Source organism: Thermobia domestica, chromosome 3, assembly GCF_964235325.1.
Source record: "Thermobia domestica chromosome 3, izTheDome1.hap1.1, whole genome shotgun sequence".
In the NCBI taxonomy this organism is placed as follows: domain Eukaryota; kingdom Metazoa; phylum Arthropoda; class Insecta; order Zygentoma; family Lepismatidae; genus Thermobia; species Thermobia domestica.
In genome coordinates this window covers 134,927,018-134,987,965 of record NC_137456.1, presented here as the reverse complement: position 1 = coordinate 134,987,965, position 60,948 = coordinate 134,927,018, and the positions used below count along the sequence as shown (strand labels likewise).

At 35.7% G+C, this 60,948-nt stretch overlaps 1 protein-coding gene across 1 annotated transcript; it reads right to left on the bottom strand.

The window, feature by feature from the left end:
- Positions 1-494: 494 nt before the first annotated feature.
- On the bottom strand, positions 495-30,152 carry LOC145680757 (membrane-associated progesterone receptor component 1-like). Its single transcript, XM_081751737.1, has 3 exons — positions 29,684-30,152; positions 23,045-23,194; positions 495-3,006 (listed from the first exon to the last, which is right to left on the bottom strand). The coding sequence occupies exons 1-3, from the start codon at positions 30,135-30,137 to the stop codon at positions 2,897-2,899; spliced, it is 714 nt and encodes a 237-aa protein (XP_081607863.1). The 5' UTR covers positions 30,138-30,152; the 3' UTR covers positions 495-2,896.
- Positions 30,153-60,948: the final 30,796 nt, after the last annotated feature.

Here is a 60,948-nt window from a genome sequence, read left to right as displayed (position 1 = left end):
CCAAAAATGGAAAAGTTCGGTTTAATGTCAAGATATGGCCTATGTGCCTAACACTGCTCAGTGAACAACGGGCTCTCTAGTATTCACTGTGGAAGTAGTTCAAATAATCGACAGAAGGATGCGCGTGGGAATATGTGCCATCAGTTCAGAAGTAAAATCTGAGCCTTTTACTCAACATTTTCATTAGCACTTAGCACGGATTTTATAGTCAGTCTACATATATTATGTGAAAAAGTATATTGTTACGCAACTTTACATCCGAAAAGAAGAAACGAAATAGTACCGTGATTCAAAATACAGAAGTGACTCGGCTACGTTGATCTGATTTGGAATAACCTCCTGGTCTATTCAAGTTCATTGTTATCTGCAGAATCTAAGTACATAAAACAAAATTATCATTATCAACGAAAGAGATTCTAAATAAAATAAAAAGGAAGCAAAAGGATAAAACAGACATTTTAAAGGGTCGAATACATTGAATAAAACTAATTACATGAAATAATAAATTTTAAGAAAATAAAATGACACGATTCGAACAAAATAAAATTTACGCCATACACATGGGAAACAAAAGATCATAAGTACTTAAAAGACCTATTGCGACTAACATAATTTGACGACATTCACATACTCCATTACCAAAGATATGTTACACTTGATTATGAACTTTGTACTTCCTTAATAAAGTGTTCACGTACATATACATGCACACGACATCCACACAATGCACACCCATTCACAAAAATATATATATACGTATGTATACATACATTACCTATTCTGCAGTCTATAAATTGACGGGTACCAGTAACCAAGAATCACCCTATGTACCCATTACTAAAACTGGGTAAGTAAGAATTAAAGAGTATTTAATAATATCCACTTATAATACAAATACATATTTTTATAACAAAAAATACATGCAATGTCCCACTAGTTCAACAAAATATTGCATGATTTTTTTAATTCAGTCTTTCTTTTTAAAGAAAAAAAATCACTGATGACCATACCCTTTTTAATTACTACTTTTGGAAAAATACAAAAATAGTCTTATCCACAAGAAGAATTCTCAACAGGAGCCAATCCATTGGTTGTAAAAGCTACCTTCCATAAAGTATTTATAGCAGCTTCTATACGATTCATTACTTCTTCCTTCTAAAATTCTCTGATATAATACACCGGACCCTTTTGGGATAATTATTACAGAGGCACATAGTTAAGTAAAAACAGAAATGTTTACTTATACCTGAACAATTAATATACATTGTGACAACATTCGTTACTGTTTTAAAACTACTAATTACTTCGTAGTTTTTGCGTGTTGGTGATTTTGTGAAATGATCACTGATGAGTCTCTCCCTCCTATTCTCCCCTTCGTACTTTAAATTTCATTAGGATTGGTCATCTTTCATGGTACCACTTCATTCTCTCTATAAACTTCTTTTCCACATATTTAGATATAATTTCTGTACCATATAAAATTAATAAGTGCATTCATGTATATTTTCTTGTAGTGAACTTTCCCTACGTTGTTCATTCTTCCTCTTGTTCGAAAATACTCACAAAAATATATATACGCACACTCCACTAGAGGATAGCTCTATAATGCCTTGTCTTAAAAGGTGATAAATAAGAAATTATACACCTACTTTTGACAGAGAAAAGTAACATTAAAAAAAGAAATTCTAAGGGTGCTGATGTTTTGTTACACTTAGTTTAAAATTTCATAATTACTAGTAAAGTTTTACATTACACATGTAGTTTAAATAACGCACTGATTCTTCAAGTATTCAAGATGTTAAATTCTTTTGAAAGCATCCAAAAATAGGAAGAAAAGTACAGTCTCCAATCAGCATCTCATTTCCACCTGTAATTATAAAAATATCGTGGACTGTGATCGACCACTAATTAAGATTATTTAAATCAAATACTGAAAATTTTATGAAGTGAAACACTACAGAATCATGCGTGTTCAAACTACAAATACCAAGCCATATCACAGTAATGTTATCATCTCTTTTTAAACACAATCAGCTATCTTAAAGAAAAAATAAGTTCGAATTATGACAAAATGTGTATATATTTTTGTGAGTGACATGCTATACAACTCCCATAACGAGTCGTCTAACACAAACTGAGAAAAAATATACAAAGAATATAACTGAATAAACCGATGTACAAAAAATGATTTAAAACAGCGACTATTTATCCTTATTCTTATTCCTTCGATCACGTGTAATCTTGTTTAAATATAGCCACCTCTCTCTCACACTGAATGTCGTTCAAACAAATACCTATCCATTTCATCATCTTCGACAAGTAAACGGCTCTTCTAAAGTATCTTCTGTGCTGGAATCAAAATTCGAAATATAGAAAAGTACACAATGGTAATAATAATGCCAAATAATTATAAACACTGGCCTATTTTTATGAAAAAAAAAAAAAAATCAGATGTACAGATGACACTAACATTTAACATAGGCCTATAATGTATTTCATATTATATGCATAAATAAATAGTATGCATCATCATCAAACACTGAAGCACAGATCCACAGCAAAAGTCAGCTGCAGTAGAGGACAAACTGTATTCATAATTTTTTTTATTTCTTCAATTTCAACTCCATTATAGAATCTCACATGAATTGATTAAAAAAAGAAAAAAAACAGCGAGAGAGAGACAGAGAGAGAATTACAACAGAGGTACCATATATACACACACACACACACACGCATTAATCGTGGAGAATGTTCTGAATTCATGTGTTCATTTTTTAGTCAGAAAATATATATGATGTATATGTCACCTCTCCACTTAATACACAGGAAAATAAAGCGTTATAGAACAAAGCACTCAGGGGCTTGTTTCACATTTTGATGTTTTAAGTTCAAATTCCTAATCGTCTTTCGAATGCTGTTCGTGTTGGCTGGAGTCCTCTTCTTCATCTGAATAATTGTAAGGTTCTTCTCCTGGCTTAAGTAACCGTCCAACAAAGTCATATTTTTCTATAATAGAAACAGAGCAAAACTGATTAACTACATAGGCAGATAATTGCTGATAGATTCTACAGAATACTAATTCAAACATGACAAGTCTTACCTTGTATCACGAATTTTTCTGCTCTAGTTACACTGTTTCAGTACTCTCTTATCTAGGACATCAAGGTGCTAAACTGGACACGAGTGTTAAGGTTCCTCATTTACTATAGAACGCTTATGAGAGAAAAGTAGATAATCTCACTCTTAAAACTACAACAAAATTTACTTCCTGAAAAACGTATGTTGCACAGTTTATTGAACTATTACTAATTTTAATTCTTTATCCTTCCTGTGAGTAAAAATGAAATGTAACTAACTCCATGGCCTATGGAACTCGGAAGTTCAATGCTCCATTCACAAAAGCTCTCCATTGGCTTCTGCCCTTGGCTAACTGGATCCAGTTTCTACTCTGTATTCCTATTTCTGTGAGATCCATTTTATCTTCCCATGTGCGGCTAGGTCTTCCTAATGATCTTTTTCCGATTGCGTTTCCAGTTGAACTTTTCACAGCGTGCACACTTTCTTCCATTCTGCACGACTGTCCACCTGAGCCTCCCGGACTTAATGACCCTACAAATGTTAAAGTAGACTATAAAGTATTGGGGTGCTTGAATTAATTCTCGCCGTTGAAGAGAAGGCAGTAGTTATGCTAATGCAGCATAGCGGACATGGCTTTCAAGTGGAGTAAAAAGAACATACCTATTTAGTGCCTTGAACATGTCGGGTTTTGCAAAAAAGGAAATGTTACTCTTGATGAAGTGCTTTCATGAAGAAATCTGCTGCGCAGTCATCGTTTACTAGTGGATGAATATGGAGAACATTCTTTGTCGGTAACAAGGTGCAGAGATTAGTTTAGACAACTCAAAGACAACGATTTTGAGGTAAGTGATAAAATGCGTCCTGATAAGCAACAGTTTAAGATATTACTGGCAGACGATTCATCTACGAGGCTTATATAATGTTCTGAAACACTCAATGTAGATGCATTAACTGTTAGCGTTTAAAAGCAATGGGGATGATTCAGAAATTGGAAAACTGGATTTGGTAGGATCAAGTTGATGTGATGTACCACGAGCTGCTGCAATAGTTGATTTCGCCTAAACCTGCACTGATAACCTCCAATAAGATGGAGTCAATCTTGTTAACAGAATAAGATTTGGTAGGATATTGACAATAGAATATAAATCTGTAATTATTACAATCAATTTTGTAACCTTTCCTGTGAACTGAAACAATGATTGATTCTTTCCACTCTTGTGATAATTACTCCCTGTTTCCGAGAAGGAAAATAAGTGTGTATCTCGTTCCACAATTTTTCCTCCAGCTAAAATAATCAACTAGGAATTTCGTCCACACCCGGATATTTGTGACTCTTTAATTTCTTTATAGTAATTTCTATTTCCGTTCGGTTAAGCAGTGGAATATACGGTTCTCTGTATGCATTTCGCTTTCTCCACAACCATTGTTGTTTGGCTGCGAACAAATTGCCAAAGAAATCTTTCCATCTACTCAAAATATTATCCGTAAACAGAATTGTTCCGTCATTTTTTTTAAATTTTATTTATTTAAATTTTTATTTATAAGCGCAAGGTTGACAGCTTTTCTTAAATTCGTTGATACCCTTTACCCTTATACCTGTTCCGAATATGTTTGTTTTTACTATTACCTTCAAGTTCAACATTTTTTTTTCTTTCTTTCTTTCAAAACTAACGTTTCTTTGTTCTAAAAATTTTGGAAATTTCCCGATTGACGTCAACGAAACTTTGTTCTGTTCTACCGTTCGGATTTTGTAGCCAACGCAGTCTTCTCTGCTAGTTTCGTGCATTCCTGGTCGAACCATGATTTGTTCCTATGTATTTCCGTGTGCCCAATTTTTTTTCTTTTCTGAAATTTTAATGCTATTCCTAATTTTAACCCAAGTACAATCAACATTACTTCATTTTGAACGTTCTAATTGGAATGTAATTTCAGGTAAATGCTAATCACTTTCCACAAATGGAATTATTTATTTTATACATATTTCTGGGCATTATCAGCATCTATGGCATTAAGACCACTAAGTATGATGGATCAACGCACTATCTGCGGAAGCAGGAAGGAAAATAGCGCCCTGGGACCTGTATATTAGATAACATCGCAGTATTTTCCTGGTGTAAATAAGAAAAAACCCAGGAAAATCGCACTCAGGATGTCTGGTCTAAAAGAAGAAAACAGTTAAACCTTTTCGATAGAGTGTCAACAGAAATGAAATCAGCTTCTTGAAGAAAGAAAAAAAAAGTATGATAAACAGTTTAAATATAAATCACTGAATGTAAATCTTTGTCTAGTTTATGCATGGAAATTGGAATTAATTTCTAAATATTTGTAATTAAATTTTTGTTGATTGTAGAATTAATATACAGTGGACGGGAATCTTAACATTTATGCCCAGTTTAAGAACTTTCAGATGTCATCGATTAAGTCCCTGAGAGCACTGAAATCTCTGAGTGTAGCACAAACATTCGTGATACACGATAAAACTGTTCATAAATCAGCAGTAATTAACTTTATAGTTTCTGTTTTAAAAATACGGAATCTATATAGGTATTTTAACATCTACGTTTAATTTCCCCCTCCTCCGTTCAAAAAGTCAGAACATGCTTGCAAATCTAATTCCGGGTTCGACTGTGTATATCGAATGCAAGCGTTCTGTCAACTACACTTGGTTCCTTCTACTTACATTCAATCAAGTATAATTTCATGGTTATAGATTGAAATTGTTTGCCCCTCATCAAACCAAATGGAAATAGTTCGTTAAGGTTGTCAAAATCAGTAACACTGTACAGTGATATTTATTTTAATGACATTTTAAGAAAAAACTAATTAAATAATAATTGAAAACTGGCCGTTCAGGCCCTCGGATGTCCCGCTTATCGGTTGGTTTATTTTCCCAGTTCAACTAACAGCAGCAAGATCACTTCTTCACTTAATGCTTTATTCCTTAAATCCTCACTGATCAGCAATCCCCTAGCAATTTGATAAAGTACTCCAACAGTTACGAAGCCTTCTGACATACTAAGTACTTTCATGAACTAAGTTGTACACAGCTGACTGATTACTTTTACAAATTTTACAAATTATGGCTGTTGATGGTTCAGGTTGTTGATGGATTGAATGGTTGAACAAGCTGATGGCTGGTCAGTACAAATCTCAGAACTAAAGTTTCAAAATACTAAAAGCTTGGTCGTATTCCTAGCTCAACTTGTTCAGTAATCAAGAAATCAAATACCATCTCACCCCACCCACCTACACGGAGCTCGGATAGTTGATATGATTCATGAAAGAAGAATCAGGCATCGAGCAGATAGTCTGTCCAGAGTTCTCTTCTGACCTTACTCCTACAGAGCAATCTGAGGCGCATTGAGAAGCACTGAAGCTAAGCCACAATTTCTCATACCCATTCAATAGCTGGAAATGGCCTTTCTAGAATAGTAACAATTCCCTAGAATCTCACGGCGACAGTAATTAAGATTTCAAGCGTACTAACATATATGTTTACTTGGCGTAGATATTTACTTGTTGAGATCTGATACACTCGAAATGCAGCATAAATCTATTATCCCTATTATAAAAGAGAAACGTCTCAGTGTGAGTAATATTAATAATTTCTAATAGCTGCCAGTCGCAGTTTCCCTACGTTTGCTGCCTACCTTCATCTAAAAATTGTTGCTAATGATGCTGAATATGCACGCGCTTTGCTGTTTAATACAACGTATTAAAGGTAAATAAGGTTGAAATCGCGTTTATAAAATCCACAAGTGTTTATTCCGTATAAACACCGGAAAACAAAAATTAAAACACGGGACGCGAAAAGGTAAAAATAACAAAATAGAAAATATAACATGAAAAATTTCAACATTATGGTTGATCTGTTTCATGAGTTTGGTGTAATATCGTTATTTCTAAATACTTCAAGATGTCGCGAAAGCTTACGTGGTTGGTATATGTATGTGTTACATGTAAGTTTATAGCTTAAGTAAAAAACATGCAACAATGTTGTACGTCCTATACCGGTATGAGATCACCATTCGTAAGTTTTATTATTATTACTATTATTATTATTTATTTCGCAATGGAAAAGTTTCACAACTTATGGTAAATTATCATCCAATGTGTACGTAATTACCAAAGTATCAAATGTCTCATCACATGACAATAGTGAAGAATCTGTAGTTGATAAATTGCTATAGTAATTTGCTTAAAAAACGAAGTACATAGCGTCAAAAAGTGATATGACAGGTTATATTTCAAGTGTCAACTGCTGACGAAATTACGTTCATAAATTACAAATACAATGGCTTATGAAAGTATACCCCATTTTTGATTGAAACTGCATGCATCGTCTGCGACACACACATATATATATATATATACACACACACACACAAAATCATGATTTATATACTATTTCACACTGAATGTGTTATTTTCTTTGTCGATTACTGGGCACATCTTACCATAATAAATTATTTTGATTTTATCAAATGTGAACATTACTATCTTGGTGACGCATACGCACGTCTTCTCTATGTATAAACTGCACGAGTACTATTAACAAGAATATTCTAACAGCATAACTAGCGATCAAAATTGAGGAGTTTGATGCAATAAGGACGTAAGTCTGAAACGTGCAGTTAGAGAAAAACTATGTTGAAAATTTAAGTAGTGTTTTATCCTTACATAAAACAATATGATATGCAGCATTTTATTCCGATATTGAATTGAAATGTTCCCAGGAGGTTAAACAAGCATGGCAAAAGCACAAATGCGTTTGATGCAAAAAGAGCGTAAACTCGCTTACGCCCTTATTACATCAAACTCCTCAATTAAGGCTGATTATTTAATTTTGCCCATTACGTTTGATATAAGTAATGGATCTTTATCGAAGGACACTTTAGGAAAGTTGCGTTCACTAATTAACAGAAGAAAGTTACTTAATCGAGATTTTTCTCAGCTGTTTAAATGATAATTCAACTATTTAGACTACTCATATGACTGATTTTCGGATTTTTTTTTTTAGTCAAAATTAATTTTTTATGCAAAATATTGCGCTATTTGCAGTAGAAACTTGGAAATCTAATGGAATGAAGAATATAAATATGTCGAACGAAAACCAATGAAAGTGTACATGAATATCAGCGGAAGATAGTTAAAAATAAGGGAAGAAAAACTGATTAGGACATATTTGAAAAACTGTCTTGTCAGGGGTGTATGACGTAGTATGTTAGAATGTAATATATCGAGAATACATAATGGATGAAATTCAAGGACAATTTTTAATTTAAAACGAAAAATTAGTGAATGATGTAGTGCAAGAAGCTTCTAAATTTGCTGCATGTAATCTGCCAGTGTTGAAAATAGAGGATACTGTTCTCGACTTCAAAAAAATTGAACAGCTGTAATTGGTTGCATTTTCTACTATAGCTTTCCCAAATTTAAAGGAATTTATTTGTTAATGATTTTGTCCTCTTGATGTCTAAAAAGATTTATTTCTATAAGTTTTTTCTCCACCTTCATATAATGCGGGTTGAATACAGAATTTAAATAATAATAATAATAATAATAATAATAATAACTTGAAACTATGAATTCTCTGTCTCTTTACGTATAGAAGTAAACGATGTTAAATGTACGCATGTTTCTATTTGTCGATAAAACGTCTTTGTAAATGCTAAAGCTTCTTTCCACATCAACAGACCAATGAAGTTCACTCCACTGGGAGCATTGTAGATGTTGCAAATTCGACAAAATTCGGTTTCTTCTGAAGGTTAGCCTTAAATACTTCTTTGGCAAAACCATTTCTTGCCTTATGTAAGTTAATAGAAGACAAGGTTTTTATTTTTATTTCTTTTCCGAAATGATGTCCCAAGTCTCTAACAGCAGCTGTCACATATTTGTAACCATGTGTTTAGAATCACGAATCTTCTTTAGCAGAAATGCGCTTTGGAAATAGTATATGCACTGTCTGGATCCAGAGCAAGCACAAACTGCTTGGTCTTATCAAAATTATCACTTAATCCAAGATGACAAAAAATTGGAATAAAATTTTAAAAAGTAGCAGTAAGGCGAAAGGGAAAGGAAGCGAACTGGGATAGATTAAAAGAATAAAAAGCTCCTAATAACGCGGCTAAAAGGTACTGGAAACTTACCTATTCCCAGCTGTGAGCAACATTTGACATTAGTACTTTCGGAGATCTAGTTTTCGCTCTACAAAGAGACAAGAGTGCACTTAAAAATCCTAATCCTAGTTAAAAACATGTTCAGCATCTTGGATTGACGTCAACCACACTGCTTCCGAAAAAATGCAACGTAAACTCATGAAAATATTACTTGCATATATTTATTTCTAATTGAAAAGTATGATTATTTTAATCTCCAAACCAGAGAACCACCGAATCTTGAGTTTTGAAAACTATTCTATTATGTGTACTGAATGTTTATGAGGATCAAAAGGTTACTGTGAAATAAAATATATAAAAAAACTGTTATACGTTACCTTAATTTGATAAAATAGAAGTAATTTATTTTATTTATTTATTTATTTTTATGATGTAGTAACATTATCTATGCAACCCTTATCTAAGTTAAAACTTTTATTTTTTTGATCTGACGAAAAACGATTCGAAGGCATTCCCTTCAATGAAAGATGACGGTTTAAGCAACACTTTGCCTTCTTCAATCTTATAGAATCAATGTGCTTCTACAGACTTGAAACAGATGCATCTCGTTCTTAACATGTATTCCTTGATATTGGCCTCAATGTTCTGTTTTGTCATGCCAAGGTACGTTCCTCAAAATTCACATTTCGCTTGATGAACGGCTGACTGCGAATGTTTATCTTTGAAAGTAATTTCTGTTGCCTGTAATTTTTTTTATTATTATTATTTTATTTATTTTATTTTATTTTTATTTTTTTATTTTTATTTTTTTATTTATTTTTACGGAGACGATGAGTCTTATTTCCCGTGTTTTTGGGATAGTACAAGCCTGATTCTTTCATTAGACTAACATTTCTAACTCAAAGCCAATATCAATTATAAACTACTTTTGAACTGGATCTGAAAAATGGATGGACCAAAACACGTTAGAAAAGAATGACATGTGGGTGAGAGAAAGGCTACAGAGTATAAGTGACTCAACTCATTCAGATATAAACTCTAAAACAGATTCAACCGAAGTAGATCTATACTTCATTTTTCAAGTAGTATTAAAAATCGCGCCTATTACTTTCATTAAATAAATAATTGTGAAAGAAACACAAATATTATATAGAATAATTATCTTACCTCGTTAATTTACAAGATCTAAGGTTCAAGCTGGCTTACAGTCTACATTATGCCCTCCATACGCTTGTGTACTTTTTCCTCTAACAGGGTTGCCATATCGAATATTTAATATGTGCATCCATATACATATCCTATGTTCCAACTCATTTCCAAAATCACCAGTCTAATGTTAATTTACGAGGTTTTCTTCCAATAAATAAATTAAAAAAAAAAAAAATGGCTCTATAGTTTTCCTTCAAATACTATCTCATTTAAGTAAGACTGATTCCTTCTACGTCACGTTATTCATTGTTTTTTAAATGTTGCGATAATCCTGTGAAGAGACTCGTTACTACTTGCTCTGATGTGTTCATTTATTGTATTATTATGTGTGTGTGTGTGTTAAAGATATAAAATTCATCACAGTTGCAAACGGACTGGTAGATTCGACTGCCTTGTAACTCGACTGTAAATTAACTTTCATCAAGCGCTTTCTAGATTTTTATTTGATTTTGTTGCCATATTTATTCTGATTTAGCGAAGTTTTATTTAGATGTTTATGAGACCATATGGCTTAATGCTTTGAGGTGGAAGGAAGTACTTTTAATGACTCAATCATTTTTCTAAAATGTACAGGGGTATATTTCTTTTCCTTCATATATCCATTGTAATTCAGATTTCCTCTTGTTTTTACTTTTTACAGTAAAGGAACAGAGGCCTGCAGAAGACTTCTTTCCATATATTAAGGATCATTTGGAAGAGGTGTAATTACTTATAATCGATATTTTGTATATGCTACTAGTCTCCTGTATACTTCCGTGCGAAATTTTTCTGTATAATCACAATAACAACTTGGAAGACATAAAACGTATTTCCTCACGAAGACCAAAAATGGCTAGTTTACCAAAACCATATAGTCTAAACATATACAGAAACAAAAATTTAAATGTTAAATCAATGTGGCAATAAAACTAAATATATATGTTAAAGAAAAAAAAAGTTATCTTTCAGACCAGTTACAAACCACTGCGCTTATCACTCCGTATGCATGTGCAACGAATATAATCTTAGTAATGCAAAAAAGAAATACCTATAAGAGTAAAAGAACAGAAACACACGAGTAACAAATGTGCAATGTGAGTAAAAGAAATGAACGTAATACTAATATCTGATGGGATAGGTATCTTTTTCCTTTCCTTTACTTTTTAAAGCAAAATATTCCAAATTAAATTTTAACTCGACAGATTTGGAAAAGAGTTGGAACACAGTTATAGATGAATATGGATAATCCGATAAACACATTAACCTCCTGTGATACAGCAATTCTTTTAAGTTCACAAGTATACTGAGGACGTACTGTAGACTGACACAGCTATGCCTATACAAGATTTTCAAATTAGCGCTGTACGATAATTATTTCATATGTTTTCATCAACATTTCAAACTTTCCTTTCGGTCCGTTCACCAGATAAGAGGCTAAGTGATTCTCAAATTGAGACTTTCATTACTGAATGGTGAGTCCGGCATTTTATAATTCGATACTATAGTAAGGGTTACTCACAGTAGCACATTAAATCAAGAGAAATAATGCAGCTGTGAATCGATACACTATGTATACTGGGGAGGTTAGCACATGTTTGACAAACCGACCGTCATGCTGTTCACCGATGGCCGACCTCAGTCTTCATTGTTATCTGGTGATCCAACAACCATTTACGGGCTGCATTGTCAAGACATTAATAGACTAGCTGAAAATACCCATTCTTCACACGGGAGCTGTATTTGGAAGTCAACGCCTGTGAGAGTATCATCATTCATCTCAGCGACCGCAAAAACTATAGATTTGACACTAATATCGGTAATTTTGGATTACTTTTACATGTCTCGGTATATCCCCCTTCCCGCAGGTGACCCCGGCCCGCATGCAATGGTAGCTGAATTTGAAAGTCATCGCTAATGAAAGTGTCACCACTAATCTGAGCGACCGCGAAAACAATGGATTTGACACTAACAGGGCTCATAATGGTCTGGTCTCTTGTAAATAGTAGAAAAATGACCCAAAGCACACGAAAAAGTGACCAAATTCTCACCATGCCTCTTTTTTTCCTTCAATTTCTCCATCACCTCTTTCTTTGTTGTTTTGTTTCATCTCTTCTTCTTTACTTCTTTTTGAGCTTCCTCCTTTCTTAGGTTTTCTAAGTATGCTTTGTAGTTACGCTACGCAGACTTAGCAGATGTAAGAAGCTTCAGAGTAAGTGGAACCAGTTCTGGCTTATTTCCGAATTTCTTCATCCCAAACATTATATTTAACTTAGCATTGAGAGTTCTCAAAGCCACAAAATATTCAAATTCATCACCTACTTTTAAGAAGAACATACAAGAAGCATAATACAAGACGAACATGAACCCCCCCCCCCACACACACACACACAACGTTGAGGGGAGTGTTAACTATTACGAGAAAAAAACTAAAAGACCATTATGATAGAAGAAAAAATAGAAACAGAAGGGTTCTCAACTCCACCTTGAGAGCTTAAGCAATCACCAACCATCCAATGTGCTTTAGAAAGAATAAAAGCTGAAGTGAGAATAAAGCTAACTGTTTCACATGTGGCAGCAAGTAGTGAAGCTTTCAGAATAGTAGTGAGTAACAAGTTTCTGCCTTTTCCATTTATTTTTATATTTTTCTTAGAACTGCCAACGCAAAACATAAATCTCACGAAAAAGTCACTTTGCCTCCCAAAAAAGTACCTTTTAGTGACAAATTTGGAAAGAAAAAAAGAAGTAACTTTCAATGGCCAACTTGAAAAAAAAAAAGTAATTTTTAGTTAAAAAAATAACTCGCTATGAAACCTGCACTAATATCGGTCATTTGGTAACTCGCGGCCCACAGGCAAAATGGAGTGAATTTGGAAGTTAATGCGATCGGAGTTTCACCATTGATCTCAGCGACCGCGAAAAATATGAATTTGGCACAAATATCGGCCAGTTTTTACTATTTTACATGTCTCGGTAACCCCCACCCCTCTCCATCCCTGAGAACCCCTGGTTCGAAGTTTTAAAAAACCCTTCACCTTGGTCTGGGGCCTAGACCAAAGTAGGTCCTTGGCCGCACATAGGCAGACAGACACAGAGGCAAACTTTGCTTTATTTATATTAGATAAATAGCCTACATTGCATGAAGGCATTTGTACAAATCTTGTAAAAAATTCCTTGTGTGGAAGATGATTTCGTATAATATTGACATACAAAAACTTATGATTGTCAGTTTCAGTGTTCAGTGAAGGTAAAGACACTCAAAAACATCCAGTATTATCCAACTTGGAGCGTTTCGACTAAAATTTAATACCATAACTTTTAATCTCAACTTCGCTTCGAGCAATTATGTTTATTAGTGAAGTAAAATGAAACAGATGAAACAAATAAGACTTCGAAGCAATGTTTCTTTAAGAGTCTTCCTACCCACAGAAAATTTGTTTGCAAAAACATGCATCCTCTCATTGCTTCCTGTTAATTAACAAAGTGGAAGGTTGTCATAATTTTTCGATATGTTATAGACATAGGATGGTACTATGTAGCTATGCTACCCCTTTCTCAAAAACATAATATATTTTTATTACACATGTGATTAAAGTTACGGTAACTTTGTGAATCAATAAAAGTTTAAAAAACACGATATTTGAAATTTTAACGGCATAGCTCCCTAAATCACTATCTTTTTAATTTAGGAGTTATTTCAAACGCATCGTAATACATATATTAAACGTAAAAAAGCGTCATTTACGAACTATTATACATTGATTAAATTCGATATTTTAATACGTTTTCTCTTCTTTTTAAGTGGTCGTAGTGTTCGTCTTAACTGGTAGATGTCACCACATGGATTTTCCCTTCCTCTCCTTTCTTTTCGGCAAAGGGAAACAAACAAGAGGTCCACTGTAGTAGCTGGGGTTAGGGAAGGGTGGGTGGGGACTTCTGTTGAAAGAAAACTGACAAGGAATGTGTGGGAGGAGAAAGTCCAGCCTCGTTTTCAGAAACACAAAACTCTAAAATATAGCCTAAAATGTACTACGTAGTTTGCACTGCAGACAAACCACCAGACCAGTCTGGCCAGGCGCTTATGAGAGGCAAGAGATTAAGCTTTAACTTTTTTTTTTTTTTTATTTCATCAAAGGATATTAAATCATTCGTACGGAATGTCTTATTTGATAAAACCAAGCATCCATTTTTTTTTTTTTTTTTTTAAAGCAAATTTCCTTTGTAATAGGAACGTAGTTAGTATGTTATAGTGGCAATATTCAGTGTGCCAAAGTATTAATTATTTTCATGCATTTGTGTCGGAGAGAGTAAGGCAACCGATTTTGCCCTACACCTTATAATGGCTTTAGTACAACTTTAATGACAGCTTTCTAGACCTGATTCCGCTTCGTTTTATTTCGTGTAGCTTCATAATGTGAATGTTTCTGAACAAGTTTTAAGCTGGAGGACCACTCCTTGTCTGTCCGCGACTGCTTATTCAGTATATTCGCAGCTAACCTCTATATCTAGAGGCTTTCTCCTCGATCCGCAACCTGAGAATGCGCCCTGCCGTGGTGACAGGATCCCAAAGTAAAGTACGGGTAGGAAAATTTTTGTCCACGAGCTTTCACGTCGATAATGGCCTGAAACAAGGAGATGCGTTGTCGACATTATTATTCAACTTTGTCCTGGAATACGCTATAAAGAAAATCAAAGATAGCAACAAGGGTCTAGAGTTGAACGGAGTTCACCAGGTTATGGCGTATGCTGATGTAAATTTAATAGGGGATGATAGGAGAACAATAGAAAGAAATGCAGAGGTCTTATTAAACGTTTGCAGTGACTTGGGTTAGAAGTAAATGCAGAGAAAACTAAATACATGGAAGTGCGTCGGGATCGTAATACGGCAGATCATGGATGCGTTAAAATATTTTGATAAAGGGGATAGTTTTAAATATCTGGGATCAATAGTGAGACTAAAATCATATTCACGAAGAAATTAAATGTCGATTAAGAGCAGGGAATTCGTGTTGTTATTCAGTTCAAAATATCTTGCCGCGAGTGCTGTCGAGAAATTTGAAGCTGAAAATATATAAAACGATAATCATGCCTGTTCTGTATGGTTGCGAAACATGGTTGCTTACTCTGAGGGAAAAACATAGACTGAACGTATTTGAGAAAAGATCCTGAGGCCAATATTCGGACCCAAGAGGAACAGGAATGGGGAATGGCGGAAACTTCATTACAAGGGACTACATTATTTATACGGTATTACGGTTTACCAAACATTGTTAGGGTCATGAAGTGCAGGAGGCTTAGGTGGGCAGGTCATGTAGCTACGATGGAAGAAAGTAGTAACGCTTTCAAAGTCTTGACTGGAAAACCAAATGGAAAACGACCATTAGGCAGACCTAGGCGCAGATGGGAGGACAATATTAAGATGGATCTCGCAGAAATAGGAATACAAAGTAGAAACTGGTTCCAGTTGACTAAGAATACAAGTCAATGGAGAGCTTTTGTGAACGCGGCATTGAACCTCCGGGTTCCATAGGCCATAGAGTTAGTTATCTTCGTAATTGTTCTCAATATGCTGGTTCAACACCGAAATTCTTAAGTATCCTTGTTGAAATCGAATCTGGAATCATGCACACGTTACGTAGGATAATATTCGGATGAAGGAAACGGTTTTAAGTAGCTCATAGGAGGGACACGTACCAGTCTATTCTCCTCATAGATATGATCATCCGGACAGTAACTTTATCTTTGAAAGTTATTGCTTCCCTTATAATTTTATGTTGTTTTGGGGGAGCACGGTGGCTCAGTGGTAAAGCGCTTACTTCTGGTGGATGGGTTTCTTTGAACCCCGCCCAAGTAAATTTGTGGTGAGCAACGTCATGCCCGTGTTTTTTGTGCGCTACCGTTTCCTCCTACTTTTCATTCCACGAATTCTTCCATCATCATTCACTTGCTTTAACCAACGTCTCCCTAACCTAACGGACATAATCGTGGAACGTGGGATTACATTTCATTTTTTCTTATGTTGTCAGATTTTGACAAAGAGAATGGGAAAGTATCCTGCAATATATAGGCTATATAATTTTATTTTAAGTAAACTTCTAAAACTTTTATGTTTCTACTAAATCAACATTATGTGTATCCGCTCAACCCCGTAAACCTTATCCAATTATAGTGAACTGTAATAACCCCATTTTTGGCGTTGCATTCCCCAGTAATGTTTATATATATTTATATATATATATATATATATATATATATATATATATATATATATATAGGTAAAGTTCACTCCAGGTTACAAGGTTGCATACATACAAAATCATTTTCAAGTAAAAAGTATTTAAAAATTATCAATTTTCACAAAACATTGTATGTAGGCCTAAGTATTTTAGGGTGTCAATATAATTCCCATCTGTTGTGGCTAAAATCTGCCATTACAAATACGAGTGCATAAAAGTGGGTAATCTCCCCCAAATTTTGAAGCTTCCTCATTTAAATTATATGATAAAAATTTCTGTGACGACAACTTTCGCTAAATTCTTCTAATTATGACAAGTGACAAAGGATTCTGTTCTGATGCAGTATGGTGCGAATTTCCTTTGATGCTTACCAATCATCCCACTCCTTGGGGTAAAGTCTGTCAAAAAATATAAGGGTAAACTCCTAAATTAAAATGAAAACAACTCTAGACTGGATACAACGAGATAAAAACAGCCTAGGAAACGTCGGCCTACAAGAAGGTGTGACGAAATCGAGAACCACTGGGGAGTAACCTGGTAAAGAAGTGTTCAAGATAGATAGTTGAAAAGATTTGGAAAGACCTTCATCCAGCAGTGGATTGAAAGGTGATTATGATGATGGTCATGATTTTATTATATCTGGACCTCAGAGGTAAACTAAAACAAGTCCTAATTTCATAACTTTACAGAAGAAGCGAAAAACCGGTTCCTATGCTCTTCGACTGACATTGTTACACCATTAAAAAGAACAATCTATTTAAAAAGTATTCTTAACTGAATTTCCACCAAAAAGTGACTTAGCATAGTCTACCTATATATATATAAAACTTCCACTAGATAAGGTAGGGAGAAATGAATCCAAAATTTAACGAAAGTTGTACAGCGAAATTATTTTTGATTATTCAATCCTTCATGTTACAGCAAAACTACGAAAATTAATACAAAAGAAAAGTAGGAAGTTACGAATCTCTTGTTTTGGCGAGAAAGAAAGAAAATAGATACAGATAGCTCGAATTACCAACTACCTATATACTTATAAAATATGTATGTCCATGTTTCGCAAGTAATTTTTATTCAATATAAAATTTCAACGTAATGAACGCACGATTAGTTTTCTCGAGTAAAGATCACACGCACCGCTGAGAGCTCAGGAATAAGCTTAATCTATGTTACTGCACTAGATAGATGTTTATGTAATGCATTGCGATCTTATGAACTTGTATAAGAAACAGAATGTACTTAAAGTGAGCGCCACCTATGTGGAACATCGGACTTAAAATCTAATTTGTTTGCTGATCCAACCCGAAACCACACATGGCAAAGATGAGTGTCGTAGCTCCCACCACAAGGTTCAGGAAGTTCGTGTTACAAAGTGTCAAACACGGGAGATGTGAAACGGTAATAAAGCATTTGATCAATTTGAAACAAAATATATTGTAGTAATAATTTACCCTATTTTTTAAGATAGTGAACACTATATTCTGTTTTCAAAATGACAGTCAAAGCAGAATGTATTGGATAATAAACGAGAAATTGTAAAATTTCAATTTCGTTACGAGTAAACACATTCGTGCTGCTATGTGCTGCATTATCCGTTAGGGGTATTGAACAATTTTGATTCGAAGGAATGAAATAAACTACTGTATAGTACTGGAGTTAATTTAATAGAGTTTATTTGTATAGGCAGTACTGAGGCTATATGAGACAAAGTCTATTGCTGAAAGTGAAATATGGGTTACTATTAGGGTTTTATCTCAGGTATGATATACCCACTGATGACAACCTGGAACACACGCATGGAAAGCATTAGCGCTAGCAAATTAGCTATGAAGAGGTAGACCTACACCATACCATAATTCTAAGTGAAAAATGAAGGCAAAAATAAGGAGCGGAAACGACAGACTTACGATAATAATACTTTCACAATTTTAATCCACACTACTTATTTTGAGACTTTCAAGACGAGACCGAGACCGCTATTTATCAACCGAGGTGAGAGCGAGACTTGGACCTCGAGACCGAGACAAGCATCTGTTAATCGAGACGAGACCGAGATCGCTATTTATCGACCGAGACTATACAAGGTCTCTTCTCATCTCAACACCATCCTGTTTCGATGTTCGAGTCCCGGGCTGAACATAATTTTAAACTGGGGATCTCGTGCTCAATAAGTTTACCAGTTCTATTGTATAAAAAATAACATTTCTAGCAAATTAAGCACGTTATGTAGGGGTCAAGTAGTTTGAAAAGTTATATTAATTGAAGTTTCGTATTTATTTGTTACATCTGTCTATTGAATTCTGAAGGGTAACCGGGAAAGCAGCCAGGATATTCATGCTGACGGTTGCAATGCTCAGGACCGGAGTTACGTACACGGGCGCCAGTTTTTTAAATGCTTACTTCATAATGTTCTTTATTGGACAAAATAAAATAATGAAAGTATTTTGTCTGGTTGTGACTTAGTGATCCAAGAAGCACTTTTCCACTGAGTTGCTTCTCTTTCTGCAAAACGTATCTCCAAACCAGTAAAAAGAATATCGAAGAAATGACTGCATCCTATTTCCATTCCCTCTTGCTGATAGTGTGAACGAATGGCAATAAATAGTTCTGGTTTTCTTGTTTTTATTTCCTTGCAAAGTAGATGGTTGAGAAAAAAGTAAAAAACAGAACCATCCTGTGACGAAGAAATAAATTAGTTGATCATGTAGGAATCCAAGAAGTTTACGAACAACCTTACCCATAGCCTCACCCCTATTGTAAAGTGAGGGAGAGGAAGAGGTTAGAAACGGATGAAAAGAAAGGTTCTTTTTTTGGTGAAAAAGTCAACATTCAGAGCCATCTATTGACGGAAAAATCGGAGAATTGAAAAATTTTCTCCGGTAGACTGACTCTTAACTTCTATCAGTCAGGTACATAAGACAGGTTTGTGTTCATTAAATTTTATAGGTATAAAAGAAATTTTATGAAATACTAAAATCAAGAGAGATGATATTCAGAAGATAATCAATAGGATGTGGTTCCACAAAATAAACTATTTGAAAATTGTGCTGACGAAGGCAACCACATTTCACCGAAATCTTCACAATTGCAAATTCTAGGCGTTTTTACGTTGTTTAAATAATGCATATTGTATAAGTATCCTATCGAATCAGGTAACAAATGTAAAAGATAGGTTATGATATTCTGATCTCTTTAAGGACTTTTTTCGTTGAATAGTCACAAAAAATGAATGTTTTAAACGAACAGTCACAAAAAGAATACCTCATTAATGTTTTGCAGAGTACAGGGAGCAGAAATAGCGCACGGGAGGAGGGGAGAATGCATTATCAATATGTAAGTTTGAAGAAAAATAGAGGAAACTGCAAGGTAGAAAGAAAAACTAATAAAGCAGCAAAAAATGGGAGAAAAAATTACTTCCTTTTAAGTTTCTGGCAATAATAATGAAAGCCAAATCGCCAAACGCTATCTGTCTACGGAAATGCACAGACTTTACGAACACAGTTACTAGTTTAATAGCCAAGTCCACGAGAACATGGTGCCGAAAATTATACTTATTCACGAGGGGAACATTTGTGCTTGTTCAGACATTAGACTCCAAAGTCGAATAAGGAAGCAATGCAAGCATTTTCGGTAAAGCTATTAATGTATTACAGCAGAATCAAACTGGCAACACAACTCCAGAAGCAGCTGGAACTTCTTAAGGACATGCAAACATCCTATTCCAAAGTGCTTATCTGCCGTTGTAAAAAACTGAAGAATTCAATCCATCACCCAAACCCACTAACGCAGAATACAATCACATTTGTCTGAAAGTGTAAATGATTGGGTATAAGAATACAAAGAAAGTTTTCCATGAGAGTTTAGGTAGTGGCCGGTTACAACTACAATGGCCAAATCTAATTCGCCGAAATATATCAAGTATTTATGCCGGACTGATTTCAATTCTCATACAGTAAAGATGCCAACAAAGTTGTTATCTATCAAGACAATACTACAAGTTAAGCCAACCCTTCTATTGTTGTCTACATGGAGTGTATAGCAAGGGTTTGAAAAATCTGCTCGCCAGTGGCGAGTACATTTTTACATTTGACGAATAAAGTCTGATCAATAAATAGCAGATGTCGATTTTTTATTTGTAAGACACACGCCAATAAACAAAATAAATAATGTATTGATATGTTTACTGCGTTGCAAAATTATTTTTGTTTATTCGTATAAACATTGTGACTACAAAATGATCTGGCTATTAGATTTTTTTGGCTAGCTAGAACTTGCAAGTAAGATTTTTTTAAGCCCTGTGTATAGCCTTTAGACTAGTCTTGAGTTTATATCATATTGATGAGACATACAGGTAAAAGCACCCTATGCATCGCAAGTTGATTTCTGTAGCCTCGGATTGCTTAAACGGGCTCTCGGGAAATGGAATATTCCGCACTCCATTAAAGGTTTATGCAATACCTGCTAGAAGTGCGAAAGAGCAGATCTTGCAGGCAGAACATAATCGATTATGGATAAAATATCCTGATTTTCGCTGCCATAACCATGAACCGACTTTCGGTAGATTCAATTACGCAATCCAGGTGGTTAAGACATTTAAAAGAGCATTTATTACTTCAAAAACTCATCTATTTTGAATACTGATTGATGAAATAGTTTTCCGCTTTAAATTTGTTAGTTGCGTTTGATGTGACTTGCCAGAAAGAAATAATATTTGTACCCTCTCAGATATTACTTGACTCGAGTAATCGTTTTTGTTCGATTCAAGCTTAACGTCCCGCTTTAGTACCATCCCAATGAGACAAATCCACAATATTTAACAAGAGATCTGAATCACATGCAGTCCAGCCGGGGATAGAATCACATAGTACATAGTATAGAGGTTTACACTGAAAGGACTTCTGATATCTAAAGCAGTCAGGTTTTTAAATTTTTTGAGTGGAACAGGAGTTGGAAAAAATTTGAATTTGAGAAAAAGATTTCAAATTCTGAGAAATAATAGAAAGGAATGCATATATACCAATTTTTGATAGAAACTGCCCCTTCAATCCACTTTATTATTATTATTATTATTATTATTATTATTATTATTATTATTATTATTATTTAAAAATTATGCATTCTCCCGCCCCGAGTTAGGTCAAGTGCCAAGAAAAAAAAATAATAAAGGAGTCCATACACATTAGAAAAAATAAGTTTTCTACTACTCGAAATATACGTTTTCCTACTGTAGACAACTCTGTGCTTAAAAAGAGCCTTTTATAAACCTTCTCCTTGATATAGTGGAGAGTTTTTACCTTAGTGTGTAGGGTCCTGGGTTCGATCCTTGGCCAAGTTAGTTTGTTGACAACATCGTGTCCGTGGGTCTTCTCGGGTTCTCCCGTTTCCTCACACATTATCATTCCAAAATTTGTTCTATTTCTGACCAGAATAGTGTTTCGTTGTTCTCCGGAAACCGAATCCGTTAGCACAGAAATAGTTTTGTGCGTTTTCCAAAAGTTTTCACCGAAACCGGTTTCGGTGAAAACCGAAATGTCGGTTTTTCGGGTTTCGGTTTTTCTAGAAACCGGTTTTGCCCATCCCAAATTCAAACCGAAATTTGATCTACGATCTAAATTACAGCTGTAGAACTTTAACAAAGGAAAACTGTCCTATTGTAAACAGGTATGCTTGATAACAGAATTTCTCTTCTTGTATAAAATTAAAACTTCCTCAGAAATAAGTGCCTATACAACTGATATTGAAGCATTTTTTTCCCTTCTCTTTCTCTTTTACATGGACACAGAAGGTACGCTGCGTGAGATTTATGAATAGTTACATAGAAAAATAGTTTCGATACTTTTTGAAAAAACTTCCTCAGAAATAAGTGCCTATACAACTGATATTGAAGCATTTTTTCCCTTCTCTTTCTCTTTTACATGGACACAGAAGGTACGCTGCGTGAGATTTATGAATAGTTACATAGAAAAATAGTTTCGATACTTTTTGAAAATCACAATGTTTTCTCAGCTCGTTTCGAGTAGGAACGTTGACTAAAGCAAAAGTTTCCACAACAGCATATCTCTAACAGTTCCTTATTATTTCTACGAACACTGCTTCTCCGCTTCTTTGAGCAACAAGAACTTCCTTGGCTACAAGCAAATCAAAAGTCTATTTATATAGATTTCTTAAAACACATGCCTCGATGTTTTACTTTGAACTGAGTTCCAGGTCAACTATTTGATAACTAAACAGCTCTTCGATATGCAATTTTTATTCACAAAAATTCCACTAAACTATAATTGCAAAAGTATACCGAAGGTATTAAATATTCAAGACTCAAAGTGATATATACAAGATAGTCTATCCACGCCATTAAACTAAGTAAATAAGTAGTACTGGACGCCAGTGTCCCACTTGAAATAATTAAGATGAAGTACTTTAAGTTACCTGTAAACTGCATCTCCCACTCTCTCACCGACTCCATTTCCATCGTATTTAGGTCACTCAAATCGTCGTATTCTTCTTTGGCAGTGTCAACAGAGAAAGTAGCTAGGCCTCGGGAAGCATCGTGGCCAGCAAATGCGGAATATGGACCACCTGCAAATAACAATATTATCAGTGAAAACTATTTGACACTAGCTTACCTAGATTTAGTTTACAAACAATGAAATATGTGGGAAACAACTGAAAATTTGGCGAACTAGCATGAAATCATATCCCCGGCCTCCCGCTCAGCAGAATGACAGACTACGAAGCTTTAACTGTATTTTATGTAGCACAGTTAAGATTAAAAACAACCCTGCAAATCAGTTTTACTTTTTCTCCTGTAATTTATAAAATTTGCATTAACAAATTATTGCAGAGCTTCTTCAACCTAGCCGATTTTCAACTTCAATATTTTCTTAAAGTTGTCCGTTGAATTTTACAGCACTTTTCTTTTTCACACTCATTCTCTCTCTCAAGATATACGAAAGTTGAAGAATTTTAAATTTTACAATGCAGATCTTGAGTACTTACAAGCTACTATGATGTAAAACAACCTATGTTTTCTTAAGTTCGTTACTGTTAATATATTGGAGTCTGTTATGACGTTATATACCATGATCTGTTCAGCAATGTGTTATTCGTAAGTAACAGGAAAATCGTTCTGGTATAACTAAAGACAAAGATGTTCGATATCAGAATTTCTCATAATTCGACACTCGCTTTCACGGTAAATGAGGATATAACTGTTTTTCGGTATTCAGTAGAAGCATGCCAAAGTAGATTTTTCTTTTTCAGTAAAAACCTACAACCATTTCGAAAACATACGTCTCTACCAATAGCTGATTTTTTTCTTTCTTCCTCATTCTTTCTTTGCCAAACACACACACAAAGCATTTTTATATACATTATGAGATGTTTACTGATAAGTTAAATACCAAATGAGTACCTTATTTCGAAGCAATTTTTGATAGGCGTAGTGAGTTCGTATCTTTAAAATAAAACTACAATACAATTCTATTAAAAGTCAAAGTTTGTTTACCTGAGTGGTACATGTCGTGATGTTTGGTAAAATTGTGATATTTCATTGCCTTTACTGACAAGCATATTATTACTACGGGATTAGTTCCTGAATTGCCACTTATTTCACATTTATTGTTCTTTTGGAGTGCAGGGAAAAGATATCAGACTTTCGTAACATTGTCTTCTAAAATTGGGTAACCTGACTACAAAACACTATCAATGAACATAAGGCGGGGAGTATCTTTTTCATTTTTTTTTTTTTTTTTTTTTAATTTCACGACAAACCTCTCAAGTAAACAGACTGACTTAAAAAATAATGCATTAAAATACTTAACGTAGTCTATTACCATCCCTTGATTTCTCAACATGCATATCTAACCCTAATATTAAATCCTAATTCATTATTTCCAGTTTTCCTATCTTTTTTTAACCATGGAGAGGGAAGGAAAAAACTGGCAATATCCCTACTTTATTGACTTGTGACCTAATGTCGATAGTTTAGGTGTATGAGCTAGAACTTTCCCTGAACAGAATACTAAAACAATAAAGATCTCATATCCACAATGGCAGTAAAGCGATTATTTCTGTTGACCATTTTCTTTTCTAAACTTTTCCTTCGTTTACACGCAACAGGCATGTAGTGAAACATATTCCAGTTCCCATATACAGAGCATGGAATTAAAGGAACCTTCAGATGCTCTGAGCTAAAACTACATAGCATGGTTAGGGAGAGAACAAAACAGGATCAACTTTCATAACGTAAAGCCCATTGCTAGCAATTTTCTGACGACTTAGGATCTCAGAATATAGCGTCGTCGCAAAAATTATTATTGTTATTACTGAAAAGTATCTCATAACAAAATAATTTAAAAGTATACTTTGTGATTTATATCTGTACCTCGCCGATGTGAAAGACTTCATGAACCCTATACAAGAATACTTGTTTCTTTAATCTGTATGCCACATAATATGGCAATAACACTAAAATTATTTGTTAAAATTAGAGTTGACGTGAAATTTAGAAGACCACGAACGTGTCGCGAAGCAATAACACAAATGTTAAACAATGATCTCTAAAACATACCTTTTTTATATTTACCCTCTGCCCACTCGCTACTAATAAAGTCCATTACTTCTCCCTGCTTTGGAGTTCAAATGTAAGAATAAGTATTTCTACCAAAAAACTATATGTAGTATACAACATATGGTGATATTCTGAATTGTATTTCATTAATTACAAACATTAAATCGTATCTGCCTGAGTCACCAAACTGTTCAGATACAGCCATATCCAAGTTTATGGATCAAAGCAGACAATTTATTCACTGAAGAAATATGCTAAATCAAGGATCTCTTTTGAATGTGGATTTGATCTTAAAAAGCAATCAAAGTGAAACTAACTAAACACAAAAAGTGACTTCTCTCTCACATAAATGTCCCAGCCTTAGGAGTAACTATCCCACACAAACTTCACTTTTACAAGCACAATTATACATCGTAGTTCTGAGTCATGAAGGTGACTCAGTCATCTAACACAAAAAGCAATAGAATAATACAATTAGATCGTTGGATAGTCAAACAAAGAGGATTTTAAAAAATAAAAAATAAAGACGAAGTAACTAGTGTCACGTAAAATTTGAACGTCCACTCACTGTATCATCCACATGAATGTAAACCATGATTTCCTTTACATCACATCTGGAAATGCATAATAAACATACAAAGATTTAAATATATGATTATCATGTAATGTCACGCCTCACGTCATATATTCAAACTGAACATAAAAGAACAGTTTTCTTGAGGGAACTATACTTTCCTTTAGAGATCTACTAACCTATAGATTGATAAAACAATTATTAACTAGAATCCAAATTTGCAGCTCGTCAAATCAAAGTTTAACATACCGTCTACTTCAGACTAAAGAGAATCGCAAAACGTTAAAATATTAATTAGCTTTTTTTTTTTTTTTTTTTTTTTTACTGAACATTTCAAAGAGTTAACGTATGTCTCGAGTTGCCACCTGCCCCAAATTAGGCGGAACATCTCATTAAGAAAAATTTCAGGGTCCTCAATCATGCGTAAGAAGGACGTATTATATGCCAGACGCGAAATTATGCAAAAACACAAAATGTGACAGAGATTAAGTGATTCTTGTAAAATTCGACGCACGCTGAATACCTATCGAGATATCGGTATGGTTCTATTGCTAAAACTTTTCATATCAGTAATTTACTGTAATTTAGCAATAGTTAAATAGTCCATATGCTTTCGCAGGAAGAATTCTATCAAAGAATTTATTTATACAGAAAAAAAAATTAGGAAAAACTTAATTAACGGTACGTTAAGCAAAAGCTCTAACAGTATGAAAAACAAGATTTCTTTAAATACTGAATTTTCGGCCGCCCATTACAATCCTCTTCCTGTTCAAGAGTACGAATTAACCTTTTCCACACCCCAGCCAGCTAACAAGGTAGAAGATTGTAGTAAGCAAACGAAAATTTGGCATTAAAAATTTTTCAGATCATTTAATTTTTTAAGCAGCCTACTCCTGAAAATGTTTGCGAAGAGAGCAGCAACAAGAGTTTTGTAATACATACCAAATAAATCACACCAAGCACGAAACTAACTAGATTCGGCCATATTGGAATAAAAAGATAGGAAATTTGGAACAAGAAATCCTTCGCTCAGTAACATGTATTCGACGCAGTATCTTAGGTAAGAGCGCTGCTAGAACACTATACCGTAGCGTCGGCATGAATAAAAGATGCAAAATGACGTAAACCTGATTTAAAAAAAAAATGCTTCCTCCATTGACTGGATGAAAACTGGGTCATATGTTTGACCATTAACTGTTTGAAAAGTGGGTCAAACTGGCTTTTGGTAATAAATCTGACCTTTTTTTCTTCTTTTAACAAGAAAAATACAGTAAATCTACGGATTAGTAGTTCCGTTTAGTTTTCGCTCTGGAACAACTGGTTACGCACCTCTAGTCGATTAAAAATGAACTTATACCTTATTTTTAAAAGGAATGGTTTGGGAACTGATATTCCCAATGTATACGTTCAACAAAATATATGTACATTATCAATGATTTTGAAAGTAATTACCCCCTCGAATTTGTAGCCGGTAACCGCAAGTATCAAGTGAACACATGCCATCCCTCATCCTTGGTCACGGCTCATTATATCTTACGAACTACCCAAACTCAAAACAGTTTTGTTGGTATACACAAAAATCAACCGAAAAAATGTGATTAGGCTGGAATTTTTATAGCGGTGATTCAAGTAACTTGAAAACTGCGAGAATGCATATCTGCTTAAAACTGCCTGCAGCGTAATCTTGATTTCTATTACTGACTACGCTTACGCACCGACAGTCCACTGAAGTGTTATGGCTTTCAATCTATACATGGGGAATTCAAATTGTAACCCATCAGAATGCAGGAGCCGGAGCGGTTGCTATTTGCAGCCATATTGGAGTTTAAGCTTATTAAGCATCGATTAGCTTAGTACGTGGCACCCTGGAATTACAAAGTTACTTTACATAAGTAACATAAAAAACTATTTTTTTTTCTTCTTCAGGCAAGTAATACAGACGTACAATATGACAAGATTGTTTTTTTATCTTTTCGCCAAACTGATCTCCCGATGCTTTATATAGAATTGTTCTGCTAACGAATTACAATGTAGGTAGGAATCCTTCTAAGAAATTTGTTTCTTAACCCAAAATAAAGCGCAGTGATCAAAACGAGCGGATCAGTAGAGTAGCACAGAGCTAGCGTGCCGAAGTTGCACGGGTGGGCGCTAATTGAAATCACTGAACTATATATATATATATATATATATATATATATGCGCTTATAAGTAATCAAGAGTTGCCTGAACTCCTTCAGCCATCACCCCCTCTTTCTTTAGTGATCGAATTTATCTGAAAATTTTCATTATTCTGGGTCATTCTCAATCTGCACCAAATTTCCGCCAAAATTAGTAGATATAACCACTAACTTTGTGCGCACCTGAACTAAATCTGTTTAGAGGTAGTGGAATAATTTGCTAGTATTAATTTATCACTTACCATTCTAATTTGAAGTAACTAATTTCAACTGTAAAATTACCAAATCAATTTATACAGATGGGGAGCTATTTATTCCTTTCCCTTACCGAAATGTGTTACGTGGGGAAGGTGAAAAACTGAATTCTTATTCCCTAACCGTAGTTGCGAGAAATTGAAATATGCTTCATCACTACATAAATACCCGTTTTCTTTCTCTCTGTCTCGCTCTCCAAACATAAAAACTATAATTTAGAAAAAATAAAGGCTTGTGTATAGCCCGCTCCTCCCAGTTCTTTGTCACCGGAACTGGAAGAGTCACTACTACTACTACTACTGCTACTGCTACTACTACTACTACTACTGCTACTACTACTACTACTACTACTACTACTACTACCACTACCACTACTGTTACTACTGCTACTACTATTACTACTACTTATATCGAGAACAGAACCCAACCAACCCCTGCGGGGCTTCTAACCCGTTCCTACTACTACTACTACTAGTATTGCTACTAACTACCACCACTACTAATAGTAGTAGTATTACTACTAACTACCACCACCACTACTACTACTACTACTATTTCTACTACTACTAATACTACTACTTATACTAAAACCTCCTTACCACAAGATTTACATCTTAAATCTTTATAACATGCGATTCCGATTCATTATGAACTAATATGAATCGTTAGAATCACTGTGATTCGTTAAAAATCACTGGGGGGAGCGGGCTATACTCAATCCAAAATAAAGATAAATTACAGAGATTTAAATCTCATACCGGCAATTAATTGTGGAAAGCCAGAATCCTACCTAAGGAGACCTGATATTATATATTATTCAGATTTTCTTAATATTAATGCAATTATATGACATTTAATCATACTGCCGACTCGTTACTATACACCATATTGTTACACGTGTTCCTATCATTTTTTCCCCTTTTGAAGGTTCTAAAATAGATTTAACATGTTGGTATTAAATTATATGAGTTTTTCTACCCTCCGAATTAACACAAATTCTGACCAGATGCATTAATGCCTGCTGTGGGATCATACGTAGCTATCATATGAGCACACAAAACATTTTACCAACACATGCATATGCACTGAAATATATTAGCATATGGACTGAGAAAGACATCATAAGAATGCAAATTTCCATATAAATTATCTTTCGCGCTAGCACATAAACATGTAATTTTCCAAATGTGGTCTTTCTGTACTTCATTCCTCACAGGTATATATAAAATTTTAAATACGTTTAAACACAAGACTATTTATGATAGTCTATACGTTAATTTAATTGATCTAAAATGCTATCATATTACATAACTAAAATTCTATGACGATCTTAATTGTGGTACCCTAAGGCAATTCAAAAACAGAACTTCCGTTGAGATCTTACCGCGTTACTTGCAGAAAGTCAAGCTAAAGTGACGCTTAGAGGTCAGTACCATTATCATACGTAAGTTAAGACTATAAAATAAAAATAAACCCTCTTTACATCTTACCAGGGCCGTAAAAACGCTTTCCTCTTGTAACATCGAACACTTTTCCATTTACTGCAACAAGAATTCGTTCTTCAGGACCATTACCATCGTATTTTTTAAGCTCCTCCAATGTAAAATCTCTCTTCTTCATTTTTGGCAATTCAGGTTCGCTTGGCTTTACAATTTCTTCTTTCTGTCGGCTCTTCAAAATTTTGTACACAAGTAACGTAATTACTCCGACGAGTGCTATATTAATAGGACTCTGCACTATTTCTAAAAACATGCTTGTTAAGGAGAGCCCGCTCTCCGAACTCGCCGTTGTACTTCCCTCATCAGCCATCTTAAGTGTTTTACCCGTCCGCAGCCATGCGAGATACAACTTCACAGACCGCAAGAACGCGAAGTAAACTTTGAACAGCTGAAGTAAGAAATACGCTACTGGCTTCTGCTTTATCACTTCCTGCTGCAATCTCATTTCAACAGTTTTCTCTTGTTCTTGTTATGATCTTAAATAGTATGAACGTAAAAGTAGTATTAGACATACTTTTATTGTAAAGTTACGAATTAAAGAAAAATAACAGAAAGATTAAATAGATGTATGAGTTTGAAATCCGTGAGGAATCTGAGACAACTTTAAACATAGATCTACGCAATTATTATACTTTTCTTTATTTTATTAACAGTAGTACTACACTCCAATTATTGCCTCAATTACTCCCAGAGGTATTTTAATCTACTATAGGGTATTTACGAGATAATCTATTAGTTGTCCTCTACAGCGCTCGAGGATGTCTGCGTTGAACTTTTTGAACTCCATGTTTTGAAGGTCATCACATTGGCTTTTCCCATTTGATAGAAATATAGGCTGTCGTATATGGACTTTTGGGTTTCGGGTATAAGAACGATGAATTTCGGAAAAGTGTCTATTGAGGATTAAACAACAACTCAAAATGTATTTTTACTCAAAAGTAGATGTGTACCCCAATGGGTTCGTGGGTACTACGTAACTTCTGATTTTTTTTAATATTTAGAAATACAGTATATGTGTCTAAAATTTAAAGATTGTTACCGCCTCTTTACTCGATACACCTTACCGAAATATGGAGAAATAAAGAATAGCATCAAAGAGGTGTAGGGTTTGCGTACTAGGCAGTGCAATTTCGAAAAAAATAATTACTGAGTCCTAAAAACAACCTCAAAAGTAGTTTCAATCAAAAACACACATACACCCATATTTGGTTTGGATACCATGAGGTCAGCGTCGGATTTACGTATAAGCTAGGACCTCACTCTCATGAGAGCCCCCAAAAATTACAGAAAAAAGTGAATATACAATTCCAAACTATAGGATAAAAAGTAAGTTATAAAACTTAACATATTTTAACAGTATTTTGTATTGTGTAGGCTCTTATGGTGTAAGTAATGGGGTCCCTCCTAGGCCCGTAGCAGCTGAAACATTTAGGGGGCCCGGTAGAAGTTAGAGGGGCCTGATCCAACCATATTGTCATTTACAAGTCTACCGTAAAAAGTTTAAGGGGGCAATAAAAATTTAGGGGTTCCGGCCTCCCGTGCCGCCCATGGATACGGGCCTGGCCTCTCCTGCTAGCCTACTCCCCCTATATAACTACTTTGCTATAACTACTAATATAACTACTATTAAGTAATATAATATAACTACTTTGCTCATTTTTGCACATAGAGTGCATACGTTCTTCATGGATTGGTTGCATAGCAACATGTAGCATTACAGTTATACACTGCAGTGCAGACAATTTGTCATTGACAAACTATTGGCTGGATATAGGGGCTCATTACCTTCAATAGCTTAAGGCCTAATCAAATCTAACCCCGGTTGTGCATGGGGTTCGCAAAACTCACATTTTTAAACATTTCCAAAATATGTCTTAAGAAAGTTTTAAAGAACGTTACAGGGTGTGTTTATTGAAAACTGCAAGTCGGTACATCCAACGGTTACCGAAATATGGGAAAATAAATAACGATACTATAAGTATGTAGAGTTTGCATACTAAACAGTACAATTTTGAAAAATCAATTGCAAAGGTCTAACATCAATTTCTAGAGTACTTATAATCTAAAAGAAACGTACATTCCTATATTGTTTCGGAGTTCTTAGAGACACTATGAAATAGAAACATATTAAATGTTAGAATTTCGGAAACAATTATTGATGCCCAACAAGAACGAAGATGGTACTCCTATAGGTTAAATTAGTATCTCGGCACAATTTCTATCGAAAAATTAGTTCAGTTCTAACTTTTCTTTGGGCAGTTTCAAAAGAACATCGAGTCGTGTAAAACAGTGAAAATTCCACGTCAATATTTAATATAGTAACTGAGATATAAGGAATTATATATTTTATGACGTCATAAAATAGAGACTGGTGTTGTAAAAAAACGGTTTTTTTCTGTGAAGTTTTTTTTCAATAAAAACATCGTTCTTTTTCATGTTTTTTTTTTCAAATTTCTGTTTTTTTTCTGGCAACTATTATTTATTGATTTACGTTGGAGATTATTGAAATAATCAACAGAACTTGAGTCGAAGCCCTCGTAACTTACAAATCTTTTGTTTCTTTATACGTATATACTAGCAAAATTGTGTGATTATTCCTTTCGGCCCCAGGTCATTTCTGGCGTTTTCCTACATTTCCAGTTAGTGACTTATTGCTCAAAAACCATTCATTCGATTGATATGGTTAAGGCCTTGTTTTTTAGAAAATAGATGTGACTATTTTTTGGTGTAAGTTGCATTGCAGTGTTGCCAATGGGTAAGAAATGATTGAGGGAAATGTAGGGGTGAAAATTTACAAAAAAATCCCTAACCGAATTTCAATTTTTTTTGTATCTAGTACCACTCCTGCTATATGGGTTCAAATCACCAAAAAGAATCTTTGGTGTGTTGACAAGGTACAGTGAAATTCTGTAGTCGTTTGCTTCCATCCAAAGAGAGAAAGAAAAAATTCTGTCATACACATGAAATTTTGACACTTTTTACGCCTCACAAGCAAAAATCAAATATGCCGGGGCTACAACTTCTCTAATTATCCTATTGAAACTTTTTATGATGCGTTCTGTAGGGCAAAGAGAAAGCTTTCAGGTAGTGGTACGTTTGTTTCAATGTAGCCAGTAAGAGGGTAATATTAGAGGGGAAAAGGGAATTTTTTCCGAATTTTTCACCTAAAAGCGGGAATTAATTGTTTTGGCTGGAAACACTGCCATCAGACAGACGAAAACTATCTAAAAATAAACCTTAGTACTCCAAGAATATATCCTACAAGTATCATGGCGATATATAACAAAGTAAGCATGAAATTTTAAAAAAAATCTCATTCTACCTCAGAAATTCACCATTTTCTTACCACTTACAGAACATGGTTTATTATAAACCTCAACTGTACTTTCCCTAATTATTCTAGTGAAACCTTTTATGGTGCACTGCTTAGGCTAAGAATGAGGCTCCTAGACACTGCTACGTTTGTTCGAATGTAGCCAACAAGAAGGAAATAATAGAAATAAAAAAAAGATTTTTTTCCAAAATTTGCCCCTAAAATCTGGAATTAAAATTTTCTGTATCTGGCAACACTGCTATCAGACACACACAAAAACTATCTTAAAATAAGATTTGGTATCCCTCTAATATATCCTACAAGTAGTATGACATCTAATAAAGTAAGCATGTCAATAAAAAATATCTCATTCTACCTTTAAAAAAAATCACATTTATCTTCCCAATTAGAGAACAAGGTCTACTGTAAACCTCAACTGTACTTCCCCTAATTATCCTATTTAAACTTTCTATAGTGCGTTGTGTAGAGCAAAGACGAGACTTCCAGATACTGGTACGTTTGGTCCGATATAGCCAACAAGAGGGGAATAATAGAGACAAAACAGATATTTTTTCCAAAATTTCCCCATAAAATCTGGAATTAAAATTTTCTGTATCTGGTAATACTGCTACCAGACAGACGTAAACTATCTTAAATTAAACATTGGTACACCACTAATATATTCTACAAGTGTTATGACGATATTTAAGGAACAAAACTTGTAATTACCAAAAATATATTACGGTAAACAGAAAAGTAGGGAAAAATTAGAAAAATCAAGGGTTAGAACCTAAATATGAATTCTTCGTGCGTTCCCTAATTATCCCATTGTAACGATCTGAACTTGCGTTTCTTAAGTAAGGACAAATGTTCGATTGGCGTAAGTTGGCTTGCACTCGGACGTATAGGTACGGATTTATAAATAAAAATTTCTAATTTTTGCCCAAATTTAGGAAAATTTTAATTTCCCTAATTGGCAACACTGCGCGCAGGCCCGTCCAATTGATGTCATCAGTTAGGTATCCATCCGAGGTATCTACTTGGCAAGTCTTAAGGAGGTCTTTCTACAACAAAGAAAGTTACAGGGAAAAAGTAGTAAAGGAAATTTGTAATCAGAAAATTCTCGCATTTTTGGCTGGGGTGAAATTTGAGAAGGAAATTCGACACCAGAAGAAAAAATTAATATAATAAACTATAGTCCAACCATATTTTGCAAGAATAATATCCCGATATCTTAATTAGTGTCCACACAGGAGTGGATTAAACAAATGACACACCCGTGTGTGCCACTTTGGCCACCTGGGCCACTGAGTATACATTTGATTACATTTTGTTTTACTACTAACTCGTGTTGTTGTTGTCGTTATAGTCTCGACTAATAATACTATCGTAGTTGTAAACAATAACTTTATAAGGAAAATTTTCTCCTTTTTACATCTTAGTTCCAACACTGTTGGTGAGAAATGCAGGGTGTTTCAAAATGAATTTTGGGGTTTTAAGTCTTCGTAGTATTTATTACATTTTACGTACAATTATAAACAATGCATCAAGTAAAAGAGCACCTCAAACAGTCTTTGCTACAAGTGTTCAATGTGAGATTCATTCGTCACACGGCACACATCTAGTCGATAGGCGAGAAAGGCCCATAAACTTTCCGCCATATGGCACAAAATACATTCAATTTAGGAGAGTCTCGTTTCAAGTGTACCATCTCCTGAGGATTTGCTGACGGCCAGATACAAACATTATGAGTGTTCACATTAGCTCTTAGGTGAAATGTCGATTTACCACTGAAGACGACACGATCCAGAAAATCTTCATTGTTATGCAGCAATATTTCACTTGCGAAATTGGCATGTAAACCGTAGTCTGTAGACTTTAGACCTGTAGCAACTGCAAACGATAAGGATGTAGTTGCAAGCGTCTCCTTAATATTCTTCACACAGACCGTTGCACTGTACAGATTCAGTCTTTATTAAAACACAAAAAACTTTCTGCTCTCAGTTTACATCTTTGCTGCTTGCTGTTTCTAACGACAGACAGAAGAAACAATGCATGTACATGCGTGCGTACAAAACTGTTTGAGTTGCTCTTTCATTTTATATAATATTTATAATTGTAAGTTAATTGTAATAGATACTACAAAGTTTCAAAACCCTAATATTAATTTTGAAACATCCTGCATTGCTTCAATTTGAGTCATCCTATATTCGTGTCTTTTATATATATATATCATCAGGGCCGGTCCTAGTCAATTTGTCGCCCCATGCAATGGCATAATTTGCCGCCTCCCCCTTTCTCCAGAAAGAACAAATCTTAAAAGTCATGATTTTAAGTATGCTACTCCAGCATGAACAACAAAGGTGAGGGTAAGTGCAGTTGCACTCAGAAAGGCTTAACCCTTATCCGGGCAAGACATTTTTGTAACGTAAACGGGCAACCGGGGCCTGTGAGGCCCAGTATATATTTTAAGTGCAGAATACACAAAATCAATGCCTATTGTCACTTACTGTTCAGACTAGTCTAGAATGTACCGGTATATATTTTTGTCAAGTAGCGAAACTTCGTGTCACGCTTTTGTAAGCCGACCAAGCAGAATAGCAAATCCGGTCCAGACATTTTTGTAACGTAAACGGGCAACCGGGGCCTGTCAGGCCCAGTATATATTTTAAGTGCAGAACACTCAAAATTCAATGTCTGTTGCCGCATACTGTTCCGACTAAAGGTTACAATAGTCACGTGTTCAATATATAATTATGTGACAATTTGATCTAATATTTGACAGGAATTTCATTAAAGTTATACGGGCCTCCTAGGCGCCGGTTGCCCGGTTACGTCAGGAAAAAATTTTCAAATTAAAAAAAAAAAAAAGCTTTACCAACTCGATATGTTCATGATTTTAACTTCGACGAAAGATAGAAGAATTCAGTATTTTATGTCTTCTAAATATGTATGGTTATTGAGAAATTTTAGAAAAATGAAGCTACTGGGCCTGGGAGGCCTCGGTTGCCCGGATAAGGGTTAAATACTCACTAAAAATGCAATCCCGTTGTGTGTGTGTTTTTTTTAAATATTAATCTATTATGTTAGTGAAACATAAAGCAAACACACCTGCAGAGGATAGATGGTAATCCTTTTTATAGAATTCACTATCGAGCTTCAATCTCAATGTATCAGTTTGCAGTTCCAGTGCAACTAGTTCTTTTATCTTTATTTCTTGATTTCTCTTCTATATCTGTTAAAATTTTCTTAAAAACTTGTTTCTATCTTCAATGATAAGGAACTTGTTTCTGACAAAAACAAGACTAGTTGTCATATCAAAACTGTGATAATTTACTAAATGGAACAGATATTCACTACTATTCGAGAATTGAATTCTTGCATTTGGCAACAATCAAGTAATTTGTGCTCGGATTTATTCGACTATTTGCTTTAGCATTGTCCATGTGGCCTTAAACTAATGCATCCTAAACATAATTTATGAATGTAGTATTCAAATAGAAGGTCAGCTTAGTAAATGTAACTACCATCATCATAAAGTCTGTTTCCAACAAGAAATATTTAATTTAAATAATATACTTATGACAGATTTTGCCGGACCATCCAAACTTGCCACTCCATGCAAATGCACGTTTTGCATATATGGTAGAGCCGGCTCTGCATATCATATGTATCTAGTCGACAAATTATTTATATATGACATTTAGAAAAATACTATTAGGCAAATTAGTATTAGTTTTTATCTTTAGACAAGTTATATGAATTTTATACTGTTCGTGACATTATTTTCGTACTTATTAAAGACCTGCTTTCACGAAAAAACAAAATTTCATTTCTACTTTTATTTCTTAGTTGATATTGATGAAAACTGCTGAAACCCGAATTGTTAATAGGTATGGTATTCATGTAAATTGTAAAATATTTGTAGCGTATCAGTATCTAGCGTTTAATTTATGTTGCATTTTACGGTGATTATACCTACATAAAAATATTTAATACTTAAATAGACGTAAGATGCATTAGAAATGACTACTTGAAAAAAAACGAAATTTAGAAAAAAACGAGAGGCAATGCTTTTTTTTTAAAAAAAACGTACATTTCTGAAAAAAACGAACGTTTTTTTTTATTTACAACACTAATAGAGACCCTTATGGATTTGTAGTTTTGGGTTTTCATTATAAGAAGAAATTTCAGAAAACTACTATATGTATCTTAATAAATAATTAAATGGGCGTTTTGAAGTTAAGTTAGACCTATCTCTATGGGTTAAATGAACACCCCAGTATAGTTTCTAAGGATGTGCACAGTCGAGCCGAGTCGAGATTTAAGCCCGTCTCGACTCGTCACGAAAAAATGTTGCCTCCACTCTTTCTCGACTCAAAAATATGTTTATGTTTCGACTCGACTCGAATCCGAGACGAGACGTCTCAAATTCGAGTCGAGACAAAATATACTAAGATCTATTCCAGGCAACCTGATAGGAAACTCCCCTTCCTCCCACCACTCTCCAGTACGGAGGGGAAATCAAGCCGTTGACCTTCACAGGGAGGGAAGCTTTTCTAATAAACAAAATCGTGTACACACTAAATTCGTACGTCAATTCGCTCGCACCTGATGGCGAAAAAGCACTGACTGCTGTTTTTTACCTGTCAACCCCAAATAACAAACAATTACTGTTTTTAATTGTTGTCTTTAAGAAAAGTATTTTTTACTATTTATGCATTAAAGTTTTGGCTTTAGTCCTATTTATTAAATTGCATTTCTAGAAATAAGAACTAATTCGTTATAAAGTTAATTTCCATCATTGTTTCACTTAAGAATCGGGGGTCGACATTCTGTCTTTATTTACAACAAGTGATATGATTTCAAGGAAGGTAATCTTCTGGCTGTCTGAGTATCGAGTGCGCAGACTATCGACCTGTGCAAATATTGTATGAATTTAGCGTGTGTGGTAACTATATTATATATAGTGTCGTGTGAAATTAGTGCATATTAAATTGTATTCTGTATCCATTATGTTTTGTATAGTTTATATTATCTGAAACAAATTTTAGTGCATATTAAATTGTAAATAATTGCGTATTTAGTGCTTTGTGAAGCGACAATTCATGATGCTTGCAGTAGTTCTGCGATAAAACATGAGCCCGGGACAGCGTTACGAAGTGGTGAGAAGCGTTGCATTTTGAATATCTTCCATGCTTTAAGAGAACAACACCCTAATTTAACTGTTGAAGAATTCGCCGACATGACTGGGAAACAGACAAGTGTAGGAAAGGCAACTGTTTATAGAAGTAGGCGGGAGGCTAAATTTAATGAAAATAAATTAAGAAGTACCAAAAATACGCGTACAAGTATTTCCCCTCTCGGAAAACTATGACGACTTCACGAAATCGGCAATTCGATCAAAGGTACATCAGGTCTTTTCCCGTAATGAATTGCCAACGTTAAATAAAATTCTGATAGCTATAAATACCGATGATGAACTGCCCTGCTTTTCTCACTCAACTCTCCATAGACTGTTGAAAATAATGAAATTCAAGTATGTATAGCACCCATTAATTGCATTGACCTCCAGACAAGAGTTCTGTGAGAACTAAAAACTTTTGTTGGGGCCATGGTGGCTCCGTGGTAGAGCGTTCACCTCTGGGGCATAAGGCCCTGGTTCGATCCCAGCTCGTGCTTAGTGGGCTTTGTGGTGGACAAGCACTGTTTTTGCAGATTTTCTCGGAGTTCTCCTGTTTCCTCCTACTTTTTTCTTTGCACTGTTTCATTCATTGTCGTCATCACAGTCTCCTTTAGCCTACCCGGCATAACTGCGACACGTAAAACTCAAAGATTTAATTTCATTTCCAAACATCTGTTACTCTCCCTCCCCCTCAACGGTCGTCAGGACTGTTGACAACTCCGTTTTTATTAAAATAGTCAAGTAACAATTCAAAAGTCAATTTCCTCTATTATCAATTGGCTAAACTCAAGGCCAACGAAAGGGCTGGGTGAGGATTGCAACCACACAAGGCGCCAAATTTTAGGGGATTTTAGGGGCATCAAATTCACTGTGATGGTTAAGCTCCAATATTATAATTTTGCTTGAAACGACAGACTCAGACATGGCCCTGTTCAAATTACGTAGCATCTGCAGTTACTATTTCGTGTCAGGCTTCAATCAATCTGGGATTGTTTTTCTAAGTCCACCATAACAAATTTTCCCCCTTAATAAATTCAGAAGACTTCAATGTTGATGAATCTTGTATGTATGATGCTTTACCGTAAATTTATCGCCGCGTATTAATAAACAACAAACAAAAAAAATACTTTGCCACCATCACATCAGGTGTACGTACGAAGAGAAAAACGTAGGAAAATGATTTCATTAAAAAATAATCAATAGAAACCAGGGCATTTGCCTGAGTTGAGGCGCCCGGGGCGAGACGCATTTATTCACTATTATCAGTGTGTATACATTTGGTTATTTTTCTTCTGGTTCTTTTTAATGTAAGAACACATGTATATAAGAGAGGAAACAAGAAGTGTATTATTATTATTATTATTATTATTATTATTATTATTATTATTATTATTATTATTATTATTATTATTATTATTATTATTATTATTTCAGGTTCTATTGTTATTATCTTAACGCACTGATAATTTACCCATACATATTGTACTTGGTTTCTGATTTTATATTATAAAATTCATGTATCAAAGCAGTAAATACCAATTCAATTACCAACCCTGACATCCCTTGCCATTCCAACATTATGTCATAACCCCGACTGCCAAAAAAGAAGGAAAATAAACAATACAACTGTTCAATAAAATTTCCATTAAAATGACACATGTGCTACTTACTCACTAATGCAGGTAAATGTCATTAAGTGTTTTAAAATACTCAATGTTATTATGAAAGTTGTAGTTTATTATTTAGGCCTAGACATATTTAAATACACTCTATACCTCTGTGTGCGGGGGCTGATGGTGGAAGACGGAACACCAACATTCACCTGTACTTGAGCGTGGTGGGGGAAAAAACTTCTTCTTTTTCCTATCCTTTTATGTGAAACAGAGAATAGTTAAAATATACGCACACATCAGCCAGAACATTATGACTACCTACCTAATTGTCAGTATGTCCACCTTTGGCACGGATAACAACGGCGATGCGTCTTGGCATGGACGCAATGATCCTTGGTAGGTCGCTGGAGAGAGTTGGCACCACATGCGAATATACAGGTCACCTAATTCCCGTGAATTCCGGTTAGAGGGACGATGCGCTCTGACGTCACGTTCAATCACATCCCAGATGTTTTCGATTGGGTACAGATCCAGTGAGTTGGGGGTCCAGCACATCACTTGGAACTCGTCCCTGTGTTCCTTGAACCACTCCATTACACTCCTGGCCTTGTGACATGGTGCATTGTATTGTCGAAAAATGCCAATACCGTTGGGAAACATGGTCGTCATGAAGAGGTGTGCGTAGTCTGCAAGCAGTGTGCGATACGCCTCGGCCGTCATGGTGCCTTGCTCGAGCTCCACTAGATACATAGATGCTCACGTGAATGTTCCCCAGAGCCTAATTAAGCAGCCGCCAGCTTGTCTCCGTCCCGCATTACAGATGTCAAGGAGTTGTTCCCTTGGAACACTATGGATTTGCGCCCTCCCATCGTCATGATGAAGGAAATGTCAGGATTCATCAGACAATGCAACGCTCTGTCAGTGCACCAAGGTCCAGTAGCGATGGTCACGTGTTCATTTTAGTCGTAGTTGCCGATTTCGTGGTGTTAACATTCGCACATGGATGAGTTGTCGCCTGCCGAGGTCCATCGTTAGGAGTGTTTGGTGCACTGTGTGTTCAGACACACTTGTACTTTGCCCAGCATTAAAGTCTGATTTTAGTTCCGTCACAGTTCGCTGCCTGTCCTGTTTTACCAGTCTACCCAGCTTACGACGTCCGACATCTGTAATGAGGTAGGAGGCGCCCAACACCTCGACGTTTGGACGTCTTTACCTCTTGGTTTCGCTACTCTTTGAAGACCTCACCACATCCAGCACTCCTCGAACACCCGACAAGTTCTGCAGTTTCCGAAATTCTCGTGCCGAGTGTCCACGCCATTACAACCTACCTTCGGTCAAAGTCAGAGAGATCGCGCGCCTTCCCCATTCTACACGGCCAGCACTTCACTAATTAATTGAATTGAGCTGAAAATTAAGTCTTGATCTCGAAAGTTTAACTATTAAGATTATGCGTTCTGTACCTTTCTAAAGTAATATATGCTGGAATTGGTTTCAAGGCTGTTTCTGAGTGAATATTTTCTTCAAATATATATATATATATATATATATATATATATATATATATATATATATATATATATATATATATATATATATATATATATATATATATATATATATATATATATATATATATATATATATATATACATATATATATATACAGTAAACCCACGTTAACACGAATTCCAAGGGACTGAAAAATCAGGAATTCGTGTTAAAAAAAATCGTCTTAACCGGGAACACAAATTTTATTATTCGAATACATTTTCTCCATACATACGCACTACAGGATACTGACAATACAGACCACTACAGTATATTATGTATGTCATAGAAAACACTAGAGATGGTATCGAGACGAGACTGAGTAGTCTCGGTCTCGTCTCGATTTCGAAAAGCACGTCTCGGTTCCAAATTCGAGATGAGACCAAGACTACTCCCCATCTTGATATCATCCACAGAATGGTATCGAGACGAGACTGAGATATTTTCGGTCTCGTCTCGATTTCGAAAAGCACGGATCGGTCTCAAATTCGAGACGAGATCGAGACTAGTTACGGTCTCGGTACCATCATCTGAAAAGTGAAAACACTACGTAAGTTTATTATCCTATCTTTGAAGATTTAAAAAAAAGTTCACATTGCTACTACGTCCATCAATCCTCTTTATAATGTCAGTTTGCAACAACACAGAAAATTCACTTGAGGATAAGTTTTACATTTCAATAATACTGTAATACTGATTATAACTGTATTGCAGCTTGAAAAAAATGTACTCATTGATCATTTTCTAGTGAAAAATTCCAATTGCACTTTTCTTCAACACATCACGGTCATCTTCCTGTAGGATTTTTAGTTTTGTTTGCAGATCTATACTTGTTTGATACTCTTGGCCATAACTTCTCTCGCACTTTTAAAGAATAGAAGAGCACATCTAAACACAGAACTACATTTGTTACCGTATTCGCTCGAAAAATGTTCGCACCCTAACTTCAGAGGTGAAATTTACGAGAAAAAATAGCGCCAATACAGCCCACTCCCGAAAGGTCAAGTGGTGGAAACAGCGAGCATTAAGTGCCTTCCGTAAATGGAATTTCCACGCAGAAAATCACGGCCAAGTTATAAAATTGACAACTCCGCTAGCAGGGTGGGTACCGATAGTAACGGAAATGTCACCAGTTTGGAGTTACAGGGGAGAGATGATGTTTTGTCTCGAGCTGTCTCCAGCAGCTCGTCTGCAAAGCACCTGTATATTCAGCTCTTGACGGAGGACAGAATCAACACCTCATAAGAGAGAAGGATAACCGTTTCTGATTTTTCTCTTATTTACAAGGCAATTTTCGTCTGTATGAATACTGTATGACAAAAATTGATCTGGAGTGAAATCTAAAATAAGAAAAATGATCTGGAAAAAACAACGGATTGAAAGTTCGTGTTAAATGAAAACATTTAGTGACTCAAGGGACTAAAAATTAGTTCGTAATTCGTGCTAACCGAAATTCGTGTTAACCGATAAAACTTCCTATAAGATAACGTGCAGCGATGCCGGGACCGAAATTTCATTCGTCCTAACCGAGTGTTCGGCTTAAGCGAGTTCGTGTTAACTTGGGATGCGCACGAGACAAGATTTGAGACTGTCTCGACTCGAAAATGTGCCGTAAAAGTGATGTCTCGACTCGAAAACTATATACCTTTCTATTGGAAGAGCTGTGTCTCGACTCGAATTTTGACAGGAAAATTCTGTCTCGACTCGACTCGAACGCATCATTAGTGTTAACGAGGTTATACTGTATATATATATACAGTAAAACCTGTCTTCAACGGACCCTTTATTAAGCGGAAAACTGTCTTAAACGGAAATATTTCACGGTCCCATGAATTTTGGAGAACAAAACGTGTAAAAAGTCCCTCCATTAAGCGGAGACTGTGTTACGCGTACAACGGAAAGAAAAATAAACATTTAACGGAAAATTCTGAGTTCCGGACTACAGCGTTTAGAAGATGTTTAGACATTTTGTAACACATACATTACACTGTCTGCGATAAAATGTTCGTTCTTTTGTTAAATATTTCTGGACAGTGTTGACCTTCCCCAACCACTATTCATATTCACCCCCATAAATTGTCCTTAATCCCCGCAACTTAATCAAAAATCATACGGAATGTCGGAAAGAAGAAAACTAGATAGAGGAAGAAGAGGAATACGAGACCGAGTTCGAAGAAGAGTGTAGAATAAATACATATCAAGATGCTTTCAGAAGTTTAAAGGAACTGCAAAAATTTGCCTTACGGAAAAATGATTCTGATTCACTTAGTATAATTTCTCAGGTTAAAATGTATGCGGAAAGTCAAGCAGCCAAGCATCAATGTACACAGAAAACCCTGCTTGGCTATTAGAAAAATAAAGAAAACGTGTACATAGCAAATTTTGTATTCATTTTAATTTTTTGTGTATTTATTCGTAGAAGAAAGAAGTACTGTAATCGAACAATGTACGTACAGCAATATATTTTCTCAGTATGCCCCTTTATAAGCATGTATTTAAAAAAGAAAGAAAGAAAGAAAGGAAAGGTCTACCTCCACTAAGCGGAAACCTGACTTTAACGGAAATTTTTGCAAGTCCCGCTCGATTCCGCTAGAGACAGGTTTCACTGTATATATATATATATATATATATATATATATATATATATATATATATATATTAAAAATTATAGAAATATTTTCGAGACATTAGAGTCGAGTCGAGATATACGTTTGTCTCGACTAGTCTCGAATTTTACAAAGTATGTCTCGACTCGTGAGCATCTCTAATAGTTTCTACAAAAAGACTATTTTAGTATAGAACTTTCTACATGGAAGTTTAAAGAACACATAGAGCTGAGTAACACAGTAAAACTTCTATCTTAATATCTAACATACTAAGCTAAATATTAAAAATTATATTTTTTGATGACGTCAAAAATAGATATTCTTACGGACTAGGCTTTTGGATCTATGCTATAAGGAAGAGAAGCTTCAGGAAACTAATATGTATATTCCTTAGCTGAGAATCTGGTGGGAATGCTGAAGTTGATTATGATCGTTGATTCCACGCAAATAATAACAATAATTTACTTTTGAAATTGCATAGCATAATTCATTATTCTCAGCAGCTTTTTCCTTGTTCTTTCAACATTACATAACCCTTTCGGCGTTATGACTAGCCGAAAATCTGCCGGAATAATAATAATGACTCGAGAACAAAACGGGGGGCGCGGTGGCTCAGTGGTAGAGCGTTCACCTCTGGTGCTTGGGGTCCCGGGTTCGATCCCAGCCCCCGCCAAGTGAACTTTGTGGTGGACAAACACCGTGCTCGTGGGTTTTCTCGGGGTTCTCCCGTTTCCTCCCACTTTCTTCATTCCACCATTTCACTCATCTCTCATCATCACCGTCTCCTTTAGCCTAACCGGCATAACCGTGGGACGTAAAACTCAAAGATTTCTTTTCATTTCATTTTCGAGAACAAAACGTCCGAAGGGAAGGTCCATTATTTGAGTTGTAGTTTTCATTAATACGCAATATGGAAAGTAGAAGTGGAACCAAGCTAACCTAAAAAGAAATTAGAGAATTCCTTGGTGGTTTTATCTAAATCAGGAAAGTTCAATAAGTCAAATAATAATTGCAGAACGATATTTCAACAATTAAAATTCATAGTACTTTGTTCAAGTTAGATAAACACTGTTAGAATTGAAAAGAAGAAAATATAGTCTGCTTCGTGTAAATACACAGAGAAATCTCGGAGAAACAGGGCTGAACTGAAACCAAATCTTTCACGTCTCTTTAGGCGAATGAATACAGACGATTAAAGAAAGTGATTTGCTATGAATAGAGACCGGATGTTTAGGCATTAAAAACCTGGAAAATAGGTAAATAGGTACTTAAAATTTAAAAATAGGCAGTGAAATAGGCACTAAAATGTAACTCGAACGAAATAATGAAGACAAATACTCAATAACTAACTAAACTAACTAACTCTATGGCCTATGGAACCCGGAGGTTCAATGCCGCGTTCACAAAAGCTCTCCACTGACTTCTATCCTTAGCTAACTGTATCCAGTTTCTATTTTGTATTCCAATCTCTGCAAGATCCATCTTAATATTGTCCTCCCATCTGCGCCTAGGTTTTCCTAATGGTCGTTTTCCGATTGGTCTTCCAGTCAAGACTTTGAAAGCGTTTCTACTTTCTTCCATTCTAGCTACATGACCCGCCCACGTAAGCCTCCTAGAATTGACGACCCTAACAATGTTGGGTAAACCGTATAAATTATGTAGTTCCTCGTTATGAATACAGTAAAAATAATAAATTCAAGTCAGATACTGCCCAAATAATATAGAAATACCTGTTTATTAATATCTTCTTTTACTGTATATAGAAAAATGGAAATATATTTCGTGTATATTTGGTAAATACATTCTCTACAGCACTTTATCACTACACATAACAGTCCAAATTTTATACACTTATCAGTACACATAACAGTTCAAAGTTTTACAGCACTTTATCAGTACACATAGCAGTCCAAAGTTTTACATCTTATCAGTACAAACAACACTCGGAAGAGGCAGAATCCTTTTCTGAAATACTAAATTATATAGCTACATTTTCTCCAATAAAGTCTTATTTTGAAGAAAATGCATAGAATAGGCAACATTAGGCACCAAAGCTATTATTTGGGCAGGAATGGGTGAAATAGGCAAAATAGGCGGGATAAAATTGGTTTAAATTTTATTTATTTATTTAACAATCACCTGATGCAGCTCAGATATCTAACAACAACAATAACAATGCAAAGGATTTGGGAAGGTATCGACCAGAGCCTATTTAGTAGGTACATCCTGGCATTTGTCTGGTAGGACTGAGGAAAACCCTGAAAAAACCCAGTCAGGATGGTCGGCAGCGGAAATCGAATCCACGACCCCCCGAATGCGAAGCCAACGCTCTACCACTTGAGCTACTTCGCTCGGTCTACAGGTATATTGAAATTAAAACTTATCTAACCTAATTGAAACTACACTGAGAAAAAAAATTGTAGGTGGCATACTTAAAAAGATAGGTTACATGCGTAATTCCTGTAGTTTTTGGACTTAACGTACACCAGACGTATAACTGAAAACGCATGTTTTATAATACTTTCTGTATAAGTGTTCCATCTATACGTACTTTCTGTATGAAACAATGTAGGCGGTCAGGATCTCACATACAAATGGACGTATATAGCATATAGCTGACGAAGGTAACATAAGTATATACATGTGATATACGGAAAACTGTTAGATGTCATACATCCTGCAACGGCATGATGTAACATCAAACGGCAGTGCCTATGTATCATACGGATAACGTATGCTCCGTATTGATTTCTATAGTAAGCAAGAGGATACCGTATATTTGTACAATATACCGCTGTCCGGAGAACGGATTTTTCTCAGTGTATAACTCCCCATATAAACTTTAAACGTTATTTTTGAACATATCTTCAATATTAAAGAATAGGCATTTTGCCTAACATCCGGTCTCTAGTTATGAGAGTTAGTGGAATGAGAGTGTGGGAGAAAACGGGAGAACTTCAAGAAAACTCACGGACACGATTATGTTCACCACAAACACACATAGCTATTCTAAGATCCAACCAAACCCCTTTCACTGGAAGTGAGAGCACCACTACTTCGAATGAGGAGGAACTAGGATTTTTATAGATGTATCGACCTACCAAATACTGTGTGTGATAAACTAATTTACAAAATAATAAATAAATAAATAAAAAGAAATGCACAAAATGTGAAGTTGGTAGTTTTCGTTGTCCGGAAACGGTAGGTTCGTTCTGGTTAAACTTTAAGAAAATGCAGATGTATAAATAATGTATAAATGCATCATGTAGTTAGTAGCTTGCATTTACGAGCCTTTAGAATTACTGTATAATGAAGTGATTCAGGCAAGATCTCATGATGGAGGAACGGCCAAACAAAACTGTCGACATAAAGAATGGTAAAGATATGTTGGAGTACGGAATGATAAGTTATACTATATCGAAAAGTAGGATAGTAAAACTATCTTCAATTATAACTGGCAATTGATCTATACATTAAACTGTTAGGATATTTACTGGACTGAATATTAGTGTAGTTCACATTACGAAGTACAGTATTTAGCGAACGTTTTAAAATCAGTCCTAGTTCATTGAGTCATAACATTGTTTCTTGACTTCTAAAACATTTAATAAAAGAAATTTAAAACTCTAAATAATCATCATAGAAACTTACTGAAGAATACTTAAGGTTTACTACACAATCCAGAATATTGCTAATGTATTAGCAGTGGCGAAGCTAAAAGGGGGCTTGAAGGGGCAGACTCCGTGCTCGGACGTTTGCCTTTCCCCAGTGCCTCCTCTTCTCGGTCGTGGCCATGTTGCTACTCAGGCCCGTATCCAGGGGGAGTCTAGGGGACCGGTCCCCCTAAATTTTTGCTGCCCCCCTAAAATTTTCATGGTAGGCTTAGTTAGGTTAGGTTAGGTTAGGTTATATATAGACTTGGTAGGTTTACAAATGAACTATCTTATGGTAATGAACTATAATATTGTTGGATCGCCCCCCCTAACTTCAGCTGCGCCCCCCTAAATATTTGGGCTGGCTACCGGCCTGTTGCTACTAACTATGTTTTTAAAGCAGTACAAATCGATAAATATTTTGTACTACAATATATGTAAGGCTTCATGTCCTATGGAACCCGGAGATTCAATGCTGCGTTCTCAAAAGCTCTCCATTACTTCTGCCCGTAGCCAACTGAATCCAGTTTCCACTTTGTATTCCTGTTTCTTCGAGATCCATCTTAATGTTGTCCTCCAACCTGCACCTAGGTCTTTCAAATGGTTGTTATCCGATTGGATTTCCAGTTAAAATTTTAAAAACTTTCCAACTTTCGTTCATTCTGGATACGTGACCTGTCCACCTGAGCCGTAACAGTGTTTGGTAAATGGTATAAATAATGCAGTTTTTCGTTATAAAGTTTCTGCCCTTCCCCATTCTCCTTCCTCTTGGGTCCGAATTTTCGCCTTAAGATTTTATTCTCAAATACTTTTAATCTGCTTTCTTCCTTCAGAGTAAGCGACCATGTTTCTCAACCATACAGCATAACAAACATAATTATCTTTATATATATTTTAAGCTTCAAATTCCTCTACAGAATTCGCTATGGCAAAAGATTTTGAACTGAATAACAACACGAACTTCTTGCTTTCAGTTGACATATAATTTCTTTGCGAATATGGTTTTGATCTGTTAATATTGATCCTAGATATCTAAAAATATCCACTTTGTCGAAAGCATTATTTGATATATTGATGTATCCATAATTTACAGTATGACAATCCCGGCGAATTTCCAGTATTTAATTTTCTCTGCATTCACTTCTCCATGTCCCTGGAAGCAATTAATAAAATCTTTATATTTCTCTCAATTGTTCTTCTATCTCCCCAATCAAATTTACATCAGCATACGCTATAACCTGGTGAATACTATTCAGCTCTAGACCCTGATTGCTGCCTTTGATTTTCTTATAGTGTACTCCAGGACAAAGTTGAACAGTAATGGCGACAACGCATCTCTTTGTTTCAGGCATTTTTGATGTGCAATCTCGTGGACAAGAATTTTCCCTCTCGGACTTTACTTTGGGACTCTTATTAACCTAACTAACACATCTTATTAACCTAACTAGCCTTTTTGGTAGCCAAATTCTGTAACAATGTACTATGTTTCCCTTCTTAGCAAGTAGTATATCTTTCTAAAGGTAATAAATAATTGATGTATTGCAGGGGCAGATCCAGCACCGACTTCTGGGGGAGCGGTGGGTTGTCATACTGCTACTTTTAAAGACTCCAAACTTTGGGATATGTTTTATTTATATATATAAAATAAGAAAGTTTCCTCTTCTGGGGGAGCGATTGCCCCGATCGCCCCCCCCCCCCTGGATCCGCCCCTGATGTATTGTATTCCCAGTGCTTTTTGAGTATTTGTTGGATGCTAACTATCTGGTTGATAGTTGATCGATTTTGCCTGAATCCGCTCTGATAATTTCCAATTTCTTCTACGTATGGCGTAAATGTTGGTAACAGAATATTCGAGAGGATTTTATAGGATGTTGACAAAAGAGAAATGCCTCGATAATTATTAGAATCAATTTTGTCGCCATACTTGTCGATTCTTTTCACTTTTGTGGCAACTCCTCTTTGTTTCAGATAAGGAGAACGAGTTTGTATATATTATTCTACAATTTTCCCTTCCAGCTAAAATTAACTCAGCCGGAATTTCGTCTACACCCGGAAATTTGTGTTTCTTTAATTTCTTTATAGCAATTTATGTTTCTGCTCGGTTAGGCTATGAAATATACGGTTCTGCTGTCTGCATTTCTCTTTCTCCTCGCACGTTAGCTTTTAACTGCGTGCTAAGTTAATCGTTAAAATCTTTCCACCTATTCAAAATGCTGTCTGCATCAATGAGAATTATTCCATCGGCATTCTTTGATATATACGCGCGAGGTTGGTAGCTTTTCTTAAATTCGCTATTACTTATACATGTCCCGAATGTTTTTGTTTCTACTATTATCTTCAAAATCATTAATTTTAACTTGAAAAAATGTCTGTGTTCTAAAAGTTTTGGACGTTTTCCCTTTGATGTCAACGAAATTTTGTGTAGTTATATCATTCTGATTTTGGAGCCAACTTCCTTTTCTTTACTAGCTTAGTGCATTCCTGGTCGAATCATAGTTTGTTTCTATGTATTTCCACATGCCCTCGTTTTTCTTTTGCTGAAATTTTAATGTTATCCCTAATTTCAGCCCAAGTATCCTTAACATTAGTGCATTTCGAACCTTCTAAACCCGAGAATCTTTTAGACACTTCAATCTGATATTTCCCTCTCGCCTGGCTTTCCTCCTATCTCTTTAAATCAAACCTCTCCGTTTCAGATGTTGAGTATTTCCTTTATTTAACGATATCTCTCTTACAACGTAAATAAACACGAATGCTTCGAAAGGACAACATATGTATGAACTAAAACCGTAAGATTTTAACCGTGCTCACTGAATTGCGTTCACCCCTCCACTCCACACAACAAAGTGTAGCCAGCAGCCGACCTGATTACATGACCATCCCTTCTGGTAATATTGCACAGAAAGAACACACTCGAGGCTACACGTTGGCAGACAGCTCACTGTTATAATGAGAGGTGGGCAGGATTTATCCGCATTTTAATAAGGCAGGATTGTGGATACTCGAGCAATAGCTGCGTCAATAACCCTGACAGCAATACTTGTCGGATGTGCCCGTTCCTGTGTAGCGAAAGTATATAAGGAGTGGGGAGAAAATAGGGTAACGGTCTTCAAGAGATGGTACTACAGGGACGTACGGAAGTTTCAAAACGTTGGGTGAGCGTCGCATCAAACAGCTCGTGACAGCCAAACCATCAGTGTCTGAGAATTACGTGACGGATACAATGGTGGGCACAACACCCACATCCCACTCAACTATACGGCGTACACTGGCACGCATGCAGTTCAACAGCAGACGACACACTCGTCACCCACCCCTTACGACTTTTCACCGCAGACTTCGTCGCGCTCGGGGACAGGAACACGTTGATTTCACCGTGGGTAATTGGAAAAGGATGTGTTGATCCGATAAATCACGGTTTGTGCTACTCCTCTCGGACTAGCGTGTGCATGCGTGGCGCCAACAGCACGAAGCTATGGATCCCTCGTGCATGGTGCGTACTATACAGGTAGGTTGGGGCCGCTGTATGGTTTGGGGAGCCTTCTGTCGTCATGGACTTGGACAGTTAGTGTGTATGGACCGCAGCGAGGCATCCGTTACGTACCTTCAGACGTTAGAGAGTCACATACACCCTATAATGCAACACTTCTATCCACACGAAGACGGCATTTTTAGGGATGCGCACGAGACGAGTCGAGACAGAATTTTCCTGACAAAATTCGAGTCAAGACACAGCTCTTCCAATAGAGAAATATACATTTTTCGAGTCGAGACATCACTTTTACAGCACATTTTCGAGACGAGACAGTCTCAAATCTTGTATCGTGCGCATCCCTAGGCATTTTCGAGGACGACAATGCACGGTGCCACCAAGCCAGGACTCTACTTGCTTGGTTTAAGGAACATTCCACAGAGCTGCAGCCGCAGCGTATGAATTGGCTCCTTAAGTCACCGGATCTTAATCCTGTAGAACATCTATGGCATGCTGCGGAACGAGCTCTTTGCACTTTGACTCCTGCACCAACATCTGTAGGCTCATTTTGGGATTCCATCAGGAATATATGTTGTCAGATCCCCGCGGAAACATAACAGCAACTACCAGAATCCTTGCCATGCCGTGTCTATACCGTCCTCTAAGCAAAAGATAAACCAACAAAGTTTTAGGTAAGTGGTCGCATAATTCAGTGAGCACTGAGTGTAGTAGAGTGAAATACTGATATTAAAAGACTACAAGAAAGAGACGTAAGGAAGTTATTTCCTAGCGTGAGAACACATTAACAATATTTAAAATTTTGTGGATTACATATTATCACCTTATGTACGTTTATATATATATATATATATATATATATATATATATATATATATATATATATATATATATATATATATATAATGATTATTCGTGTTAAGGGGCCGCGGTGGCTCACTGGTAGAGCGTTCACCTCTGGCGCATGGGGTCCCTGGTTCGATCCCAGCTCATGCCAAGTGAACTTTGTGGTGGACAAACACCCTGTGCGTGGGTTTTCTCGGGATTCTCCCGCTTCCTCCCACTTTCTCCATTCCACTATTTCATTCATTTCTCATCATCACCATCTCCTTTAGCCTGTCCGGCATAATCATGAGACGTAAAACTGAAAGATTTTCATTTTTAATTCGGGTTAAATCCCGAAATCCACTTTGGATACGCCACTAATTGGCCTAGTAGTAATCTGGCTATTTGCGAGACCCCAAATCTAAATGGAATATAAGTGTGTTAATGAATACCATGTCATAAATTTGGGAGGTGATTCGGCACACCAAAATATGAAAAACTGTTCGTATAAACATCTGTTGTAAACCGCTTAATTTCCGAGCTAGAGACTGACGGAAACGAAAAACAAAAAACTGTAATGATGAACTTAAACTTGGCAACATTGTATATTTAAACTCACAAATTCTAAGTATGCACAATGACTAACAAGGAATTCTCCGAAGAACATGAGAAATGAGGAACTTCTTTAAAGTTTTATCAGTCGCACAGTGGATTAGTGCATTCACTAAGGTCCTGGTGCCCCTTCACTCCATTGTCGCGAAGATAACTGTTCGCCTAAAGATGTCATACCTCTACCTTCTAACGGTATACGCCACATTGTTCCGTGCAACATCTCTCAGCGAGATTTGTTGCATGTCTATATAGTCACTTCTGCAATGTAGAGGTTATGCGACCTCGCATTACATTTAAAACTCCACCAAGTTAAATCTGATTGCAACATCGACTTGTCGATACCAGATTCTTATTTTCTAGTGACGTTCCTTCCCCTATGTGATTGTTTTGACCCACTTTTATTTATGATCTTTTTGGGGAATCCCTCACGCCCTTTGGGAAATCCCTTACCATTAACTGGACACGTTTACTACCTTCAGTTTGAGATAGAGATACAAGTCCTGGACCGCGGGTACGTTAATTGTTTGTTAAAATGAAATCACATAAATTCATTTTCTCTCGTTTTCTTCAGCCTTTCAATCGGAAACTGTGTGGTTTACATGAACATATGTTTATATGAATATTTTTTTCGTATTTTGGTGTGCACAGCTATCTCCCAAATTTATGACACTGTACTTATTAAACACCCTATATAACTCTGTAAGGATAATCAAAAAAAGAAAAATAGTTGACGAATGTTTCATCAGAATGTTGCATTATAGGCAGGTCTGTATTTATATATTGTGTGCCTTTGTGCTCTAAATAATTTGCCGCCTCCCCGCACAAAATTTTCCGCCCCTCCCCCGAAAATGACCAGTATTAGAGTTGAATTCATAGTTTTTGGGTTTGTTGAGATGATTAGTGACAGTTTTTGTCCAATTGAACTTCAAAGTCATATTCCATTTCCCAGGGAGGGAGCGACATTTTAAAAGTAATCGAAAATGACAGATGTTAGTATTGAATTCATAGTTTTCGAGGTCGCTGAGTTTAACGGTATTAGTTTTCATGATGTTCAAGTTCATCCTCACCCCTTGGGGTGGGGATGGGAGAGGATGACTTTGAAATAATCAGATAAGCTAGCTAATTAGTAACTATTGTAATTAGAGCAAATTAAACACAAATTAAACACACTAACATGCTGCTTTTAAATATTATTTGTGAATCTTCAAAAAAAAAAAAATATTCCAAAATTTTGCCACCCCCTAAATCCTGCTGCCCTATGCTCGAGCACAGAATAGCACTTACTTAAATACGGGAATGATTATAGGACTGATAATGAAATCTTTATTAATTTAACCATAGGCTATTATCAAAGATATTAATTCTATAATTTTATTAACTTATTAAATAATTTTGACTTTCTCAATTCCTATAGTTTTGTAAAATACTTGCTCACGGAGGGGAGATGATTTTCTATAAAGAAATTGTAGCAAGGGTCTAGTCAAAACAACCACTAATCAGAAAAGCCTAATGATTTATATCTGACTAGCAGCGTTCACCCCGCTTCGCTGCGGTCACCCCGGAACGCAATAAACTTTGTTACTTAGATAATTTTTACTTTTTCGCTTTCAAGTGATATGATAAAAACCATAGAAGATTGCAGTAAATGTTAACATTATATCGCCAATCATTTATGTTAACCCGCCCCGCTTCGCTGCGGTCACCCCGGAACGCAATAAACTTTGTTACTTAGATAATTTTTACTTTTTCGCTTTCAAGTGATATGATAAAAACCATAGTAGATTGCAGTAAATGTTAACATTATATCGCCTGTCATTTATGTTAACCCGCCGAGTGACACGGTCATGCGGGTTGCATATAAATACGTTTATTTTTACCTATGATGAACTAACAAAGGATTTGTACGTTATGGACACTTGAATGGTCAATTATCTCAAGACACTGGTAATTAAAAATTAAAGTGATATGATAAAAACCATCTAGGGTCCAAATCCTAATAACCCCCCAAAAATGAAAGAAATTGGTTCAGCCGTATTAGCGTGATGAGGGAACAAAGGATTTGTGCGTTCTCTTTTATATATAAGATTTTATTTCATAATGCTGGGAGAGTATGAATAATAATTAAGAGTAATTCTTGTTTAAAGATCCACTTGAACAAACTTTATGACTCCTCCGCTCATATAAACTAATCATAGAGCATGGTTTACTACATAATAATACACAGATGAGAAGCGAACGAAGCTATCGATGTGACATTGTTTTATGCAGCCGACCTTCAAGTGGCAACTTATAAATTCAAGGTCAAAGTTATAACATTCACATTTCTTGTTTCGTTTAAGAGAACTGATTAAAAAAAAAAAAAAAAAAAAAACTTTTTCCTAGGAATTAGAGTGCATTGAAGGGAAACAATGACGAAAAATAGATAAAATGTGTCATATAGAATTTCAGCTACGAGTATATGATATTTAACGTGGCTAATAAAACATTTTATGTTATTGGATCAAAAGATCCAATAGGGGTTATATCTCAGTCAAAAAATTAATCACGCCTTATAGCTGGAGAACTACATACACTGTGGTCAAACCAGTGGCGGCGGTTGGACGTTAAAAGTGGGGGGGCAAGACATGATCTGAATATTTGTATATCAATGTTAGTTTCCCTGGTTATTCCTAACACTATGTTTGACGAAAGGTTGTATAACTAATAGGATACTATCTTTTTCGGTTAAAATACCATATATCGCATTTCATATTTTATTAAGTAAATAGACAAGAGCAACGCAAGTAGATCCCTTTGTACCCTTAAACAACGAAAGTGTAAGAAGAGATTTGATTACTTGCTCATGAACATCTTAGAATTTTGTCTGGAAAATTGTGTAATCAGATTATTTAATAACAAATTTACAAAACAAATAAATAAAAAGAATAATATTAAACATAGTAATGAAAAACAAGTCTTGTTTTGTAGAAGTTATATTGAAACTGGGGATTAATGAACTACTTAATTTTTAATTCCACACATGCTATTAAATGTGTTATTACTCTTAGTAAATGAAAGCCAGTAACTACAAGCATATGCTACGACATCTAAAGCAATATTTGCTTTTGCAGCTTCCCGAAATATGTTTGTTGCCATTAGGTGCAGTTTTCACTTTCTTGGAACACAATAATACTTAGAATCACTCCACACTCCAGTTATAGAAAATAATCCTAAAACCTAGAATTGTGTAGAATTCACTAAATTTAATTGTATATACACTCGTACACTCCTAAACACACCACTCACTCGTATATTACACAACAAAACAATGAAAAAGGTAGAAGTTGTTTCTTATTACGCTCTTTTTAATCAATATTCCTTACTTTACAAAGAAGAGAAGACACTTTAGGAACTGTCATTTTATGTGCAATCAAAGAATACCTTGCGAAATACTTTTTTTTTTTTTTTTTTTTTTTTGCGAAACGTTTTCTCAGTTTCAAAGCGGCTGACTAACATATCGAGCCCTTGTAAGAAAGGGGTATAGAAGCAAACCCTGCTAAATTCATTTTCTAATTTTACTGGGAACGAAGAAAAAGTGACGCCCTCATGTTTTCAGAATTGTTGAACAACTTTTTTGTTTGTTTGTTTAGTGGTTGATTTCCCTCATTTGTATTAAGTAGTGACCACTAAACAAAAAAACTGTTCAACAATTCTGAAACGAAAGGGCGTCACTTCTTCTTTGTTTCCTGAGAAAATTGAAAAATGGATTTAACAAGTTTTGCTTCTATATCCCTAATTGCTGGAATTCTTGTGCTCCAATAGGTCAATTTTTCGGTTATTTTCCGTGGCAAATAAAACATAATTCTTTTAGCTTTATTAACTTCACAGGAAGACAACCAATACGTACTCACGCAACGACATATTATATGGTACCATTTTTTTATGAAACAGTAATACATACGAAAATTTTAACTTCCAAATGAAATTATATACATTAATGGGTTACTTCAAAAAAGTGGGGGGGCAACTGCCCCCCTTTGCCCCCCCCCTAATCGCCGCCCATGGGTCAAACACAAACTATCACTTAACTCAGTATGATGTGTTTATTCCGTAGAAAATACGAAAACTCGATTTAGGGGACGTTCAAAAATTTTGTGTCCCTGATCTGTGCCGTGCCGTGGAAAATCAGCGTCCAGGGCGAGACGTCGGCACCCCCATATCTTTGAGTGAGGTCGACAGACCAGCCGCGAAGCGCCACCATGGTTGGCGCGAAGCGTAATAAAATTTTCAAAAATAAATCCTGCTTTTCCTTGATTTTGAGCACTTTTTATTACTTTTTTCCTTTCATTTTATATATGTGCATATCTGACCATGATCAAATTAAATATTAGATTGAAAAATACTGCTTGTTGATCTAAAATATTCCAAGTAGTTTTTCCTGTTTCTTTTTGTTTTCCTCCCCTTATTTCGGCGCCCGGGGCCGTCACCTCCCCCAGGGACGGCGCCAGGAACGCTTGATGGGGTGGGCGGAAAGAGGCGGACCGAGTTGCTGGGTGGGCGGACAACGAAAATGAGAACTGGGCAATGTAGACATTTTTTGACAATAATTAAATTTCAATTTTTATACTCTTTAGTTAGCTAAGGCTCAGACCGAAATAGGGGAGAAACAAGGATGTGGAACATCTGTGTTGGCCTTATAGAAGGTGCCATTCCAGCATTCACCTGGTAAGACTGAAGAAATGCAGGACTTAGGATGGGCTGCGGGAGTTCGTGGCAATATGCTCGACCTACCGAATTCCGCGTGGCACACACACTACCTCTACTTTCAGCTTTTTAAATAATAATAACGGTGTGTTCTGTGTAGTCGAAGAAGTTCAAGACTGCTTTAACTCCTCTCCCTCCAAGAATGGGGTTACATGCGTAGGATCGAAACTGCGTAGCATCGAAACTGCGTACGATCGAAACTGCGTACGACCGAAACTGCGTACGACCGAAACTGCGTACGATCGAAACTGCGTACGATCGAAACTGCGTACGATCGAAACTAAAACCGGCGTAGGATCGAAAACAGATAAGGTCTTATGATCGAACAATAAAAAAACAATTATTTTATAATCACAGAATATTAAGTAATAATATTTTTTTGAAGTTATATAGGGAAAAATCGGAGTAGGATCAAAACTGTATACGACCGAAACTGCGTAGCGTCGAAACTGCGTAGGATCGAAACTGCGTACGGTCGAAACTGCGTAGCGTCGAAACTGCGTACGATCGAAACTGCGTACGATCGAAACTGCGTAGCGTCGAAACTGCGTAGGATCGAAACTGCGTACGATCGAAACTGCGTACGGTCGAAACTGCGTACGATCGAAAGTGCATAGATACGAAACTGAGAAATAAAATAGTGACAAATATAATTAAATAATCATACAGGGGTGTACCCAGGAAGTTTTTCTTGGGGGACTATGACTTATTCAGGAGGACCAAAAAAGCTAAGTCTTGTCTCAGCAGGGAGAAAGGAGAATCCTCCCCCCAAAAGCCACTACTTCTGATCAAGTTGGCAAATTCCTTGTTCAGAAGATTGCCGTTAAGTTCAATTGACTTAGCTTAACATTTTCTTAGTTACCTAGTTGCTGTGAATTGTCACTTCTTTTATAGACTTTGCAGGTGGCACAATCGAAGGTTCATGTAATTAGTTCAAGTTTTTGCTAGTTTGGGCTTCGTCCCAAATTTACTAACTTCCAGGGTTGTTTTGTTTAAAACAAAATATTTAAAACAAATGATTAAAACTTTTTTTAACAATTGATTTTGTTTAAAACAAATTTTGTTTATGTTTTAAACATTTTGTTTTAAACACGTTTATTTTGAAGACTTGGCTTAAACATATGTTTATTTGCATTTTATTTTATGTTCGTAAAAAAAAGAAATCTTCCAGAGCAAGAGAACTGTCCAAAAGTGCTCCCCAATCAGAAGACTATTTTCTTCCCATGTGAATGGTTTGATTTCTCGTGGCTACAGCAGGTCAATGTGGTGATCTACAATTTATTTTGTCTCTTTTCCCCCTTATTTTTAACGTATATTGTATTGTTTAAATGCTTCTCAGTTAACTTGCGAGAAAGTGTCGTAGTCGAAGGTTGGACTACTTATAGAACTGATATTAAAAAATAAATAAAATAATTATCACGGAAACAAACTGTTGTGTTGTATTCATTGCGACGTTGAGGTTCTGAAATTAAAATATCGCAAGCATTCGTTTGTACAGTACATGTTAGTTCTGTCTCCGTACAACATGGAATCGTTTAACATGGATTATGCGTGAAGAAAAGAAGGACATGATTTGATACAAATTTATTAGAGTAACTCAAACTCAATCAGGTAAGTAAACGATCAAACGAGTTTGTCACAAAACGTGTAAGAAAGAAATGGGTGGTTTAGTTCCAAGAACGAAAATCATTATAAAAAATGCAATGCTTGGTAAAAATGGAAACCCAAACAAATGGTAAAAATGTTGATCCGAAAATTGCTTCTGATGAATCTAACGTCAGTGGTGTGGCTGAGATGCAACTGGAAACTTCAGGTAACAACTAATTTTGTATCAACAATATCTTTTTCACTATATTATGAAAATTTTATTTCGTACCTCTTCCCCACCACAGTTCTAAATTTTCTTTGAAACTTTACAACTTGGCATAGCTTGTATGAAGAGACCAGGTGAGAAACGCAAGGTATGGCAGTCGATCACGTAACTAACCAAGTGTGATACTTATTATAACGTTAGTGCTGAACGTCAAGGTCTGGGACAATTTGATCTCAATTTGTTTGTTTGTATGTATGTACCACGCTACAGGGTGCAATATTCAGTCTTTTAACATTAATTTTTGAGGATAGAGACACGAGGCGTCGGAATTTGCTGTATAGATTTTGACTGCGATCCCACGTAAAATTTCAAAATTAGTGGGTCAGATCCCACTTTAAACAAAAAGCCCTGTCTAATATAGCCTTGCTACTGATGCAAGATGTAATCAATCAAACTAAACAAACTAATTTTATATGTTTCGAACAAACTTGGGTTGCAGGATAAATTTGGCTTCAACTCAACATTTAGAGCACAAGGGACCCAAGTTCATTTTCAGAAAGGTTCACTTTTGCTCAGCAAACGTAATATCTTCGTAGCATAGAGTATGAAATAAATGAAACAAAAACCACGGGAAAGCGTGTGGACTAGAGTTTCATAGGACAACCGCTAGACAAGGGCGTTGACGGAATGGGGAGGAGAGCTAATTTTCCCTTCCCCCTCCTTGCTCATACATTTAAGATATTAACATTATACTTGTATTGTGTATGTTGCAGCGTTGGAATGATTAACAAGTCAAGCTCCGAATGTCATAGTCAATGATGCATAATTACGTTACATAAATGCAGAATGTGTCCAAAAGAATACATCGACGTAAAATGTCATATTTTCACAACCACGAATCCGAGATGAAAGAAAGAAAAACTACCTGAAAAAAAGGAATCTAGAATTTTGTATGATTGCCGCTAGATAGGGGCGTTCGTTTAGAAATCATCCGCCTTCTACCCTGAATTTCAGATTTTTGGGGCAGTAATGCAGATTTAGAAACATTTTGCTTAGCAAAGTCCAACATTTAAAAATTGAAGTCCTTGCACCGAATAAATACGGATTTTGATCATTGGCCGTAAGGAGCTATAGGCCTATATTGCTTTCTTGTATAATTTTTTTACCCAAGGATTTCAAAGGTGGCTCTACTTTCGAGTTTCGGGCCTGCTTAAAATTCAGGAAATTGGACCTAAGCAACTTCCCAGTTTTAATCATCTGTATGTTCTTCGTATTTATTCGGTGTAATTACCTCAGGCTTATTCTGTTGGACTTTGCTTATCAAAAGATTTCTAAAACTGTCTTACCGTCCCCAAAATCTGAAATGCAGGGTGCGGATGAGGGTGGTTGCCCTCCTGTTCCACTGACGCCCTTACTAGCGGCTGTCATATGAAACTATCCCACGCCTTTTCGCATGGTTTTAGTTACATTTGTTTTGGATTCTTGACTGCGAAGTATTATTTTTTGAAATAGAATTCATTTGCTGAGGAAAACTGAAGTTTATTGAAAATGGATTTGGATCTATTGTACTCTGAACGCCCCAAATATTACCTTTCGTCAATAAATTTTTGACTCAAAAAACAACCAATTACATAGACTTGCAGAAAATATAAAGTTAGCACAATATGAAGTGTGCTTCAAACATTACTTTTCGAAAACGTAGCCCTATTATTATAAAATAATTTTATTAGCACCAGTGTTATGAAGTAGTAATCAAATTTTGCAACAAAAATCTCACCCGCCTCCACGAAACGCTAGCTTAGCCCCTAAAGGCATAACTACAAAACTTTTAGAAGCGGTAACTCGAAATGATTTT

What these genes read in the sequence shown, in the direction of transcription:
- LOC145680757 (XM_081751737.1), bottom strand. Translation starts at nt 30,137, where the DNA reads ATGAGATTGCAGCAGGAAGTGATAAAGCAGAAGCCAGTAGCGTATTTC. An exon ending in AAAGCGTTTTTACGGCCCTG is followed by an intron (nt 23,195 to 29,683) that starts GTAAGATGTAAA and finishes TGTTATTTGCAG; the next exon opens with GTGGTCCATATTCCGCATTT. An exon ending in GTGGGAGATGCAGTTTACAG is followed by an intron (nt 3,007 to 23,044) that starts GTAACTTAAAGT and finishes TTTCTATTATAG; the next exon opens with AAAAATATGACTTTGTTGGA.